Below are 54,979 nucleotides of genomic sequence, written 5' to 3'. Positions count from 1 at the left end.
TCTCTTCTTTTTTTTTTTAACGTGGATGTTCGGGCCAGTTTCCGCGCACCTCGACTAATCCCACGGGCCCTGAAGTTAACGACCATGTAAGCCTCCAGTGATCATCATATGAGCAACCACAGGGCTCGAACCTGAGACCACAGAAAAAGCAAACATCTCGGTCCCAAGCTCTTACCACAACCACCACCTAGATGGTTAAAATATGCTCATCTCTTCCTCCTTGCTTTGATGTTAAATTTGCTCGGTTAAAATCACACATAAAACTCATGTGTATCAATTACACTCCATTTTTCTTTTTTCTTTTTCTTTTTTCACTTGGGCTTTAATGGTTTAGTTAATAATAACTAAGTTGTAGTTTCAAATTGTGTTTAATTAAAATTTGATTTATTTTATTTAAAATTATTTTTTATATTTTTTATTGTTTTAATTTGTTAATGTCAAAAATAATTTTTTTTAAAAATATATATATATTGTTTTAATATATTTCTAATCAAAAATCACTTTAAAAAATAATTGCTATTATACTTCGAACACTCCCTAAATTTGACACATCTTAAATTTAATTTATGAATTTATAAAATACTAACTTAGAATAACAACTTCAAACTCATCTATAACTTAATTTAGTTTGAATAATAGGTCTAAATGATGTAATGAGAAAGGATCTCGTTTTCCAAACTTTTAAGTTCATAAATAATTGAAATAAGTCTTATTATAATTATAATAAAGTTACATAATTTATATAATATGTTTTTTTCTATTTTTTTTATAAGATTAGACCTATTTTATTTACCTTATTATTTAAATATGTATTTTTTTAATACGGTATATAGATGTTTTTATAGAAGCTCGTTTAGATTGAATTCTAATGTTTTTTTAATATAAAATTAGTGTTTTTAAGTCCCAACATGTTTTTAAAAATTAATTTGAAGCAAAAAAAATTAATTTTAATGAAAAACATATTTAATTTCAATGCTTTGTTTTTTTGTTAAAATTTAAAGTTTTTGTTTAAAATTAATTTTTTTTATGTTCTTAAATCGTTTTGATGTACTGGTGTAAAAAATTAAATTTTAAAAAATAAAAAAAAAATTATTTTGATGTTTTTTCAAGCAAAAAACTATTAAATCGATTAAACCAAGAAAAATTTAAAAAAATAATCGAAAAAACTGAATCATGAAAAAAAACCGATTAAACCGATTAAAATATTTAAAAAAATATTTGGTTCGATTCGGTTTCGATTTCATAAGCTTGAAATAGAAAAATCTCAACCGAACTGAACCGGTTTAGTTAAAAATAAACTGAATTGAAAAAACAAAACACTTTCAAACACAATGTCTAACATTGTATTCATCATTTTATATATAATCAACAAGAAATGCATTTATTTGGCACTACCAATAACTAAATTAAAGAAACCGAGAAAGAATAGACATGCATGGGTTGCATATGCAATTTAATGTCCAAGTGAAAGAAGGAAGATATCAAACACATTTTTTTAAACGCGAAAGGTAATATTGATATAGTAAGTAGGAGAGAGACTTGCTTGAAAATATAGTTTCCCAAAAATGATTTTTTTTTTTTACTTTAATGTGGGTGTCCGGGCCAGCTTGCGCGCACCTCGACTAACCCAAAAATGATTTTAGTTTCACCGAAGATGGATGATTTGCATATGTGCGATCTTACAACAACTACATAAACTATATAGAAAAAATAAAATTAATTATATTTAACTTAGGAGTAAAAAAAAGATTTTAAGAAGCAAGGGAATATTATTTTACAAAATGTGGATTTTTTTATAAAAATTAAAGCTTTTATTATATATCTTCCTTCTTTTGTTTGTTTAATATGGATCTTATTTTATCTACCTTGTTATTTAAATATGTATTTGATAACACAGAATATATGCTTTTATAAAAGTATATTTAAAGTTTTGAAACAATACATGTGGATATAAACTATAAGGTATGAAATATAATATGGTTATTCCAAATAAAAGGTTAAGAAACAATGATGTAAACTATAGAAAAAAATATAAAGTGTTGTATAGTTATTCTATATTTAAAACTTAAAAATCAATTTATATGGATGTAAGTTATATATAGTTGCTCCACATCGAAAAATGAAGAAACAACTCATGTTAATGTTGGCTATAAAAAAAATATGAGGCATGAAGTGTAATATAGTTATATCCCACGTTGAAAAGTTAAGAAACAGTCCAAATGGATATGGACTCTAAAAAAAATACAAGGTTAAGTATTCATAAATTAATTTTATATTTTTTAGGTTTATTAAAAGAAAATTAAGAAAAAAGTAAAGTTTCACCCGGATTACACCAAGTCACAAAAGTTTTGGGTTAACCTGACGGGTCATCCAAATTTGACCAAACCAATCGAACCTTTGTGTTTTTATGGTTTGAGACTCGACCGAGGCCTTTGGTTGTCTAGGTCCTGAGTTAACTTGTCAGACTATGATGAATATCATAACTGTGGTTTTTACCTTCTAAGGGTCTGTTTGAGATTGTGGTAGTGGTGACGATTCAAAGTGTTTTCGCTTAGAAATACATCAAAATAAAGTTTTTTCATTATAAAAAATTTATTTTAAATAAAAAAAATCAAAATTTTTGAAAACACGATTTACACCGTGTTTCCAAATACACGGCTTGTTTGAGATTGTGGTAACGGTTACGATTGAAAGTGCTTTTTTCTTGCAAATACATAAAAATAATAATTTTTTATTTTTTAAAAATTATTTTTAAAATTAATATATAAAAAAATCTAAAAATATTAAAAAAAATTAAATTTTAATTAAAACAATTTAAAAATATAAGGTAACGCGGTTTGGAAAGATGCTGTAAACCAAACTCAGATATAAAAAGCTTATTTTTATCTGAAACCCTATTCCGCTAATTTCCTTTCTTCCCGTAGCCACTCTCCCTCTGTGTCTCTATAATCTTAGACGCTAAAGCCCCAAAAACAAGCCTCGCTCCCTCTCCACTCTGCTCAACAACCCAGATAAAACAAACCCAAGAGAAAACAATATGATATCAGAAGCATTCAAACTTGTAGGCTTTATTCTTTTTTCTTTGATTATCCTTACTGTTAACACCAAACTATCCCTTTTACATTTTGCAGGCTTTATCCAAGTGTTTGATTTCTGATTTTTATGTGGTTTTTAATGTTAAAAAAACCAACTTTAACCGAACCGAACCGAATTATTTTTAGTTTGATCTGGTCATATTTTTAAGAAATTATAAATCCCAGTTTAGTTGGATTTTAAGCTCAAAATAAATTGAATCAGATCATGAACATTCCTAGTAAATATAAAATATATTTAGTTGAAGAGATATAGACACAAATATAAAAGTAAATATGTTCTGAAATAATTTTAGAGTAAATTTATTGATTTAAAAAATAAAGGTTGACATGTCTAAAAAAACAATATTTTTTATTTTTAAAATATTATAAGAAACTCTCAATTCTGAAATTATTATAACTAAGACATGTAAGGATAAAAATAGTTATTATTATGATTTTAAACCTAATTTGAGGGTCGGTCTGGAACAAGACTCGGGTCACGAGTCAAGAGAGTCAACTTGGGTTGACTTATATCAAAATAAAAATAAAAATAAAAATACTTATTATCATAATTTTTAAATCCAACTAGGAATAAAGTCTAGGTCACGGGCTAGGTTGACCTAGATCAACATAAAAATAATAATTATTATTATTATAGTTTAAAAACCCAACTTGAAGGTTGACACAGAACAAAGCCTGTGAGGGTTAACATAAGGATAAAAAGTGATTATTATCATAGTTTTTAAATTTGACTCGAAGATTGATCTAGGGCAAGACCCAAGTTACTGGTCGGGAGGATTAACTCGAGTTAACTTGAGTTAATGTATGGGTAAACATGATTACTATCATATTTTTAAATCTTGACTCGAGAGTTGATCCAAGACAAGACCTAGTTCACAGGTTGGGTTGAACGTTGACTTAGATCAATATAATGATAAAAATAATAATTATTATAATTTAAAAACTCAACTTAGAGATTGAAACAGCACAAGGCCTGAGAAGGTCAATATTAAAATAAAAATAGTTATTATTATAATTTAAAAACCCAACTTGGAGGTTGAAACCGAACAAGGCCTGAGAGGGTTAACATAAGGATAAAAGTAGTTATTATCATAGTTTTAAAACCCAACTTAGAGGTTAATTTGGAGCAAGACCCGAGTTACAGGTCGGGAGGGTTAATCCAGGTTGACCTGAGTTAATGAATGAGTAAAGGTGATTACTATCATATTTTTAAACCTTGACTCGAGAGTTGACCCGGGGTAAGGACTAGGTCACGAGTTAGGAGAGTCAATTCGGGTTGACCCAAATTTTATTTTAACAAAAAAAATCAAAGCGACCTCATTTCAACAAAAACAAATTCCAAAAAATTCAATAGGTTTTTGACTTGTGTTTTATCTCTAGTCAACTCTGGTTTTGACCGGGATAGTTCGAGTCAATCTTTCCTCTATTTTTTTAAATTAGGCCGGTCTAGGCCTTAAGTCGATCAGGTCTTGAGTCGACCTACGGGGCCGATCCCGATTTTATAACTAGAGTTATTATAAAATTATTAATTTCAACACTCAATATAAACTAAAGAAAAACAAAAATAATATCTAATTTTTTTTTAAATATGCAAGTTTGACAATAATATATATATATATATATATATATATGTATATATTAAGGGTATAATAATTTTTTTTATTGTTTATCATAACCAAACAAGATAAAGAGACAATCAATTTATCTTGTACACTATTGCTATACAAAATTTTATATTTGTTCTCCTTTTTTATTTTATTTTTTCTATTTTTACTATCTTCATTTTTTCTGTCTCAGAATAATAACCAAATGCTAAATATTTTTAATTTCATGAAAGATGGATGATTGCATAAACAATGATATTAACGATGTAGAAAAAATAAAATTAATTATATTTAACTTGGAAATTGGAAATAAAAAAAAGTTTTTAAGAAGCAAGGGAGTATTATTTTACAAAATGTAAATTTTGTATATAAATTATAGCCTTTATTATATATCTTTCTTCTCCTGTTTGCTTAATATGTTTTTTTTATTAAATTATCTAATATATATATGCGAGCGTGTATCCTTTTAACATAATAATGGGTAAGAAGATTGTTACTCATGACCACCAAATCCAACTAATCTCAAATTAATATAATTGAGATTACTTCATGTATCCAAATTAGCCATGAACTAATCTCAATTATCATATGGAGAAGATTATCAAATATATCTAAATTAGCCATAGAAAAGAAACATATATATATATATATATATATATATATATATATATATATATATATCCAATTATCCTTAAAATAAACATGACATGTCCAAATTCTGGGTGAGTACAGTAGTCCGAAAAGAAAAAGGAAAAACTCAAGGCTGATGTGAAGCGAACTGCTCCTCAGTGACGTGTTTGGCTCAAGTGGGGTTGCGTTTTTTGAAGGAGACCAAAATTAACGTCACCAACCATCCCACATGGTGGTGGCCCACTAAATGTTTTCATGTGAAATCTTTAGTGTTTCAATAGTTTCAGTTTTTGAATTTAGTAGACTGGAGGGATATACTAAGAGGTCGACACGTGTAAGGATTACAGTTTAGTTTGGGAACGTGAGCTGGCAAAAATTTTGAATTTTTTTGTTTAAATTAATATTATTTAATTTTTTTTATCGTTTTGATGCGCTATATCAAAAATAATTTTTTAAAATAAAAAATTATTATTTTGATGTATTTTTGAATGAAAAATACTTTGAAAAGTAACCGCAACTATACTCTCATACATAGAGCGTGTTTGGTATTGTGGTAGCTTTTGTGGTTGTGGTGTGAAAAAAGCAGTTTAATAAAAAGTGCTTTTTGTGAGGTTGATTTTAAAAAAAATTGAAGTTTGGTTAAAACTGTGGTTGAAGTTGTGGTTTAAAAAAAAAACAGTTTTTTGTGTTTAGTTAAAACACTGTGGTTGAAATTGTGGTAAAAAAAAAGCAGTTTTGTGTTTGGTAAAACTGTGGTTAAAAAAAATACTTTCTTGTGTTTGGTTAATATGCTTTGTATTTTATATTTGATTTGAATTAATTAAAAGGACATATATAAACACATATATATAATTCCAAAACATAGGTGTTTTGTAATTATGATTACATAACAAAATGAAAAATTCTTATACATTAATGTACTCCTTTATTGTTCCATTAAACTATTTACAATTTCATCGCGTATAAAATCCATACGTGAAGGCCTCTGTGAGCCTTGAACGGCCGAAGCCTGAACAATATCAGGTAAAAAGTCATCTGGAATTAAATTGGGGTTGCGATCATACTCAGAAAAAACTGCATCATCTTGCGAACTCCTTCTAATATAGTTATGTAGTGCCATTGATGCAACTACAATCTCAACTTGTGTCTTGTATGGATAAGCAGGCATGTTTTGCAAAATTTTCCACCTCTGTTTCCATACCCCAAAACAACGTTCGATCACGTTACGTAGTGACAAGTGTGCACGATTAAACACTTCTTTCCGACTACTTGGTTGTCCACGACGCCTAAATTCTTGGAAGTGATACCTCTCGCCTTTGTAGGGACCCAAATACCCATACTTGTTTGGATATTCAGCATCAACCAAATAGTATTTTCCTGCAAAAAATAACAACATGGTAATTTTAAACAAAACTGGAAAAAAATTATATTCCTTCAATTACCAAATCTTCAATTTAGTCAAAATCACAACCTTCCGGAGGTTTTGGAAATTTGATATTGCTATTGTCAATAGCCTCAAGAAAAATACGCGTATCGTGTGTACTGTCTTCCCATCCTGCCCACACGAACATGAATTGCATGTCGAAACTACAAGCGGCCATGATATTTTGTGTTGGTACACCTTTTCTTCCAATAAATGGAATTTGATTTGCAGATGGTATGCAGGCACGAACATGTGTTCCATCAATTGCACCGACACAATTCTACATGCCACGAAAACATTTATAATACTCATAAACATTTATAACATATTTCATACTCCTCTGAACAACTTAATTAAACTACTTAATTATATATAAAAAATTCATCTTACCTTGAAATGTGGCATAAATCTTGGATTCATAGCAATTTCTCTTGGTGTGCTCGTAAATTGTGGATCTACTGGTTTTATGACTTCCACAGCAAACAAACATAATGATTTAAGCACTTCTTTAAAACATCTACTAATAGTTTCACTTGAATGCTGGAATCTTTCTTGCACTTGTCTATTTGACACCCCAACTGCTATTGTAAATAGAAACATTGCCACCTTTTCAATAACGCTCATTCTTCTTGACGGTTTTAAGCCATGTTGCGTTTCTAATTCGGTTCACAAACTCAACAAAGTGGTTGCGTCCATCCTGAACATGTTAACACTTCGTTTCTAATGACCTCTTAAAACCTCCGACAACCAACACATCCCTGTGTTATAGGAAACCATACATGGTTCTTTATACATATAATTAATATAATACATGTTTATAGCTCCAGCTGTGCATATAATTAATTTTTTCCTATCAAAATGCCTCCTTATAATAAATGCATCGTCACCATCACTGTCATCGTCAACGTCGTCGTCATCATCATCATCGTCATTACTGTCGTCGGAGTCGTTTCCATTACTATCATCTCCGGCACCATCAACTGAAGCACCACTACCTTCATAACTAGGATAATTAATTTGGTCTACAATGCGGTTCATTACATTATCATAATTACCATCGAAATCTTCATTAAATATGTCATTAAATCGTGGATCATCCATAACTTCAATTACATGTAAACAAGAAAAAAAAAATATGTTGTTAATAAAAAACTTTAAATAATTAAATATCATTCAATAAAAAAACTATCAAAGAGTTGGTGCAACATAAGTTTTTTCCATACCTGTAAAGCCAACAAAAAAGGAGTATTCTACTTGCTTGTATAAAATGTAATTGAGAGGTTTGAGAAGTTTGTTATGAAGAAAGCTAGTTCAGTGAAAAATATGATGCAAACATTCCTCTTTATATAGAAAAATTTCAATGCTCTTTACGTCTATTTTACAATTTTTAAGCTTTCAACATAAATACATTCACATGTATGTATATGCTGTAAAAGTAGCATATAATGTTACTTTTACAGCTCATATATGTACACCATCCTGACATGTAGTCTTTCAAACCAGAGTTAAAAGGAATAAAAACAGAGTTAAAAGTTAAAAACCAGCAGTAAGACCAAGCTTTCAGAAAAGGAAGAAACACCAACAGCATTAGTCCCATCAGACCTCACGGCAGCAAAGAAAAAAACAGCAACAGTAAACTGCAAAAGGGGTTTCTTTTCAGACATCACAAGCTCACAGTAGCTACCCAATGGAAACAAATACAACCAAGGAAAGAATCACCAGCAGCATGTCAATCTCACAGTAGCTAACCAATGGAAAAAATTACAGCTAAGGAAAGAAACACAGCAGCATGTATTATTAGTCCCATCAGACCTCACGGCAGTAAAGAAAAAAACAGCAACAGTCAACTGCAAAAGGGGTTTCTTTTCAGACATCACAAGCTCACAGTAGCTACCCAATGGAAACAAATACAGCCAAGGAAAGAATCACCAGCAGCATGTCAATCTCACAGTAGCTAACCAATGGAAAAAATTATAGCTAAGGAAAGAAATACCAGCAACATGTATTATTATTCCCATCAAACCTCACGGCAGCAAACAAAAAAATACAGGGAACAAAACAGTTAAGGTAAATTAACAACCAATTCCATTAAAGGGTCAACCATTTAACATTAACCATTGAACATTGTAATTCGTAGATAAAATACAACATTAACAACCAGCAATTTCTCATACAAGTCTGTTAACTCCTGAAAAGCAGTTTAATAAATATAACAGTACATAAATTACCGCAAACGGATATGCTCATATGTCTTAACATGAAATGTGGAATAATACAATGTCTCGGACAAACTTCGGTAAATGGAAACTACTCTTTTAAGAACCAGCATCCCATTACTCTGCAACAAAAAAATAAACATGTACAAATATCGTAAGCACTTGAACATAGTTAATTGATTAACAGTTAAGAAACTTAAATCATACCATGTCAGCTAAGCACGTTTAGTTCGTGCATACATTCGTTGCAACCATCTCAACTTCTGTTGCTTATCACCCATACTGGCCCACATTTCTCTTTTCCTTCTTAAATTGAGATACTCCGTAGCGAAGTCATGAAACTCATCTTCAATTGAAACTCCAGGAATTGAGTGCAGCTCAGCCATCACCTCGCGAATACTACAACCTTCGCGATCCATATTCAAATAAGTCGAATCACTCTTGGTCGACATACTCTCAAGTAGATGATTACACCTTGACAGCAGCTGAACACCAATTCCAGCTGTTTTCTTCTTTCCACCTCGCACATCATAATGATCTCGTTCTTTTCTTTTGCCATCGCTTTTTGTGTTGCTGCTGCTAGACATATTTATCCCTCCAACCATTCGAGCCATGTCAGTCTGGAAATCTGGAATCACATCTTCCTCCGAATCCCCGCTGCCCTCTTACAAACCATCATACCCAATGTCGGCATTGCTTGTACCAGGATCGACATCACTACCAATAGGTACACCTGATGAAGGAGCCTATGCATACGCTCCAGTTGCGATAATGTTGGAATACATTCGGTCAAATTTATTCTTCAAAGACGGCTCAATACCGACATGTCTGAATTTTTTGGCTCCTCTAATTTCCTGCATATAAATTAAATCAAGTAATGAAGGATCAGACTACTAAAATTTTGGGGTTGGAATTTGACAACAATAAAAGAAATTGTTAGGATGACAAGGAATGTACCTGAATTTTTTGTTTCCACCACTCATCGCTAGCTGCAATTGTGCCTAACTCACTATTCCAACCAACACCAGTTTCAGAAACCAGCTTATTCCATATCCTCCAATCCTTTTTGCATCCATCCCATTTGTTTTTCAACTGTGTTTTAGTGAATGCATGGCCAGTTTATTCTTTGAATGATGTTATAAGAATTTCCACCTCGTTTTATCGAAATGAGTATTAGGTCTCATTCCCATATCAATTGCCTTAATGCATATATCACAAAATATATGCAACATTTCCTTTGTCCAAGCAGCCTTATCAAAAGATTCAAGACCTTTCATGATATCTTTTAACATATTTAACAAAAGTTTGAAATCAATAAATGATATGAATTACATTGTGGCACATACATAAACCGTGGACTTTTAAACACTAATAAAACACTCAATGTTCAGCATTTACAAAAGCTGTGTGGTTAGCAACAAACATTAACCATGCATGTATTTGAATGAGAATGTTCATGTTAATTTGTAATGAAAACTAATTGAAACCCATTAATTTCAACTGTTCAGAAAACTCAGTTTCAGCCATGAGATAATTTTTGAATTATCAAGCAACACTTCATTGCCATCTTGCTGTTTGGAAGCTAAAAACAGAGGGAAAAAAACAAATAGAACAGAATCTATTTCTACATTCAAAGAAACCCAACTTTCTTTCGCAACATGCAAACACAAAAAAAGGAAACTCAAAATTCTGACTTTGACTGCACAAGTAGAAATAAAAGAATCCTACACGACATGCTAACAGGGCACTCATTACGATTACAATAAACACACATCAGACCATGAAGAACAACAAATAAATGAAATTTCAAAGCATCACATTGTTTCCAGTAAGCAAATAATCCAGTATATATAAAAAAACAAAACCAGAACAAAGAACAGCATACAAGCAGTATATGGAAGCAATTAAACTCTTTTAAATTCAAAACAAATGATGAAGGCACATTAAACAAAAGACAATCAGCAACAGCTATGGAATTTATCAATTGCAGAACACACAGTAATTGATCATGCAGGTACACAGACATGCAATTTTTCATCTAAACAATTGAAAATGAAGATGGAGATAAGGCAGGAACTTACCTCAGTCTATCTCTTTAGGTGTCCAAACCAGCACGGTTCTGCAGCTTTGTCCTGCAAACAGATACAATGGAGACCCAGAAGATAAAATAGATTTTGAGCTACAATTACTACAAAATTAACATGGGTAACACAGTACACAGAAGCATCACAGAAATGCAGGTTTTCAAGTAGAAAAAAATTAAAAACACATGCAAAGCAGAGGACAAGCGGAAGAAGCAATGAAATTTGCTATAAATTCAAAAAATTTGATGAAGGCACAGTAATAAATAGAACACAAGCAGCAACAACAATGAAATTTGTAGATCAATTCAACAATTAACACGGTGCTGAACTGACCTCAGTCTCTGTCTTTGTTCTGCAAACAACCACGGTGTTGCAGCTTTGTTCTGCAAAAACAACAACAATAGAGACCCATTACAGAAATTAGATTTTGAGCAATATGTGAAACAAAATTGACAAGGGGAACGCACAGTAGTTACTGGTATCTCGATCGTGGACCTTTTCCAGCACGAATTTCTTGGGGGTTTTCTGCAATTGTAACAGTGGAGGGACAGATCGGTGAAGGTTTGTGTTTTCGATCTTCGTTTGGAAAGAATGGACAGAGGGGAAGAAGCTTGCTCCGGGGTTGGTGGTTTTAGGGCAAAATAGAAATGGGGTTGTAGCAAGAGAAGAGAGAGGAGAACAGTTTGGGGAAGGAAATTGGGGTTTTAGTTCATCAATTATACATTGATCTGCAACCGAAACAAGAAAAAAAATTGTGAGGTTGCGAGGACTGTAATTGACAGTGGTTACTGGGAAAGTTTCGGTGGTGAGAGAGATGTGAAATGCATGAAGGAACAGTTTAGGAAAATGTTGAAACTGGACGTTATTGATCTACAACAACCTTCCACCATCAATTTGTTGGGTTTTTTTTGTAACCGTTGGGAAATTGAAAGAGGGATAAAGGACAGTTGAGAAAGTAATTGTAAAATTATCGGTGATGAGAGAGAGGAGAAACGCATGAAAAGCAATGTGTAATTGCTTTTCATTTTTTGCAATTGAACCGCAGTTTTAACTGGGACCCACATAAAAACAAACTGTGGTTCGTGGTTAACCAAACATGTGTGACACTGCTTTTTTTTTAACCGCAGCCGCACCAGCATATCCAAACACCATCATACACGAACTGGATTATATAAGTGCACTCGATTCAGTAATCTTGATTTTTAAACATGATATCATAATCGTAGATTTTTCTGGGTCCGTTAAGCCAAGATAATTCAGTCCTCAAACTTGAGACTCTGTTTTTGAAGAATTGCTCTGCTCTCATTTTCAGTTTGATTTTTAATTAAAAAAATAATTAAACCATTTTTTTAACATATTCGGAACTGGACCAAATTAAAAACTAATTCAAACTATTTACTTTGATTTGATTTTTTTTTTACAAAAACCGGCAAAACCTATGAGATTTTTTTAGCTTTTTATAGCTAAATCCACTTGATTAATTTTCACAATTCAAAAAACAGTAAATTAAAAAATTTAATGTATTAGCTTTTCAAATTCAAACTACATTCATCTTAAATTGAGTTTCATGGAGGGAGATTAATAGTGATTGATTTGTGACGATTTGAAGTTTTGTGATCGATTGAGAAGGTAAAAAAAAAATATAGCATGGGGTTGTGTTATTGAGTTTCTTGGAGGGAAATCAACACAGAATAAAAAAAACTAACCCGAGTCAATATATTATTTGATTTAAATAAAAATTAACTCGAGTCAGACTTTAGATCTTGGGTTTTTCAAATCAACTCACAAAATTAGATGAGGTTTACATGTTTTTTTTTCGTTTATAAGTAGTTATTTTTATTTATTATTTATTATTTATTTTTTAATTTTAGAAATGGGGTGAGTGGAATTCTCCGTATTTGACACTTTTCTATAATAGCGAGGTGATTAACCAATTCATGTGGTTTCTTTTGTGGAAGACTTTGTAGATACACAATAAAAGAAAAACAATATTGTTTTATATCAATTTTCATGGTTAGTGAAACAATTATTTATGTTTGTGTTTGGTTCTTTAATAATATACACTTTAACCATTTCAAATCAAGATTTATTTATGTTAAGTATAATTAAAATTATTAAATAAATTGTATTGGTGGGGACAATTAATAACATGACAATATGTTTACATTATGCTTAATAATACTTTTCAAAGTATATTTGGACGTTATTTAACTTGATATTATTTTTAGATATTTTTAATATAAATAAAATTTTAATTTAAATAAAATTCTAAATCACTTGCACTACATTATTAAATACATACTAAGAGTTAAATGACATCCCTTTAAATTTTCCTCAACCTCAAGTATGTGTTTCCAAACAAAATTAAAGAGGTTTTAAAGTGAATAAATTAATTTTTAATAAAAAATAGTAATTTTATTGATGATATAAATCAAACAAATACACCACCATCTTTATAGTATACCAATATTAAGAACTAAGAAGAGAATTGCAGCTTACTATATTGAAAAAATTGGATGAACCCTTTTAAAATAAAGGTGCATAAATATCACATTATTTATGATATTACACACACAGTCAAGCTTAGAAACTTACTATCCAACGAGGAATGTCACATTACACACACAGTCAAGCTTAGAAACTTCATAAAGCAATGAGGGAACGAGTTGTACTTTAGTATGCCCAATTGACAAAAGATTTCTACCATCCAAAAATATCAAAGAGTCTCAATCTCTAACCAACAGGAAAAATGTACCATAGCCTAGTAAAGGGGGCACCAAACTCTTATTCCAAAGGACAAAACATCTACTTTGGTTTACGATATTTTAGGAGGTGTTTAGAAATATAGTAGTGGTTATTTTTTAAAATATTTTTTATTTAAAAATATATTAAAATAATATTATTTTTTTAAAAAATCATTCTTGACATTAACACATCAAAAGGATCGAAAAACACAAAAAAAATTAATTTGAAGCAAGTAAAAAATAAAAAAATATTTTTTTTAAAACGCTTTTGAAACGCAAAAACAAACGGGATCAAATCTAAAACCATACATAACCTTAAAACAATTATTTAACTCTAATTGTTTTTTTTTATGAAATTGTACAATTATAATAAATTTAATTTAAATTTTTCAGTAATAGCCTTTAAATTATGAGATGATAAATGTTTAAAAGAAACATTATATTCACCGCTAGCATACCATATGATTCTTATTCCATAGTAATCAATTCCTTGATGTGAAAAAAAATTCTTAAAATAAAACATTAAACTCTATTCAAAATGGTGTGATTTACAACATATATTGCATGGAGGGAATGACTAATATGAGAAAATACTATTACTGTAAGGACATTTAGGTCATTAACTCGATTGATTATAATAAGCACAAATAATTTAATAACATGAATAAAAAATAAAATGATGATAAATAAAGCGAATATAAATGACAATGAAAAATGGTAAAAAACATTTGACCCAAACCTATCCAAGTTAGCATGCCAAATATGAAACTTAGTCGTGACACCGAGGTAACTCTGCCGAAAGCAAACTAAATAAAATCTTGAAGTTCAATTATCAAATAACTTAATGTTGAATGACATAATTGAAAAAAAATTAAAAAATAATGAAAAAAAACTCAAGTCAAATTAGGTTAACCAACTAACATCGCAATTATGGACATAAAATTGAGATAACCCTATATAAAGGAAAGTAAAAAAAAAAACATGAACACCAATTCTCAAACAATCAAATTTCAAAGGATATTGAAATCAATCTATTAAAAAAAATCAAATGTTGAACGATCTTACATGATAATAAAGAAAAAAAATTAAACATGAACTTGATAACCCCATGTTAAGTAAATTGGAAAAAAAAAAATCAAATATCAATTTTTAGCAAATAAATTATTAAAGAACATAATTTTTTTTTAAATATAATCCAAAAAAGATCAGAAAAACCCGACTCGAGTCTACCCGGGTTAGTATGTATAATATGTGACCTAGTTGTTCGAGGTAACCCCCCATTAAAAGCCAACTTAATAAAATTTTAAAGTTTAATTATCAAACAACTCAATGTTGAAGGACTAGATAACTCGAATCATTCTCAAAATAAGTAACGAAATCAACAAAAAAAAATAAAAAATAATAATAATAGAGTCCAATCTCCAATTAAATAAATGATAAAGGATGAAACGAAAAAAAAAAACATGAGCTTAGTAAAAAGAAAAAAAACGAGCAAAACTAGATGAATCTCCTAAACCTAAGTTAATCTACCAAATTTACAACCCATGAAATCCTAAACTTGATCTCAATTAAGAAACTTAATTCTCCATAAATTTAATGTTGAAGAATGAAATAAAAAAAATATCAATTTAAAAAACTTGTCAAAGTAAAAAAAATAGTAATTAAAATAATAAGTACTAAATCTGATAGGGAAAAAAAAAATCAAAGAAGGATAAAATCATAAAACAAATGCAATTTTAAAAATAATCTTAAATAAAAATAATAAAAATTAAAAGAATGAAGACCAAATTTAACATATAAAAAAATTAAACGAGGAAGAAATTGAAAACACAATTCAATCTTATAAATTACTTTATATAAAACAAATAGCAATTAAAAACAAATGGACCAAATATGAAGGAGCAAACAAAGTGAAGGAGTGCTTTGAAATTTTGAAGTGTCAGCATGAAAATCGAGGAAGAGGGAAAAAAAAGAAAATGAAAATAAAAAGGCAATCGGCGCCAAACCAGAGACCTATTGGTCACGCGCACTGTCATATCGTGGAGGGGCTACCAGGAGGATTCTAACTCCACCACAAAAGGTGGTTTTTGATTACCAGAACACACCTCAGGCACGGATGCGTGACATGCACGTGTCTGATTTGTTTTTAAACTAATATTTATATTTGTTAAATTACCAAATATCACCTAAAAGAAATTGTTTATTACCAAAAAACCATAATGAAAAGATGAAAACACCCTTGTATGCAAGCATAAAAGTTTTTATTTTATTTTAAGAGTAATTATGTCATTTCACTGTGCTGATAAAATTAAAAAGACGTAAAAACCATTGGACACCATTTTAGAATTTTTTTAAGAGTAATTCTGTCATTTCACTATGTAAATGTTTTTCAAAAGATCAATGCACCCCTAATCAATTTGATAATACCAAATGAACCTTGTGAAAGATCATTTTGCCCTCCAATTTTTAGTTCCAAGTTTGTTACTATAAAGGGCAAAACAATCATCATACTGTAGTAATTCACAATGCAATGAGTCTTGGTCCATAGTAGATGACTAAGCCTTCTTATCTTTACAAACACACACACACACACATTATTTAATTATTTGTGAAACTATATGAATGGATTAATAATTAACAAATATATTAAGAGAACTAGGGTTTTTCCAACTGTTTCACTATGAAACTCATCTCCTCTTGTTTTTCATTTTTTTTTAAAAAAAACCTCATCTTAGGAGTTATTTATTTATTTAATCCTCTTGTGGCCTAATTTCATGAGATAATATTTTAAATTATAGTAGAAAGACAAAATTAAAAGACAGAGAACCATGATGTAAAACACGAAGAAAATACATGGCCAATCTAGAAATTTTTAGAATTTTTATTTTAGCCCAAAAATTCATTTTGTTTATTTTTTAGTTTCTAGATTTGAGAGAAGAGAGAGAAAAGTCATAAAAAACTATGGAGATGAGAGAAAGGTTTTGGTTGACCACATTATAGTAATAAAAATAATTGATCTTGGTTTCAATGAGTTTCACTTGACAAGAGGAGTTTGATGATGATTGTTTTTTTAAAATATTTTTGCGTTTCTCAATTAAAAAAATAAAGGTACAATAAAATGTATGCAACTGATGGCACATAAAAATAACTTTTCTAGTTGTTTGGACCAAGACAAGCCAAAATGGTTAGTGTTTCTCTCTCCCTTCTCTCTTCCTTTTTCCATGTTTTTCTTCCTTACCAAGCTAGGTTATCCTTACCTGACACACACATTTATGCATATTTTTAGTTTCTAGGATCGTCGCCTCTATGTGTTTCTAGTTCCTAATATTGTTTAACATATAGATTCTTAGTGCAAACACAATATTTTTCTATATAAACAGGCACTACATTTCTCGTCAATGGTTATTTTGTGACACTGATAACCACCAACTTCTTTATCAATAGTAAAACTCTATTATCTATACACACTCAGGTATTGTAATTGTAATAAGGTATGCAAACATGACCAAAATTTATAAATACCTTGGTCAACAAGTAAGACAAATAAGACAATTTTCATACATGAACATTAATCACCCAACAATTCCATAAACCACCACCACCACCACTAAAAAATTCTCAGAACCACCATTAACCATCCAGTAATTCAAAGAACCATCATTAACCACCTAATAATTCCATAAACTAGAAATAACCATACAACATGTCATAAAAGTTCATGGGAGAAAACACACAACTTACAGATACATACTCTATACAATCCATTATATTTTACTTTTTTGTACATTATTTTCTCCTCTTACATACTAACCTAAGTAATAGAGTGTCTCATGTTCATATAAGAGACTTGTTTTATAGGAACCACTTAGGCTATAGATAAAGGCCTATATTTAAGAACAATCATAAGCTAAAGACATAACTATGGAAAGCCCAATTCATGGCTAAAGTTTTTCACCACATCATTAGTGGCGTTGTCTATACGAACTTGAACTAAAAGCTAGATTATTTCCATTTCACTCATTACTAAAAGTTCTTTCAATGACCGATGAAATTCTAAGACGGGGGAGATCCCCACCATAGAAACTATAGTCGATCTCCATCAACTCTCTTATTAAGTGCAAATGCTTAACAATGTTGTTCTAACTATATAAGAACAACTTTACATTATTCCTTTTCATCAATTAGAAAAAAAAAAATTTATTAAATGCACCAGGTGCATAAAGACAACTCTAGTTTCATAAAGAAACAAAACAAAACAACATGTAAAGTAGGCATGATACTTTAACTCTTCAAAGGAGTTGCAATGAAAAGCACTCCTCAATAAGCCTTAGCCATAAAATGGTTATTGCATCAGTCTCTTCTGAATCTTGCTCGCTTGGTTTTCACTGAAAAAGGCCCAGGTAAGATATGAGATTAATAATTGTATGAGCTACTAAGAACAAAAATCACCGCCACTAAGTGAGACTTTCCATTATGTCATCGAGTGTTATACACTTATCTCTTTAAAGCCGTGTCTTTGTCAATGCCAACTTGGATAACTATAATGACCTTTCTAATGTGATCCAAGTAACACCAAAAGATCTGTTAGAGGTTCTAGTTGTTCTAGTGACAAGACTCAGGGCTAAAAAATTCAAAAAGACTTTTAATGGACTTCTTCAAGATACATAGGACAATGTGAACTTTAAGAAGATATTAAATAATAAAGAACATACCTTGATTAATTTAATTAATGTTTAAGAAAGGCTTGTTGGTGAGCATTTAGACATTACAAAAAGATTGGAATAAAAAAATTCAAATTTGCCAATTTTGACCTTTCTCTACTTGTTTGGTCATAACTGGAGCTAAAAAAAGAATTTAGTGTGATTCCAGTTGCATTGGAAATTGGACATGCATAACTTTCCATTGACTAATGGAACTCCTTCTAATTCATTAAGAAGAGATAGAACCACACGTTTAAAGCTAGGCTTTGATTATACCAATAGATTATAAAGAAGACTTTATTCTTATTTAAATTAGTTGAACTATTGTTTTATTTATCTTTTAATTATTAGACCTTTTAGAGATATTAGAGTCTTTATTTAAATTTGGGTTCATTGGATTATTATTATTTATTAGATTTATCCACATCCATAGGGATATCCTATTATAATTCAGATTCTTTCTAGTTTAAATATTTTTTTGTAGAGACTTTTTGACGTTAGACTATTTTTAATAAAAAAATTTATTATTCTTGCTATCTTTTGCGAGATTGAATGTTTCTCATACTAAGTTTTTAATAGGACTTGCAAACTCTTCAAAGGAGTGATCAACTTTGTCGTGATTTTATACTACTCGTTCGTGTCTTTTTATATGTATAGTGTGAGGGTGATCATTGTGTATAACTTTGATTCTCCAAGATAGGTTTTTGTTGGGTCAAGTTGCAAACCATTTAAATATGATTTTAACATATTTTGGGAGGTGTTTGCATAAGTTGATATCAAAGCTTGTGCTATTATCAGGTTATATCCCTTTAATATTTAGTTTGTGTTATTTCTTGATTTAGTTTTTCTTCCTAGTTTAGGCCAAGGTCTTATTTCTTTAAAAAAGTATGTTCTTTTCTTATTATTTCAAAGTTTACGTCAAACCCTATATAAAAAAATTAAATTTCATCTTACTTAGTTTCTTGATTTTGCCTAACACATCAAATAAAAATTGTGTTCTTGATCTTCATTTTCTATTTTCTTGATTTCAGCCTAGAGTAAAAAAAAAAAAAATCTTGTTTTTGATGAATTGTATGAATAAAAAAAGGAGGGGACGTTCAAGAAAAATTGCAAGAATTGGTTGAATTGATAACTTAGGGCATAACCAAATACAAGCCCTTGAATTTTAGAGTTGATCGAAAGTTTCTTGAATATTTTTTTTTATTTTGTTGAATAGATAAGTACCGAGTCTTGGTATTGCCGAATTGAATTCTTTTTTTCTTGGATTAGCTTGCCTTGTTTTTATTTAAATTTGGGTAGTATAAATCTTTCTTGCTTTATTTTAATTGTTTTCTTGAAACTCTTGAAGTTGAATCTTGACTTCTTGAATTAGTTAGCTTTCTTTGAATCTTTAACATAAAATCCATTGCTTTTATTTCGTGTCTTCTCTTTGTCATTATATTTCACACAAATTTACATTGCTATTTGTAAATTTATTCTCAAGTTTCATATATTTTCTTGATTCTTGAGTTTTTATTATTATAAAGTCATTAAATTTTTTTTATTAATTATTTAATAAGTTTCTAAGTTACCTTTAAGAATCTAAGTAAGGGAATAATGATGTATAAGATAATGATATTATTAGAGTGAAAAGCCCGATTGAATTGTGTGAAATACGAGTGAAGTGACATTAAATCGAGTGTAACATATGAGAGGATGTGTAAGGATGTTTTTATTTGCTCATAACCTTTATTGCAAGTCTTCATGCTGTCATTAAAAAATGTGACTCAATCAAAGGTGAAAAATCTTGTAGAAAAACAAGATAGATTTGGTAATGATAGAGGCTTTTATTAGATAAATGAATAAATTAAGTATTTGGATGATTAGTAGACATTATTCCTAGTCGTAAGGGAAAAAATGATTAAAAGATCTATTAGATGAACATTTGCTCCTTCAAATGAAAGTGTGACACAATCCTTTCATTTGTGCACACACTCACATTTCATTTTGAATTCGCACAATGAAATGACCATTTTCCCTTTTAAAACAAAACCACATAACTTGGTTTGAGGAGTAATATGATTTTTTTCACGGGATCAATTTGTCATTACCAAATTGACCAGTGCATCTTAATTATCTCACATTTTCACTATATAGTAAAATTAGTAAATAACCTTTATAAGCAAAATTCATTTGACTTGCCTCTGAGGGCCTTTTTTAGAATTTCATTTTAATTTGAAAAATAAAATAACTAAATTATCCTTAAAAATAAATTGTATACCCATTATCTTTTTGAACTTTTGAATAAAAGCAATAATATTTTTTCATGTCTTCAATATCTGTAATGAAAATCTACAAGATAAGATCTCCATGTTTTCATTAAATTCTCCATGTTTTTAAATGTATCTCTATATCTCCAAAATAATTCTCCAATATCTCTAAATAAAAAAATATTCATGGCGAGATGTCCATTAAAATCTCTATGTCTCCATACAACATCTCTTTATACAATGCTTTAATATTACTTACATGCTCACAAAGTTCCATCAAATACCCAATAATTTTAGAAACCACAAAAAAACCATTCAACAATTTCAAAAACCACAAACAACCATACAATAAGTCATTCATGTTCATATGCTAACACACAACATATAAATACACACTTCCTACCATCTCATTATATTTTCCTTTCCTCTATATTATTTTATTCTCCTATATTTATTAACTTAAGTATCAGAGTGTCTCATTTTCTTATAGAAACTTGTTTTCCAAGAACCACTCACCTCAAAAATAAAAATCTATATTCAAGAATAGTCACCGATCAAGGACACAACCATGAAAAACTCAATTCTTGTATGAAGTTTTTCATGGCTATATCAGTAATATTGACACATCCTTCTACATAACTTAAAATTATAATAGTTAGGTAAATAAAATCTTTTCGTTTTTGAATTAAAAAAATATGAAAATTTAAAATGCCTTTATAATATTAATACATTCTTTTATTATGTTCAAAATTAACTTGAAATTTTACCTATGACATAACACCAGTAATAATAGTAGTAATAATAGTAGTAATAATAATAATAGATGCAAACATGATAATTTACAGGGGTATTTGAGATGGTGGTAAAACTTGTTTTTAAAATATTTTTTATTTGAAAATATATTTAAATAATATTTTTTTATCTTTAAATTTTATTTTTAATATAAACACATAAAAATTATGTGAAAATATAAAAAAAATAATTAAAAAAAATTATAAAAATTATAAAAATGCAGGTAAACGGCAGCACCAAACACCCCTTAAATTCAATGAAATCGGAAAAAACAAAGAAGAGAGAGAGAATGGAATCGAACTTTCCACACTTTCAATTTTCCACCGACTAATCCGACCAGGAAACCCAATTGAAGCTTCTAGAGCATTTCCTCTTCCTATATTAAGACCATCATAACTATCTTTGAACTAATCCAACATTTGTTTCCTCAATTGCTTGTAATTTTCTTCTCTCAGGCTATTTCTCAAACAATTAGCGATGGCTGACGATGGAGCTGTGACTCTCTACAATAACAGCGCCCTTACAGATGCCAAGAAGAACCCTTTTTCCATCAAGGCTGGTTTAGCTCAAATGCTTCGTGGCGGGGCCATTCTCGAGGTCTCCAGCGTACAGCAAGCAAAGATTGCAGAAGAAGCTGGTGCTTGTTCTATCATGGTTTCAGAGCCAGGGCTACGCCAAGGAATTCGGCGAATGCCTGACCCATCTCTTATCAAGGAGATAAAACGGGCGGTTTCGATTCCTCTAATGGCTCGTGCTCGTGTTGGCCATTTTGTTGAGGCACAGATACTGGAAGCTATTGGAGTTGATTATATTGATGAGAGTGAGTTGCTTGCCCTAGCAGATGAGGATAATTTTATTAACAAGCATAACTTTAGGTGCCCATTTATTTGTGGGTGTCGAAATCTGGGTGAAGCGTTAAGGAGAGTGAGAGAAGGCGCGGCGATGATAAGGACACAAGGGGAGATATTAGGCCAAGGTAATGTTGCTGAGACAGTGAAGAATGTGAGAAATGTTATGAAGGAGGTGAGGGTTTTGAACAATATGGATGAGGACGAGGTTTTTGCGTTTGCGAAAAAGATTGCTGCGCCTTATGATCTTGTAGCGCAGATTAAGCAGATGGGAAGGTTGCCTGTTGTGCAGTTTGCTGCAGGAGGTATTGTGACGCCTGCTGATGCGGCACTAATGATGCAATTGGGATGTGATGGGATTTTTGTGGGAAGCGAGGTTTTTGACTCTGCTGATCCGTACAAGAGAGTGAGGGGCATAGTGGAGGCCGTTAGGCATTATAATGATCCTCATGTTTTGGTTGAGAGCAGCTGTGGATTGGAGGATTCAATGGCAGAACTTAATCTTAGCGAGGACAGGATTGAACAGTTTGGTCGTGGTGGAGAGTAGCGGATCCACTTGCTAGTGATGTATCTTGCTTGTATGCTTTGAGGTCTTTTTTTCAAGGTTATCGCTGAGGCATAGTTAATGTTTCTTGTTGTTCTATTTGTTTTGTCATGAAATCAGTATGTTGGATGTTGCATCTCTGTGTGTGAAAATACAAATTTGAATTAGAATAAACTGGTTCATCAGCATACTTATCCTTTTTTTGTGCAATCCTGCTCTAAGCCTTGCATTCCTGAAAAACTTGAGCATTCATATGATAATTACAGTAGAGAATCAAATCCACATAGCTACTCATTAACAAGCAATCAAACTGTGAGGCTACTTTACTGTAAGATACAACTGATTGAATCCACCTTCACCTTCCTCTGAAGCTTTTGAAATTCATCAAGTAGATACTCTTCTATCTCCATTCTGTTCCCAAGGTTTAGATGTTCTCGATGCCTAAAGAACAACAAATTAAAGCATTGCCCGCGCATTATTATATCTTCTTCAATTTCCTACATCACCTTTCATTCAAGTACAGGCATTCGGCAATAGCTAATGGAGCCATATTGGTTTGTAACCACTGCTGCATTATGATTAACAAAGAGGATCGATTCTTATTCAAGTTAGTATTTGCCCAAATGCTACATGGAAGAGTCATAGCGGATGGAGAACATACAGATATTGCAGAGGAAGCTGATTCGTGTTGTGTTGTTATTCATCATGGTAAATCTTGCATGCCTGATCCTTCTTCACTATGAAAAGCAAGTGAATGATTACAGTTCTCGTAATGTCATTAGTTTGATATTTGCATGTACTTGATAAATCTTGAAGCTAAGATAGCGGGAGTGGTTCTTGTAACTAACATTGATGAGAATGAAAAACTTGTTAAGATCGAGTGCACCCTATTGTATCCAGGAGCATTTATGTAGTGGTGCTGGTCAGTTTGGTTAACATTGTTGAGACAGTGAGGAATATCACAAGGTCAACAATGAAGAAACTTGAACTAAATTCAAATTGAAAAAGAGAAGATACTACCAACACCAATGAAGATGGGGCTTTCAGATTTTCACAGAAAGTGAGGCATTCTGTGATCTTGCAGACAATTTTTTCCGGGAAGCTCATGCATGTAGCTGATAAGGCAACTCGTTTTGATCAATGTTTATTGAATTGAGAACTTTTGTAGTCCATGAGCACGGTTGTAGTTCAGGCTATCCAGGATTCCAGGTGTATGTCGGTGGAAATTAGCTGAGCTGGATGATACTGTAAGTGAGGATGATAGACTCTAATGGCTGGTTATTTTAGATACTTCTGTACAGATACAGAGAAATCAAGCAGATGAAAACAAATTTGTCCTGATGCATCATACGTAATTCTTTGACTGGTTTGTTCTTTTATAAAATTACCATTGAATAATTTCAACAGATACAAGTCAATTACTGTTGACAAAAGATAAATTTTTCCTAGATAGTGTTCTCTGTTTGAATGCTTCCATTGTTGAATAGACACCGCAATGCAATCTCATAAGCAGCAAATACTGCTCCATTGACTACAAAAGCTCTTGCTACGGCAGTCCCCAAACCTCTCCAAAGCACGCAGTAACCTTCTTCTTTAACACTCCTGCGAAAGCAATCCAGAATGCCTTTATACTTAAGTGGGGATGATGATGATGGTGTTTGAGCTTGTAATCTGGTTTTCACAACATCTAATGGATAGCAGCAGAGCCAGCTTGCAACTCCTGCTAGCCCTCCTGCTGTCAGCATGGTTCTTAAGCTTTCGTGACCATTCTTTCTGCAGCCAGGGTGAAACTGCTCTCTCATGTACTCATATGTCCAAAAGTATACACCATGAGCAGGTGCATCTCTGAGGACAGTGATCACAAAACCCCGGTAAATTCCTTTTATACCTTCTGTTTTCAGTATGCTCTTGGCAACACTTACTGGACCTTTATAACTAGCAGCCCCATGGAGATTTGCATGACTTACGTTCTGCAATTGGAGGCGAATTTTTACCAGTTCTACAGGAGAAAGCATAATGCTCTGTATGGCCCCAGTACCAACTCCTCCTAGAACAACACCTTTGTAAGAAGGAGGATCACTAGCTGAAACGGACGAGTCAAATGCTCTCGAGAGGATAGCATAGGTCTGGAAAACCATGGCATTCTGCAAACCGCGAACAACATTGTCAGTGTGCCAGAACGAGCATAAGCAATGCAAAGACAATGATCATCTATTTAACTAGTTGGTCGGGTCTGAGTTCTTATAACAATTTTTCTTTAGCACCGGAAGTGAAAAGTCACAAAGCTTGCTTTGCAAGTTGGAAAACAAAATCAGGAAATAAGACCCATGATTCATACGAGAGCAAGTATGGAGGAGGTATGATAAGCTACCACCAACATTATCACGTAAGCAGGGCTTGTTATTGGCAGCCAAATTCCTGAGAATGACATTTCTGTTCTCATCTTAAAGTACTGAGAGCATATTCGTTCGTTCACAGGAGTTGCTTTCCAAATCATATAGTTTGTTTTTTAAAGCATTTTTTAAAGAAAAATACATTAAAACAATATTTTTTTAAAATCTCACCAAGTTTTTACATTAAACTACCAAAAAATAGAAAAATATTACCAAAAACAAAACAATCCAAGACTATGCTGGTCATCATAAGAGAACTAAAATCTCACCAAGTTTTTTCACCTAACATCAACTTCAATATCCAAATAAAATAAAATAAAAGGCGGAGTCAAAATCTAAACCAAACTCTCTTATCCTTAGGACAAACACGATTGAAAACATGACATAATCATGATAAGGTGCTAATCCTCCATGCGATCCAATTCCAAGGTATCCCAACAATAAAATATTCAGAAGATTATAACAAAACTGTATTCAAATTATAATTATGCAAACATAAAATAAACGTGGAAAGATAAGACTATAGCCTATACTGTATGCACAGAAAAAGGTTGTGCCCTACCTGGAAGGTGACGGATGCGAGGGGTGCACCCATGCCTCTGTAGAGAGCAGCAGGCCCTTCTCCGGCCATAACTCGGCGAAGAATACTGAAGGCGGAGCCAGAATTAGGTTGCTGTAGCCGAATACGTAGAGTATCAAGTGGATAACCAGAAATTATACCAGCAATTCCACCAAATCCACCAGCCACAAACTCCCTACCCCAGCTGCTAGCAAGAAACTCTGGCCAAAAATCCATTACGATCTCACTCTCATCCCCCAAACAACTCAATATCTTCAGTTATTAACACAGACCCAATTCTTGTTTTTCTTTATCATACACAAACACGCACACACTCACAAAACTTGTAGAAATGGATGAACACGAAACTGTAATTGTATTCTCTCTCCCTAGATTTTCTAAGGTGGATATTAAATACATGTGACGGTGTAAGGAAAAGTACCCCAGGTTATTCTTGTTTCTTTCTGAAAGAACCACTCACTCACAGATTTACTTTCTCTCCCTCTGTCTACCGAAACCTTGAAAAACAAAATACCAAACAAGAAGATTTTCTCTCAAAGCAATAGAATTCACAGCCTTTTATATCGTGATATCATCACCTGGCCTGCACTCGTCGACTTAACTCATTTGCCTACTATTTTGGAAGTGGGGAGGAGAAATATAGAGAGGAAAGGAGAAATGAAGGGACAAAGGAGCAGCCCAAGAACCAGAAATGGAGGAGATGCCAAAAATCTTGGTTACTCTCTGCCTGTTGCTTTCTTATTCTTTTACACGAGACAAATGCCACCGGTTGCTATTTTGTTGGGTTACGAGTGTAGCTTGAAGGAGGAAACGACCAACGTAAGCACCACTTTCCACACCACCATTAGTATCATGACACGTGGAACAAACACATGACGTAACATTTCAGTGCTCCGAGCCTTGTGTTTATGATCCATCTTTTGTCTGATTGATATTGATTTGCCCCCAATTGAAGTGGTTATCGGTGGTGATGGTGGGGGTGACTCCAGCAAATAAAGCTCATCCCTAGTTTGTGAAATATTAAATGACTGTTGAGGAATCATCAATTTATGGATTTATCTGTTTACTTTTGTATTTTAAGAGTTTTTTTTTAAAAAAATATTTTTTTGTTTTAAATTAATTTTTTTTAGTGTTTTCTAATCGTTTTTATATGTTGATGTCAAAAATAAATTTTAAAAATATAAAATATATTATTTAAATGTATTTATAAGTAAAATATACTTTAAAAAACAATCGCTACCACATAATAGCAGACGTGTTTTATAAATATATTTAAAAGTTAATATCACAATCTATTTTATATGTTATTTTTAAAAGTTATAATTTTTAAAATTAAAAATTATAGCCATAACTTTTCTAAACAGATATTAATTCTCATATATTCTATATACTCTACAACGTTTTTGATAAAGTACATAAGCTGGCATTACTTTTTTATTCAATAGATATTTCAAAATATGATTTATTTATAATTTGAATAGATATTTATGATATCTAATTACAATTTAAATTGTTATTACAGACTTCTTCTCAACTTTCGGTTTTCAAATCATAAAATAAGTATTGAAGAGAATTTATTAATTTTTAAAATTATATTGGCTTGAGAAGTATGTTTTTAAAATCATTTAAGAATTAATAAGACATAAAAAATAATTTAAGAATTAAATACCTTGGCTGGTTAATAAAAAGAAAATTACTGATTTTACGATGAAATTGATCAACTTTTTATTAAGAATATGTTTGGTGTTGCGGTAGTGATTATTTTTCAAAGTGTTTTTAGTTTATAAATGTATTATAATAATTTTTTTTTTATTTTTGACATCAGCATATCAAAATAATCTAAAAACACTAAAAAATAATTTAAAATAAAATAGTTTTTTTTTTTTTAAAAATAATATTTTTATTGAAAAACAAAGAGGTGTGTGAGACATTAAAAAGCATTTTAATAAGTTTTTTTTGGGGGGAAAACCACGAATTGTGGTGAGATACATTCAAGTAGGAGCACTTCCAATGTTCGTGATAGGTGGGAAAGTCCAAAATTGTGAATAATTTGTGTTAAAATATGAGAGCAATCTCATCAGTAAAAGTTTTAGTATATAACTAGTAAATGTAATCACGCTACACTAAGGGTAAAATTCAAGTTAATCTTTAACACAAAATCAGAAAGAAAGACTTTAACATTATGGATATGTTTTTAGTAATTATAAAATTTGTTAATTGGAGAATAGAAAAATTATTTATGCATTTAATTAATATGATTAATTAAAAAGTATATTAACTTATAAATAAGAAAAATATGGATGTTAATTAACAATTAAAACTGGAAGTTGATCTCCCTACCAAAAAATAAAAGACAAAAATAAATGCATCGATTAATTTTTTATTTTTTTTTAATCTTGGAGACTCAACTATTACTAAATATACAAATAATTCCCATTCTTATAAATGCATTACGCAAATACAATTAGTCTATTTGAAATTTAATAAAAACGTTAACTAATTACTATGCAAATAATAGTTAAGTTAAATAATTTAAAAAATATGAGAAGATATTGATTAAGAATTTAAAAAATCAAAATTAAAAAAGTGAGGCATTGTTTGGCTTGGAAATCCAAGCCCACACACTTAGTTTATGAGAAGAAAAGCTTAAGCTCGTGTACCTTATTTTCTTTTTATTCTTCTTTTTTTTTTGAAAAAATGGACGGATAAAAAAAATTCTTTTTATTTTTTTAATAGATTGGACAACAAGTTGTTCGCTTGGACAAACAACATGTTATCCACTATTATAATTTCACTGATATAAAAAGCAGGGTATGAATTTTTAGACCTTAAGAACCTAATTTTTAAATTGTTTTAACTTAAAAATATTATTTAAACCTCAATAAACTCATTTTAAACCCTAAAACACCATTTTACCACTCTAAAAAACAAAAATCAAAACAAAAACTTTTTACGGGTTTCAAACTACCTTTTCAATATGGTTAAATGACAACATCACTATTTTAAACTTCTCTCACAAAAACGAACCTATCAACATCAAAGCTTGCCCTTTTATGATTGAGATATTTCCGACCGAACTCCTTCTCTCTCATCCCCCTTTTACAATGATTTTTATTTTCTTTCAACATTCAGGGACTAAAATATAATAAAAAAAGTTTTGGGTCAAAATGTAAAAAACTTAAAATAATAGGGACCAAATTTGTAAAATTAAAACTTGAAACTTGAGAGACTATACTGGAGTTTTTGTAAAATTAAAACTTGAAACTTGAGAGACTATAGTGAAGTTTTCCATGCTATTCAACAATTAATATGGGAAAATTCCTCTTTTTTGTGTTAATTTAAATCATTGTTCTTTTAATTTGTTATATTTAGCATAATCCAAAATTCTATTTTATAACGGTGGTATTTAATGTAACGCTAGAATAATCTTTAGAACATCGTATATGTGAGAGCATGCGAATCATAACAAATCCCAACATATATAATCATGTGAACAAAACTTGTAAGGATGATAAACAAAGAAATAAAGTTTAATGATCAAAGTGCAAACAATAAAAAATTGATTATGAATAGTTGTATGAACAATCTAATATTCCTTTATGAATAATAAACAATATTGTTTAAGAACCCATATTCTTTTAATTTATAGTGTTAAGGTTAAAAAAGAAATCTACTTGTACTTTTGAGATTATTGATTAGAGATAATCTTTTGAGGTTATTATAAAAAATAAATTAAAAGAACTCATTTTTTTTACTATGCCTACACTCACATTTTATTTTGAATTCGCACAGTGAAATGACCATTTTCTCTTCTAAAACAAAACCAAATAACTTGGTTTGAGAAGTAATACGATCTTTTTACAGGATCAATTTGCCATTACCAAATTAACCGGGCATCTTAATTATCTCATATTTTCATTACATAGTAAAATTACTAAATAGCTTTTATAAGCAAAATTCATTTAACTTGCATAGGTTTTTTTTAATCATTTTTTACACTATTTGTTTTTATTTCATTGTTCAACATTGAGTTTATTGAAGATAAAACTTCTTTATTTATTTTATATTTTATTTCTATGAGGATAGCTTAGTCTTATGACCCGGGTCATAATAACTATACTAATGATATTTTTTTATATGGTCATCACAATTTGTGCAAAGAAACTCCAAGCCACTAAAATTTTCCAAGTGAATGAAACTCCCCAATCATTATAACTAACACAATCATTGTCTAAGATCTCACGTTCAAAATTATTTTTTATTGGGTACGTAAATTTTTGTTTTATTCATGTATTTTTTAATGAAAATGTCTTTTCGAGAAATTTTTTTTATTAAAAATTTATATAGTTTATTTATGGAAAATAAAGAATGATTAATTTGAGAAAATTATATAAAAATTAGCAATAAAAAATAGCAAAATAGATATTTATTCTTAATGAATATTCTTTATCAGATTTTGAAGAAAAATCTACATATTAGAATTCTATATAATTATTCATATAATAATTGCTAATATTACCATAAAAGATATAATCTTATTTAAAATTATAGCATAACCGGATAATTTTAAAAAAAATTAATTAAAATAAAAAAATAAAAGTAAAGGGTTGAAAATCTTTTTTCAAAAAACAGGTCAGACTTAAGTGCCTGACCTAAAACTAAAAGCTAAAAGCCTTGATGAGTGAGTTTGGTTTCAAGGCCCGCATGCCTGGCTTTGAGGCTCGCATGCCTGGCTATAAGGCTCGCATGCTTGGTTAAGTTTTTTGTTTTTTATTTAAAAAATAGGTGGACAACACTTTGTTCACCAAATATTTTTTTCAATTTAACAGACAACACATCATTTGTCTAGGCAGATGACATGTTGTTCATTTTTTTTTCTATCACCTTAGGTGATCGAAAAGTTTAGATCCAAGTTTGGGTTAAAAAAACCCAAATTTCAATATGTTTTGTTAAAAAAAAACCCTTCAAAACATCATATAAATCTTAATAAACCTATTTTTTACCCTATAACTGTAACACTCGGTAATTTTTAATGCATTTTCATCTATTTATCATAATCTTATATATGTAAAATAGAGTAATTTCTTTTTCTAATTCTTTCTTATATAAAGTCACTCCCATTCACCACACATAATACAGAGTATACATCGTATATATATCAAACACAAGAGAGATTTCTTCTTATTAAAGTGAAGAACTTATCCAATTTTAATAACAATTTTGCAGAGTTTTCCTTGCACTGAGACTTTATCCAAAATTTTATCTCGCTTTAAATACTTGCAAAAACCAACCATAACCCAAATGCAACAACTTATATAATTCATTCTTACTAGCATCCTCAAGCATACCCCCAAAACCATAGTTATCAACTATTATCATCCACCACGTAACTACACAATTATAGATGATATTGTTTTATGATACAAATACAATTACACACGCATATAATGAAAATTATAAATAATTAACAACACAACATTTAACTTGTTTACAATCCCAAAAATATTAAAACTTGACATATACATTAGTTTAACTGCATATCATGAAATGGAGATTACAAAATTCTACCTAACACAAAACTATGAAGTTCAAACTACGATGTCAATACTATGGCGGTAGATAAAATGGACTTGAAATATATAATTGGGTAAATAGAAATTTAATACATGTAAGCACATTTTGCACTTACGTACTATACTATTACTTTAAATGAACACGCAATACAATAGTTTGTTTTTCTTATTAGAACACCTCTTTTTCAAGTGCAAAATCCATCATTATGATTAATTAAATTCCCTATATAAATCCACCATTACGAACCGCTCATTGCCTCACAATTAGCTCCTGCCAGGATAGCCTAGTAACTTTACACAACTAGTCTTTGCTAGAGTAGCAAATTTTAATTATTCAAAAAATCCCTCGCTCTTGCGAGTGGCTCAACCTCTTTCATTATATCCTCCGCTCATGCGACCAACTTAACTTTCTAAAAAAAACTTCATTCTTATGCGACCAATTTAATTTTTTTTTAATTCAATAGTCGCCACTTATGTGGTCAACATCATTCCTTTTAAAGATTAATAGCCCTTGTTTATACGACCAACTTAATTCTTTTCTAAAATCATTAGCCTTCGCTCATATGGTCAACTTAATTATTTTTACAAGTCAATTGCCTCTGCTCATATGACCAATTCAATTATTTTCACAAACTAATAGCCCCGCTTATACAGCCGACTTATTTATTTTCAGAAATGTTTCTCTATATTACTTTATAGGAATCATTTCACATGTAAACATAAATTTCACAATGACATTACTATAAATAAAAAGATGAGGTGACAAACACATACCTACACTCCAATAGTATGTGCTCCCATAATTGTTGGTCTAACCTTAGAAGCCCCTCCTAATTTTCAAGAGAACATTTCCAATTAGTGTCCAATTCTCTTTAACCCATTTTTTTCATACTTATTCAACATATGATTATTCCTTTTATATTATTTAAACACATCGTTTATTCTTTTCTTACCACTTGTTTGTATCTTAATTCAATCTCAGATTTTCCCACATTACCAACTTGTATTTACATGCTATTTCATATTTTTCTTATTACCATTTTGCACCTAACATATATTACTTATTTTTCATATTACCAACCCACAACTCAAAATAGATAACCATTTAATTACAACCTCACAATTAATTTCTAAGCATACATCATAATTAAAAACACTAACATTACATAGTTTCTCTACTTTTCTTTATATATATTACAAGCATAACCCAATATCTAAACATTTATTTCATATGAATCTCAATCATCCTTAAGGGAACTTTATATATATTTTTTTGGTATGTTTGTAGGGAAAAATCACCTATGTTGAACTCCTATCTCTAAGACGAACCTAGTGATACTAAGATCGGTTTTTTTATGGCCGGAATATGGCTGACCAAATCCTCTGTCCTCCCTATTTTTTAATGACTTTCTCTCTCCTGTCCAACATCCAAGAACTAAAACAAAAAAAAATGAAGTTTAGAACTAGAATGTAAAATTATAAAATAATAAGAACCAAATATACAAAAATTAAAACTTCAGGGACCAAACTAAAGTTTTTCACGCCTTTTTTAACAATGAAAATGAAAAATGATTTTATTTATTTATTGTGGTCCTTGTTATTTCAAATCTTTTTCAACTTTTCAACTATAAACTAAAATTCTATTTCATAAAATTGATATTTAATTTAAAATCAAAATATTCATAGACTTCGGATGCTTGATAATATACAAAGAAAAGTAAATCTCAATGCATAAAACGATGTTAATATCAATTACGGGAATGAAATTACAAAAAATTAAAGTTAGATAATAAAAAAAATTATAAAGATGACATTATAAAAGGAACAATACCGTCCATAACAATCTGTGAAGAAGAGAACACTACATTTTACTAAAAAAAACGTTCTATTTTAATTATTAACTAGATGGCATGCTCGCGCGCTGCCCCGAGCTTATGGAGCAAATGTGCTTGATGATGTTATACTCGCGAACCAGCACTATATAAGTAATAGAAACTGAAGGTGTGATGGAGCCAGTATTCCATAAGGGAAAAAAATTGTGTTGGTGATAAAAAAAACTTAGAAACTGAATAGAATGAGTTGTAGCAATCCATAGTTTTTTGTGAGAAAAGCTACAATGCTTTCCCCACATAATTTAACTTTTTGCAACATGATTTAGCTTTTTTGTTAATAAAAAAAAAAATTACAAAGCTAAATTCTCAACCAGCTCAATATTAAAAAAATAAAATAGACAAAGATAATTTTGGAAAAAAATTCATTAAAAAAAAAAAAAACTCAGGTGGGGAAACACGGTAGCAATCCACAGTGTTTTATGAGGAAAGCTATAGTGCTTTCTCCACATGATTTAGCCTTACTTGTAATTGTAATATTAAAAAGAAATTGATAAAGACAATTTTTTAAAAAATATATATAAAAAAAATATCATGTGGGGAAACACTGCAGCAATTCATAGTGTTTTGTGAGGAAAGCTACAATGCTTTCTCTAATAAAATTGACAAAGACAATTTTGGAAAAAATCATAACAAAAAACAAAACAAAAAAACCATGTGGAGAAACACTGTAGTAATCCACAATGTTTTAAAGAAAAAAAATTACAAAGCTAAATTTTCAGTCAGCTCAATATTAAAAAAATAAAATCGACAAAGATAATTTTGAAAAAGATTATAACAAAAAAAAACCAATGTGGATAAAACACTCTAGCAATTCACGATGTTTTTTTAAAAAATTACAAAGTTAAATTCTCAATCAATTTAATATTAAAAAAATAAAATCGGCAAAGATAATTTAATATTTTTTATAAAAAATCAAAAAAAAATTATGCAAGAAAACACTATAATAATCCATAATATTTTATAAAAAAAAAGTAAGTGATTTTCCAGATATGATATCGCTATATTGTAATTGAAGATATAGGTGGTGAGAAGTGAGAATACATACTTGCTACTTTCTAATAGCAATAATTCACGACATCGACATGGGCATCTTGTATGGGAAGTACAGGCGGATATGCAATAGCCAAAGCTCCGAGTTCATGTCTTGGATAAGACAGAAAAAGAAGGATCTCCCCTTGGTCTTGGTGGGGTCAGCATGTAGATTTTCCACGGACAAAGTTTGCAGTTTGCAAGCAATTCAGGCGTTTGTGTTCTTTTGTTAGGCAGGGTGACATCAGCTCCAGCTCCGCTGCCTGAGGAGAGTCTAGGATTGCGTATTGCATGCCCACTTGTCTGATAAATCTTTTTATCAATTTTGTTCCTATGTATGCATAGCTTTTTATGTTTTTATTTTTTTATTTTTATCATAGATTTTTCTTATTTAATCCATTCTTCTTGACCATTATTTTTCGGGGTAGTGAATAGTTTCCCCTAAAAAATGAAGGTTTGTTTTTTTTTTTTTTTTCCTTACAGATTTTTTATGAAAAAAGTCCTTGATTTAGGTGTTTATTTTTCTAGCTCAAAATTTTATTTTTATTGCGGTTCAATCCCTAAGTCTTGGGAAACAAGAGAGAAAATCGCTGAAAAAAAACAAGAAAAAAAAAACTTTTGAATGGATACAATTCAACCATTATCAGGCCAATCTTGGAGTGAGTAGATTCAACTTTGAGAGGGTGTGTTTCATGGAGGTGGTTTCGTCCTTCCACCATGCTGGTAAAAATAAAATGAGATTTCCACAGTTTGTTTTGAATTTTTAGATTGATTTAAAGTTGTTTTGAGATTGCGAATAAGGTTATTAAAATTCATAAAATCTTTTTGGAGGTGTTTATATGAAAAAGAGGTTAAAGTTTGGGTTTTAGGTGCAAAATGCTCGCATCCGATTTTGACTGGAATTTATTGTAGAGAACAACATGTTAATGTGTTGTTTGCCTATGCTTTTTAAAAAACTAAACACTCATAGGCTTTTTTTTTTTAATATAGCAAGCGTGCTGGCCTAACATTTTAATTCTAGGAGTGTCTAGCTTTTTTTTTTTTAATAATCATGGGTGTTTGGATTAATTTACACGCACTTTGATTAATCCCCTGAGACCCTAAAGTTAACGACCAGGTAAGTCTCTAGTAGTCATGAGGTTTGTGGCACTTGAACTACTAACTCTGGATAACACACTCAAGACCTGACTAGTTAAGTTATACCTCTTAAAATTTATCTAATTTTATTGTTTTAAAACGCCAAGCATGGCCAAATGCCAGGCCCATACCCCTGCAGGCTGAGGCACAACTGGACTATAAGCCTTGCAATATTACACTTTATTCTTTAGGCTAAACACTATTGTTTTCTTTATTTCTTTAATTATTTTTAATTTTATGATGAAATTATTTTTAAATATAATTATTAAAATGATATTAGAAAAAGCATCCCATTATGCCATGTTATTCAAATAAGATTTGAATATTTTATAGTAATATTAATAATTATTTTATGAATAATTATATATGAATCTTATATGTAAAGTTTTTTTTTTAATAAACTTTGCTCATGAATATTTGATGAGAAGATATCTATTTTGTTATTCTTATTGCTAGTTTTTGATATAGTTTTCTTAAATTAGTGACACTGAAAATTATAGATACATGTGTTTTTATTAAGCTTGCTTTTCATATTATAGTTAGTTTTTATTTTCAAAACTATTTTTCTGATAAAATATATATATTTTCATTAAAAAAAAATAGAAAAGATAAACATCAACAAGGAAAAGGATCTTTGATTAAAGAAATATAATTCAAATTATGATACTGGTAAAAAAAGACATGTTTTATATATATATAAACCTGTATCTAATTGAAACTGATCTAAATTAAAAAAAGGATGGAAATAAATAACTTTATTGAATGTAAAATGTTGGATACAAATAAAAAATTTACTGAATTAAAAAGAAAATAATTTGTTGATAATTTCTCCTCTTCTTGCTCAATTTGGTATCAATAAATAACACTCAACCCAAGAATTTGAATTCGGGTTTTGAATTTTAAATGGATTTGTATAATTTGAGTTTTAAATTTTAAATGGATTTGTATAATTTGAGTTTTAAATTTTAAATGGATTTGTATAGTTTGCCCAGATTTAGTTGTTGTTGACCCTCTCTCCAAAAGGCTGCCGTTTTTATCACAAGAAACGGGAATCGGCTATAACCTATTCCCTTGCCAAGTGTCATCATCCTACTGCCACTACCAATGCACGTACGCTGTTCGATCAAAGCCAATTATCTCCAGTCAGTCTCCTCACTTTCCTAAAGCCTCTCTTCCTTGTCTCCTGTGACCCTCCATTTTCTTAGCCAAATCAGACGAGGGGAGTGGCTCGTTACAAAATTTTGACTAAAAATACATCTTTTTCTCTTAAATTTAAATAGCTTAATTTCCTATTAATTCTTATTTTATTTATTGTTAAATAAAAATAGATTTTAAAGATTGGTTTAGAATAGTTTGTTTTTTCGCTAGCTTTTATGTTTGTGGTGAAACAAACACAGTAAGGTGGGTGAAATAAACATAGCAAGGTGTTTGGTAACAAATCAAACTGTGTTTTATGCTGTGGGACCCATTAAAAAATTGAGTTTAAAATGCAGTTTTTGTACAGCAATTTTTACATGTTTTTTTAATTGAATTTCGTAAAACCCTATTTATTTTTGCGTTTCAAAAGCGTTTTTAAAAAAATTTAATTTTTTTTATTTTTTCTTTGCTTCAAATTAATTTTTTTTGATGTTTTCATATTATTTTAACGCGCTGACATCAAAATTAATTCTTAAAAAATAAAAAATATATTATTTTAATGTATTTCGAAGTAAAAAACACTTTAAAAAACAACCGCAACCACACTTTCAAACACAACTGACCAAACATTTTATACATGTTTTTTGCTATACATAAACTTCAACCACAATTTTTGCCAAATACGTATCTAAATCCAACTAACCACAGCTAATCACACTTTTTAAAACTTATTTTTTTCAAACCACAACTATAAAAACTATCTAGAAAACAAATACACTCTTAGGCTTTAGCCCCTGTTTGAAACAATGTTTCTTACAATAATTATTTTTTTTGTTTAAAATTAATTTTTTATATCTTTAAATTATTTTAATATATTAATGTTAAAATTTTTTACCATTCTCTCAGACACATGAATTATTAGTCAGCCAGCGGCTGAACATTCCTTTTATTGTTCTTTGAAGCTTTGCCTATGTGATTATTGCTTCGTCTTATTAAAATTAAACATTTACATCTGTCTTTCTCGAGAAAAGCCTTTTCCTTCTTGGCACTCAGACTTCTCTTTGTTTATCACACACTATTATTCACTTTTGTTAATATATTCTAAGAATCTTTTGATCTCAGTTTTACCTGTCTGTCACTCTCAATCTCCCCTACTTTGTCTTCTCTCCGGTTGCAGGAAGCTCGCCATCATTTTTATTTTTCAGTCTTTGAGCTTTCAACAAGCAGTTGCTTCCTCCTAAGCCAAGTGATTTCGTTTTTTTCAACTAAACTTGTTCTTATAATTATTTACCAGTTGAATCAGTTTAATTATCAATTTCACTCTAAAACATTTGGTGTAATCTTCATAGTTTTGAACCAATATCTACTTCTCTTTTTCTTCTTCTCCGATCGAAACCCTAAGCTTCCTAAATCTTCTGGTTACTTGCCTCCACCACCTCCTCCTCCTCTGCAATAAGAACATCTCCTTCGTTTTAATCCCTGATTCTTCAACTCCTCTTCAATTTAGTCCCGGAAGGTAATCCAACCAAACCCAACAAGAACATAAGGGCCCAACCGAGAAGAAAAGAAGAACAAAAAAATAATAAAAAAAGAGAAAATATGTTTTTTTCCCCATTCGTAAGGCTACTTAAAATTACAAAATTTTAAATTTTAAATTAACAAAAAATATAATTTTATAAACTTTTTCAGACTCAAAACTAAAAAATTCCAAGACTAGACAGAAGCCAAAATAATATGATTATTTCTCAAAACTATCAAAACTATTTTGGCTAATATCCAACTATTTTTTCTCAAATATCTAATTGTTTCACAAAACAACCTACTTATAAATATCTTAATTATAAAACACAACATTAAAAATAATATTGCATTTTAAAACTGCAATAAAATTATTAAAATATCATACTTATAAACCACACCACATGACATCCTATTTCACATCTTGTGTTACTTCACCATTTATTTTGTTTTTTGTGCTAATAACACAATTTATCCCAATCTTTTCCATCATCCTCAGCGAGGGCAATTTTCACATTAATGCAATTTAAAAGGGAAACACATCCTCAGGAAATCAATTACCCAGGAGACCATTATTACTAAGCGCAATCAACAAATTGCAAACGAGTTACATAGAACAAAGTTTCCAACAATGCCAGCAAATACATTGTTGGCACATGGATAGAGGACAGATGCACACAATTTATAAAGTTTTACGTAATTCTGGCTCAAGATGAAGACCAACACATCAAGCATAGGACATCAGCGACCATCACACTAAACACGAGATATCATCATAATATAGTTCAGAATACACTAAAGGAAACCATGTCTATCTGGGTTTGAATTCTTCATTTCTTCCCACTTTTCTTCAGCCCAGAACCTCCAAAGCTCCCTTTCTGCTGTGCCTTGGCTCTGAGCTCCTTAAGTGCCTGCTCATCACAAGAATAATCAAATTAGTCGCCTTTCACTATTGCAAAAGGTAATAAACAAGATAAAACATCCAGTTTCTTTTCTTTTCCTTTTTTTTTAAAGTAATATCCATTGTCTCTTACCTTTTCTTCATCCTTTTTCTTTTGAATGTTGGCCAGATCAGTCTGCAAATCAGTGAAGTAAATTTAAGGACAATAGCAATGGGAATGGTAGGAAATCAGAGTTACGAACGGGATTGCATCATAGGATGGCCAGAGTAAAAAAAAAAAATTAGCACTTTATACAAATAGAGTCCTCCATGTAGAGGTAATTCTTTCTCTAGAAAAAGCAAAATATGCATGGGATATTGCAACAATGGCTGCTTAAAATCATAACCAGCCAGTTGTTTAGAGTTTATAAAAGCAAAGAGTTACAAGTAAATAGCAAGCACCATAGTTCCAAAACAAGTCATCTACTCATAAAAAGGAATCTCAATCCCATAGAAATAATCAATTCATACAAGCATAAAGATGCCAAATGAAAAGCAATATAGCAACATAGTATGGTCTATTAAAAGAAATTAGAATTTTGTACTAAATAAATTTTGAAATGGAGAAAATAAATTCAGAGCACCAAATCCAACTCTCTTATTTGAAGCTTAAGCAGCATAAAGGACTTCAATTTGGGATACCGTACCTATCCTCAATTAAACCAATAGCATATTAGCAAAGCCCACCCAAGCTTCAACCACATATTGCCAATTAAGAGATCTTTCAATTTCATCAGATGCCTAAAAGCTTAAAACATACGAACTTCAATTCCAATTTGGATTTTCCTTAAAACCCAGATAAATTTCCATATCATAAACCCATAAACTATAAGAATCAAAGTTAATCAAATAAAATCGAGCATACTTTCCAGTCAAGAACGTAAAGCTAAGTACCAAACTCAAAGATTTAATAAAAATCAATTTATTTAAGTTCCAATCTTTCAATTCTTTGCACAACAAAGAAAAAAAAATTAAAAAAATGCACAGTTTCCAATCAAATTGATAAAGAAATTATTGAAAACAATACCTCGTCGTAATCCTTCTTCTCAGACTTTGGTGCCTTCAAAGGCTTAGCTTTTCCACCTGAAGACAAACAACCACATGATAATTTCAATTTTTCATTCGATCAAAATCCCAATCGAGCAAAGCATCCTCCCCGTGAGAAAACAACGAAAAAAAAAACCAAAAGATCTAATTATATGAGAAAAATACCTAGCTTGGAAGACATGATTGAAGCTTTGGGTTAGGGTTTGATTTTCTACGATTCGAAGGAGGAACGAAACTGGGAGGAACCTAACCCTAATTCAAAGCAATTATAAGGGGCTGCTTAGTGGGTTGGAGCCCTATATATACATGTGGACTGAAAGGTCTGACGTGCGTAGCACGTGATTATCTGGTGGCCGTAATTTTATTAATGTTAAAGTACTCATTTTCGAGTTCTCTAAATGAAATATTTCATTGCTGATAGAGATTTATTTTTTAGTGGGTTGACTCCACTGTATCAGTCAATATCTTGTGGGCTTCTAAATATCTGTTATATATACAGGAGTTTAGAAAAAAAAAATACTCATATTTAATATGAAAATCATTAAGATCAATACTCCCCCTCTATCACGCCATAAAAATAAACAAGAAATTATAATTTTGAAGTAATACTATAAATGATTTATGACTTAGCTTTTTAATTTAAATCTAGATCTCGAGATCTTTAGTTAAATATATATGATTAGTATCATTATACTCTTTTATCTTTAAAGATTTTAAACCTATCATCTTCGATAAATTATACATAAGCTCTCTCGATAAATTTTTGGTTAGTAGATCTATAATATCTTTCTTTGACTTTATATAGTCAATAGAAATAATTCAATTTAAGAGTAAGTGTTCAATAATATTACATCTATTATGTATATGTCTAGACTTTCTATTATTTATACTACGTTATGCCCTTCTAATTATAGATTCTTCTAATTACAGATTGACTACCATAATGGACACAAATTATTGGCATTGGTTTAGGCCAATATGAAATATTCTTTAAAAAATATCAAAGCCACTTAACTTCCTCTCCAACTTTATCAAGAGCAATAAAATTTAATTTTATTGTGAATCTTGTGATATATGTTTGCTTAAAGGATTTTCATAACACAACTGCTCCACCAAGTGTGAAGATATATCCACTAGTGGATTTTAAATACTTAGTATCGAATATCTAATTGACATCATTATACTCTTTTAATATCGTTAGGTAACTAGTACAATATTGCTCATAGTCCAAGTATACTTTAAATGTTCAAGCACCCTTTTTTATTACTACCGAATGATCCATACTTAGATTACTAATAAATCTATTCATTTTGCTAACCAAGTAAGTAGTATCAGGCATTCTTCACTTCATAAAATTCATTATGCTTTTACTTATTTGATAATATTACAATTGGTTTATTCTCTTACATGTATTCTTGTATAGATATACACTTATGTCAATTAGTGTTTTGACAATACTATTGTCACCTTTAAAATTTTTAACTAAAATCAATATAATGATATTGGAACAATATCAATTCATCAGTTGTCCTAGAAATTTTTATTCCTAGTATAACCAGAGTTTTTAAACCCGGCCCGGTGGTCGAACCGGCCCAAGGCTTGGGTCATTCGGGTCAACCCTAATTTTTTTTATAAATCAAAACGACATCATTTTAGTTAAAAAAATAAATAGTCAATGGGTTGAACCGAGGTTTTGATCGGGTCTTGTCGGGTCATCCGGGTAATCGGGTCAACCCGCCTGGTCAGCCAGGTCACCTGAGTTTTTGACTTTTCTTATTTTTTCTTAAACCCGGCCCAGTTCTAGTCCCGGGTTGACCTGACGGGTCGAGCCGAGTTTTAAAACTATGAGTATAACATCTGCAACACCCAAGTTTTTTATGTCAAACTTGTTAGTTAATATTTTCTTAGTTTGATCATATAATTATTGTTTATTAGAATTAACATGTCATCAACATAGAAATATATAATTATATAACCTCTATTTATCTTTTTAATATAAACATATCTATCAACTTTGTTGATTTTAAACTCATTTGACAACATAACTTTCTTAAATTTTACATGTCATTGCTTAGGAGCTTCTTTCGAACCATATAAAGATTTTACTATTACAAAATTTATTTTATTGTCCATTAATAACAAACCCCTCTAGTTGTTCTATATAGATGTCTTTGTCTAGGTCACCTTTTAAGAAAGATATTCTTACATCTATTTGATGTATTTCAACCTTGTTAATAACTGCAATAGCCATAACATTCACATATAAGCTATTTTTTTTTATACAAGTGAATATGTATTAAAATAATTCACACTTTTTTATTGTCTAAATCATTTCAAAAACAAGTTTAGTTTATATTTGTCATTGGTACTATCAACTTTTATTTTCCTTTTGAAGATCCCTTTGTGACCTAATGGTTTACTTCGAAGAGAAAGATCTACTAGTTCTCATGTATGATTATTCATAAAGGATTTTATTTCACTATTGACTGTCTCATTGTAATAAAAAGCTTCAGGACATGACATTGTCTCAAAATATATATGAGTTTCATCATCCAACAAGTAAGTTAGAAAATCAGAACCAAATTTATTGATCATTTTTGTCATTTTACTCATTATAAGCTTAACTTCATCATCATTATATTTTGATTGATTATTATTATTATTATTATTATTATTATTATTATTATTATTATTTGAGATAGTCTCAACCATTATCTTAAGTATATGATTTTCTTATGATTTCTTAAATGAAAACACATCTTTAAATAATATAGCATTTCTTGATTCTATAATGGTATTGGGATGCATATATTTAATACTTGACTTGTGTATAAAAAATTCATATGCACTATTATTGTAAGCATATCTGATAAAATTATAATTAATAGTTTTAGGTCCTATCTTAACCTTTCAGGATCAAGTATTGTTAACTTTACAAGATAGCCTCACACTTTGAGGTATTTATAGGAAGGTTTTATATATTTTCACAATTTATATGGTGTTCTCTTTATCTTCTTATGTGATACTTTGTTAAGTATATAATTGATAGCTAGAATTGCCTCTTACAAGTTCTGAGGTGCTTTTGAACTTATCAAATGCTGACTAATTGTCATAATAGACATAAATTATTGGTAGTAGCTTTGGTTAACATGAAATATCTTCTAAGAAATTTTAAATGTCATTCTAATTCCTCTCCAATCAATCAAAAATAATAAAACTCTAATTCCATTTTGGATCTTGTAATGTATGTTTTCTTAGAAGATTTATAAATCACAGTTACTCAACCGAGAGTAAAAATATATCAACTAATGGATTTTGAATCTTTAGTTTTTGATATCTAATTTGCATCACTATAACCTTTTAGTATCACCCATAGTCGAATGTATATTTTTAATTTTTGATTACCTGATTTATTTCTTTTCAATGACCCATTCTTAAAATATTAGTAAATCTACTAAGCTTGTGATATAGGTGTGTCTAAGGGATTTAATGATTTTGAAAAGTTAATTGTGAAGCTGTCATACTTGGATCATGTAGATAGCTAAATAACTCATTAATAAATCAGTGGGATGAAACTAACTCCAAAAAAAGGCCTCATTACGTTCAACAACTAGTTAGATAAAAAAAAGCCTATAATGTTTTATCCGACTATTAGATCAAACTAAAAATCTATTATGAGATTTTACGAACCCAATTATATAAGAAGTCAGTTAGTTGTAACCAAATAGGTCGATGAAACTTTCAAATTAAACTTGAAAGATGTTTGAGCTAATATCGTTATATTTATTTATTTATTGTTGATTTTCCTATTTGATTTATGATTTTAATTTTTCCTGCCTAGTAAAGGTTGTTTATTGACATATTTAAGGAGTTGTGAACTTCTTTAAGTGAAAAACTACATTAAAGAAAAATATTTAGTAATAAAAATATGAATCATTGCTCTAGATGTCGAGACCTTTTTTGGCAAAATTTTAACTTCCTTTGTACTTACTTTTTTCTTGTCAAGTTTGGCTGAGTTAGCTTACTAACCAAGTAAGCAATATCTAATCTAGTGTAATTCATTTGTATATGAAACTTCTAATTATTTAAGAATATTCAAATGGTTATATTTCATCACCTTTGTTTTTGGATAGATGTACATTTATGTCTATTGGTGTTTTGACAATACTATTATCATTTTTTTAAATTGTTTTTAGAGTTTTCTTAATATAATGGAATTAAGATAATATCAATCCGTTAAATATCTTGGAAATTCTGATTTATAGTATTTCATTTGTTACAATCATGTCTTTCATGTCAAACTTATTAGTTAACATCTTCTTCATAGACTTGATCATGTATTTATTATTGAATATCCTAGAAATTTTAATTTCTAGTATGTCATTTGTTACACTTAAGTCTTTCATATCAAACTTATTAGTTAACATCTTCTTCATAGACTTGATCATATATTTATTGCTGTATAAAATTAGCATGTCATCCATAGAAAGATATATAATGACATGACTTTTATTTATATTTCTCATATAAACACATTCATTAACTTTATTTACTTTAAAATCATTTGACAGCAATACTTGTCAAACCTTTCATGCCATTATTTAATTGCTTGTTTCAAATCATATAATGTCTTGATAAAATTTCAAACTTTATTTTCTCCTCTCTAACAATAAACCACTTGGGTTGTCAAATTGGCTGAATGAATCCCTTTACATGAGAGTCCCGTTCCTTAAATAGGAAGGAATCCTGATTTACATCAATCCTGATTTACATCACAGTCCTATAATTTAGGCCTAAATTATAGGAAGATACTTATCCTATAATTACACTCCTATTTCAGCTGTATTTCTATCAATAACAACTACTGCCTATGCTAACATCCCCCCTCAAATTGATGCTGGATGATTAATAAGCATCAATTTGCCAACCAAAAACTGATGTCGTTGTCGAGTCATGAATTTGGTGAACACGTTAGCAATCTGGAGATCAGTGGAGATATGTGGAAGAGAAATAACATGAGCATCGACAGCTTCGCGGATAGAGTGACAATCCACTTCAATATGTTTGGTGCGCTCATGGAAGACGGGATTCGTAGCAATCTGAATAGCACTCGTGTTGTCTGCATGGAGGAGAGTAGGAATAGTCTGGTGAAATCCCATCTCGGCAAGCAGGCCACGAAGCCAAACAATTTCTGAGCAAGCAGTGGACATGGTGCGATATTCAGATTCGGTCGAGGATTTGGAGACTCGATCTTGTTTCTTACTTTTCCAAGAAATCAAGGAATCATCAAGAAACATACACCAACCTGTAACAGAGCGTCTGGTATCAGGACAACCAGCCCAATCGGCATCACTGTATGCAACAAGACTAATAGGAGATCCAGCTGGGTAGAATAGACCACGGTTAGAAGAACCAAGTAGATATCGAATGATGCTGATCGGACTGCTGCTAAGTGTAGATGACGAGGAGATTGCATAAATTGACTGACTTGCTGAACTGCAAAGGAGATATCAGGTCGAGTAATAGTAAGATAATTCAAGCTGCCAACAAGTTGTCGATACAAAGATGGATTAGGAAGAAGATCCCCATCATCACTTTGAAACTTAACATTCACCTCCAAAGGAGTATCCACTGGAGAAGAAGCTTGAAGACCGGCCAAAGCAATCAAATCATGAGTGCATTTCTGTTGGTGCACATAAATACCAGAAGGGGAAGAATGAACCTCCAAACCCAAGAAGTAAGTGAGAGAACCAAGGTCCTTCATATGAAAGGAATCCCGAAGATGTTGCTGAAGTCTGCTAATCAATGTCGAATCAGTGCCTGTAATGACAATGTCATCGACATAAACAAGTAGGAAAACATACCCAGTAGATTTTGTGCAAAGAAATAATGAAGAATCATATTTGCTTTGCACAAAAGAGAAGCGAAGCAAGGTAGTGCGAAACTTGTCAAACCATGCTCGGGGAGCTTGTTTCAAACCATACAAGGACCGCTTCAATTTACAAACAACCGATTTAGAAGATGAAACCAAACCCGGTGGAGGTGCCATATAAATATCCTCTTTGAGATCACCATGAAGAAACACATTTTTGACGTCCATTTGATGAAGTGGCCAACCCTGTGAAGCAGCAATGGCAATAATAGTGCGCACAGTAGTCATTTTGGCTACGGGGGCAAAAGTCTCTTCATAATCCACCCCATATTCTTGTCGATTCCCCAGAGCAACCAACCGAGCTTTATAGCGGTCTAGAGTGCCATCAGAGTGAAGCTTTATGGAATATACCCATTTACACCCAATGGGTTTAACCGACAGAGGACATGAAACAAGATCCCATGTATGATTATCCTGAAGCGCACAAAGTTCTTCCTGCATGGCGGTTTGCCAACACTCATGCTGGACAGCCTGTGAGTAACATGATGGAACAATAATATTGGATAGAGTAGCAGAGAAACCAAACCTATCAGGAGGATAAGAAACCCTCGTAAAACGACGAAGAGCAGGCTGCAGAGGGGAAGGTACCGAAGCAGTCTCAGAAGCAGTATCAGATGGTGGGTTAATCTCCGGAAGAGCCAAAAGTAGGCGCCGTCTTTCATATATAATTCCAGGTTTAAACCGCTCAAATGACGACACGTCCTCAAAATGAGGAAGAATAGGAGCATACAATGAAGATGCAGCAGGAGTAGCACTAGGGAAAAAATATTGATTTTCAAAGAAGACCACATTTCGAGATACACGAAATTTGCTACAACTTAGATCATAACAAACAAAACCTTTGTGAGAAATACTATAACCTAGAAAAGCACATTTAGCAGACTGAGCAGAAAGTTTGTGGCGTTCATTAGAAGGCAAATGAACAAAACAGACACAACTAAAAGTATGCAAATCAGAGTAGCTAGGAGCCTCATGATATAGACGATAATAAGGGGAGTCGAAATTTAACACCTGGGAGGGCAAACGATTGATTAAATAAACAGCAGTAGACAATGCTTCAACCCAGAATTTAGAGGGAACAGACGAGTCAAGCAATAAGGTTCTAGTGACATCCAACAAATGTCGATTCTTACGCTCAGCAACCCCATTTTGTTGAGGTGTATATGGACAAGAACGATGTGAAATAATGCCCTTTTGTAAGTAACAAATCATGAAAGTCACGTGACATATATTCCCCACCCGAATCAGATCTTAATACCTTAATACCAGTAGAAAATTGGGTTTCAACATAGGCAAGAAATGTCTTAAAGACGAAAAGAACCTCAGATTTGGAACGTAGGAAGTATACCCAAGTAAACCTACTATAATCATCAATAAAAGTTACAAAGTACTTGGAATGAGCATGAGAAAGTATCGGTGAAGGTCCCCAAACATCACTGTGAATAATATCAAAACATTTTGTGGCACGACTACCATGAGAAGGAAAGGGAAGAGTTTTACTCTTACCTAACTTACATGTTGAACAATCAATTAAAGCATCGAAAGAAGAAAATTTATCTTTATTTCCCAACAAACCAGAATTCAACAATCGCGATAAAACAACAGAATTTGGATGGCCTAAACGTTTATGCCAGACTTCACTTTTATTTAGAACATTCGAGCATGCAAAAGAAAGACAACTAGGAATGGAAAAATGCAGCGGAAATAAGCGTCCAACTTTAGGCCCCTTCGCGATTACTTTCCCCGACACCTGATCCTGCACAAGACAACCATTACGAGAAAAATACACATCACAGTTATCATCCACCAGTTGACCAACTGAAATAAGGCTAGTAGACAGTTCCGGTGATACAAAAATATTCGTGAAGGTGGGATCAATATCTCCAATTTTAGTGATGGGTATATGACCACCATTAGCAACCTGAATCTATGATGAACCATGATACTCTCGCACATTCTTAAGCATACTAGATGAGTTGGTCATATGATTTGAAGCAGCGGAATCAGCAAGCCAAAGTTGTGAATTGGAAGTATTACCTTGTAGCCCTAGGGCTGAGAGGGCTGTAATGATCATTTGCTGCACCATTTCTGGAGTAAGAGAACTGGTAGCGACTGTCACAGATGAGCTTTCAGATACCACCGCTGGAAAGACCTGTATTTTCCGGTTTTGAGGACGAGTGGGACACTCCTTGATAATATGCCCTTGCTGTTTGCAATAATTGCAGAACTTTTTTCTACAATTGTTAGCAATGTGGTCATATTCCTTGCAGCTATAACACTGAACATTGCCCATATTCCGGCCTCTACCTCTTCCCTAGGCAGCAAAGGCAACTGCAGCTGGGTTGTCCTGCTTTAGAGAACTTTGTGTAAGGATTCACTGTTCTTCCCGCAGTAATTCCCCAAAACAACCATCCAAGGAAGGCAAAGGAGCTCAGTTCATCAAATTCGAGCGAGTAATCTCAAATTCAGATCTCAATTTCATGAGAAATTGATCACGCTTGCTCTGCTCATGCACCTTCTGAATAACCGAGAGGGATTCTGCTGGAATCTGGGCATAAATGATATCAGTATATTCTGCCCATAGGTTCTGAAAACCAGAATAATACTCCTGAATAGAAAGATTGCTTTGAGAATAATTAAAGATGTTGTTTTCTAATTGAAAACGTCTAGCATTATTATGTTGATAGTAAACCTTCTTCAGATATTCCCACATGGTTCTTGCTGTTTTGTATGGCCTCAGATTAAGAATAATGAGGGGGTCAACTGACCCTAGTATCTAGGACATTACCCGAGCGTCCTTGACCTTCCATAAAGACAGTTTTGTAGCATCAGTAGGGGCTGGATCACTCCCATCCACATGACCCCACAATTCTTTTCCTGTGACAAATACTTGAAACTGAAATTCCCAAGCAGAATAATTCTTCCCAATAAATCGGACACCAAACAGATCAAAATTGTTTGACATCTTTGTAGTGATACACAAAAAATCACAGAACAAGGAGAATACAAACCTTAGCTGACAACCGAGAACCAAACCAAAAGAACCAAAAAACTGAGAGTCCTCTGTATCTAGGATTGATTGCAAAGAGCCAGGAGACCGAGAGTCCTATGTATCTAGGACTGATCCAGAATAATCCAGAAACCGAGAACAACAAGAAAGAACCTGATTTTGGAATACAAATTCAAAGGTATAGCTCTGATACCATGTCAAATTGGCTGAATGAATCCCTTTACATGAGAGTCTCGTTCCTTAAATAGGAAGGAATCCTGATTTACATCAATCCTGATTTACATCACATTCCTATAATTTAGGCCTAAATTATAGGAAGATACTTATCCTATAATTACACTCCTATTTCAGCTGTATTTCTATCAATAACAACTACTGCCTATGCTAACATGGGTTGCTCCATGTAGACCTTTTTTTAAGGTCACCATTTAAGAAATTTATTTTTATATTTATTTGATGTATTTCAAGCATGTTAATTGTTGAAATAATTATTAATATTTATATGAAAGTTATTCCTAACACTAATGAGTGTGTCAAAATAATTCACATCTCCTTGTTGCTTGAATCCTTTAATAACAAGTCTTATTTTATATTTATAAATAGTTCCATTAACTTTCATTTTCTTATTTAAGATTTATTTATGACCTAATGATTTACTTTCAAGTAGAAGATCTAATATTTTCCATGTATGATTTTTTAAGTGTCCCTTTCTAATAGGAAGCTTTAAGACATGACATTTCCATTGAGGAGCTTCGATGTTTATTTTTTAATAAGTTAGGAAATCACGACAAAATAATTTTTGTTGTTTTTGCCCTCTTACTCCTTCTCGACTCAATTTTAGCATTTTCTATTTGATGATGATTAGTTAAAATTTCTTTATTCATTTTTTTAAGAGAATGAATTTATTGTGTTTCCTTAAAAGAAAACACACTTCAAAGAATACAACATTTATTGATTCCATTATTGTATTAGGATGAATATCCTTAGTACTTAACTCGTGAATATGAAACCAATATGTATAATTCATAGTTTTAGGTTCTATTTTGGCTTTTTTAGGATAAGGTGTTGTAACTTTCCTAAGACAACCCTATACTTTGAGATTTTTATAGGAAGATCTTCAACCTTTTCATAACTCATATGATATCTTTTTAACTTCTCATGATGTACTTTATTAAGTATATATTTGATAGATAAAATTCTCAAAATGCTTATCTAACTTTTGTGGTGCTATCTAACTTATCAAAATGATATTTATCATGTTTTTCAAAGTTTGGTTATTATCTTTAACAATATTATTTTGTTAAGTTGAATAAATAGTAGTGATGGATAATAACTTTTTGAGAACAAAATTCCTAAAAGAATGCTTCGTATTCTCCACCTCTATGCTTCTTATTACCTTTATCTTTTTGTTAAATTAGTTTTCAACTTCATTATTATAATGTTTAAATATTTCAAGAGCTTAATCTTTTCTTCTTAGCAAATAGATATAACAATACATTGTGCAATCATCTATAAAAATAATTTAATACTTTTTACCACATCTAATTTGCATAAATTTTAAATCATCTACATGAGAGTAAATTGAATCTAAAAATTCATTTTTTATTTCAATTAATTGAAAAAAAGTTTTTATAAATTTTGATTCTATACAAATTTCATACTTAATAATTTTTCTAAAAAAAACATAGTTGGTAATAATTCAAGATTAATTGTATAAAAGAAACTTAAGTAAAAAGAAATGGGCTTATTATTGATTTCATTATTGATTATAATAGTCTTTTCACTTATTTTGAAGAGGCCATCATGTAGATAATCTTTTCCTACAAGCATATCACTTTTAGTGACTATAAAATTATCCTCTTAAAATCACTTTGAACCATTTTTTGCTCAACAATGAGTCAAACATAAATTTCTTATAATGTCAGCTATTCAAAAGTCATCTTTAGAGTGACCTTTCCAATACCCATAACCTTAGAGGTTGACAAATTCTTTATGTATAGATACTCAACATCTACTTTTTTGTAAGTGGAGGATATTCTTTTTTTAATTAGCATGGACATGTCTTATAACACTACTATCAACTCATCATTACTCATGATTGTTGATCAGGTTGACTTTTAAGACAACCACATATAAGCTCATTTTTCACGCTTCATTTAAGAGGTTATTAATCTTAATGACATTGGCTTTAGAAATCCTTTTTTTTTTTTTTCTAAGGTTGCCTTGCTAAGACTTATTTAAGTAATATTTAGTTTGATGTCTAGTCTAGTTATATATAAAACATTTGCCATTGGATTTCTTAGCAATGTATTTTCCCTTCAGAATAAGTCTTTTCTTTTTTATTTTAAATATGGGCGTCACCATTTGTTCAACCATATATGCTTTAAGAGTCATTAAAAAATAGTTGACCTTAATCTTGAGAAATTTATTATACTCTTCTATCCTTAACCTTAAAATTAGGCTTTAACTTCCGTCTCCTTATACTTATGCTTAAGGTAGTGATTGGAGTGTTTTCCTAGATAATGATAATTTTTTAATAATATTAGTCATTTGAAAAGATTCACTTAGAACCATTATTTTATCATGAATATCATGTAAGATAAATTGAAACTTTTGAACTTGGATTATAATAGTCTTTTAATCGACCATCTTGAAATTAAAAAATCTTCTAGCTATGAATTTATTCATACCGATATCTTTAACCTCATACCTACGATCCAAAACTTTTTATAATGCCTTTGTACTTTTATAGAACTAAAAAAATATCAAATATGTTGTCCAAACCATTCAGATTATAGTTCTTATACATAAAATTACTATGATTCTATGAGCTCACAACTATAAAAATAAAGCGATTAAATTCATCATCATCCATTTTAGGTGCATCTTTAGTTAATAACTTCACCAAAGTCAAGGTGATCAGACAGAACAACATCTTTTTCATCACCTCTTAAAGTTATTAAACTTTTCAAGTTTTTCATCATACACCATAGAAGGTGATGGTGGAATCCTTTCTATTGAAGTAGTACTTGTCACTGCAATAATTATAGGAGCAATAATCTATTGAGTAGAAGTCATAGTTATTTTTTCCTAAAATCCACGACAACATATATTTTGGTTAAATTTTGGCTTAAAAGGTGTAGAAATTAAATATATTTGCAGGATAATAAAAACATGAACACAAATATTATATATAAGAATATAGTACTTGTAAAATTGTAGAATTTCAAATCAAAACTAAGTCAAGAAAAAACGTTGTTGTCAAAGATCAAACCCTTTATCCTTGAGGTTAAATTGTCCATCAATAGGTACAAATGATCATAGTGCATCTTATTTCTTATGATTTCAACAATAATACCTCAAAAGGATGTACATCCGATGAAAGTTTATGAACTAGAAAAATCACCTGAACTTTCTCTCTACAGTAACATAACGTAAAGCTAAAGAAAAAAGAGCACGAGAGCAAACAAGGTAGAGAGAGAGAGAGATTATGTGTTTTCTATTTATTTATTTTCTTATTTTCACTTCTTTCAACTCTTTTTTAATGAAGTTCCTCCACCCCTATTTATACTTATTTATACTTGAGGTTAAGGGTGCATAATTAATTAAAAAATAATTAGAATTAATTCTTGATAGTTCATTGAATTTGCAGAATCAATGGATATGAGAAGACTAAATTAAACATAATTAATTTCTAAAAATTCATTGAATTGCAAAAACAATAAATTTAAGAATATTCAATGGAACAAAACCAATTCAAGATTAATAAAAATTAATTTTGATAATTTATTAAATTTATAGAAACAATAAATTGACTCGATATAAAGATTGATTAATCAATTTCACATTCACCATAAATGAATTTATACAATATATAAATATCATGCCCAGACCATTCTTTTCCAATAGAAATTTATTATTTATTATAAAAAAAGAAGATTTATTTTAAAAAAATAAATATTTTTTAAGACAATTTTGTGTTAGAGAATGATATAAATAATATCTTAAGACATCATTTAATAGCTCAAACTTTTGGGTTAAGATGATTATTTGATATGATATTAGGGTTATAATGACCAAACAATCACCAATTTCATTTCTCTACTAATTAAAATTAATAAATAGTTACATTAATCTTTGCAAATTTCAAGTTGAAAAAACTTTTATCTTGAGATAGTTATATGAATCTTTGCAAATTTCAAGTTGAAATTTTTTTTATCTTAAAATGGTTATTTTACTCTCTTGTATTGGAAAAAAAATTTCATTGGAATATAAATTAGTTAACCAAGTTAAAAATATCTTTAATTTCAACTAATAAACCCAAGAAAATATGATTTTTAAATTTATATTTGCTAAATTAATTTACTAAATTATGGATGTAATACTCTTTTAGATTTATGAATAGATATTTCTTGGTGGACAAGCGTGCCTTTTTCTTCTTCTTGTGGTTCTACCCTACTCACCAACAAGTATTAGACTTCTTGCTAATTCGCACGTAATTAATTGTACTTTTGTGTGTATATATCGATTTAACAGCGGTAGTTACTTTATTACGCCGTGAATCTCGTAAAGTGAATGCTTTTTCCCGTCCCTCTTGTTCATGGTGTTCTTACCACCCAAGGTTTTCAAGACTAAACTTCCGGAATTGCCTAGTAATAGCACACAGAAAAGGACACAGAGACCTTTGCCTACGCCTCGTAATGTAAGTTACATCCTCTGACTGACATGTCTATTTTTGTCTGTTGCAATGGTGGGTTGCATGTGAGTCGATTGGCCCAATGTTCGGCGATTTTCAGCCCATTAATAACTTGGGTTTCTCAGACAGTCGCTGTTTTCTGTCTTTCGTTTTACAGTTTGTGATTCTGTTGACCCCTCGGCCTTGAGAGAAGGGTAGGTATGAACAACAGCTGAAGATTGGCAGCTAAGAAAGCAGCTACACGCTTCATTCTACTACCCTATCAACCGATTTTCCCCTCTCTCTCACTGATTCACCTTCAGTTCTATCTCTAAAAAGATTTCTCTTCATTCCAGCAAATGTCCTCTCTTTTAACTAACCAATATGGTATGTTCTCTCTCTTATGTTACTCCCTGTGTTGATTTTTTCTAAACTTTGATAGAAAATTCATAATATGATCGCTAATGTACTTCGAGGGTTCTTATGAATGATGTTACTATGCTGTCTTGCAGTCTCTTCTGCCGTTGATGTTTCGTTCACTAGTGAGGCTGATCAGTGCACTAATGTCTCAGCCAACTGCCTCAGTCACGACTTTATTGTATTACAGCAATCTTCTTCCTAGAAACTTGAATTTAGAGCGAATGGTTAGACGTGAATTGCTCGATGAAGAAAACCATTTGTTCCATTTTCTCATCAGTTTCTTAAGATGTTTATGGTAGTTAACATAGCACAAGTTTGACCCCATATTGATTTTGTTATGCTGAAGTGAGCACCGATTAATTTTTTTTTTCTTACTCCGATTCTGTTTCAGAGTGTGTGGATCGATCTTTTACTACAGTACCTTGCTGGGATTGGTGAGTTGGTTTTTGTTATCGGAATACAGGTCAGAAATCAGAGAACTTAATACATGGGTAAAGATTTTGTACCTCTAGATGAATATCAGGGTAATTAAATCTTTTTTTTTTTTTTTTATCTTCGTTAAGTAGTACTACTCCTGCTGTAAGAATTAGGATTTTCCAGTTCATGTAACGTATTTGAGGCACTGCATGATGATTAGGGAGCAACATTGTGATGCTGTGCATGTACTAGCTTTTTGGGGACTGGAATAACACATATGTACGTGCTTTAACCGTAGTCTTGGCTCTCCGATTGAAATAAAAAAGCTATTTGCTATTTTTGCATTAATT

The 54,979-nt window shown here is 30.8% G+C and overlaps 2 protein-coding genes and 2 long non-coding RNA genes across 8 annotated transcripts in view; 2 read left to right on the top strand and 2 right to left on the bottom strand.

The window, feature by feature from the left end:
* Nucleotides 1–21,778: 21,778 nt before the first annotated feature.
* LOC7470551 (pyridoxal 5'-phosphate synthase-like subunit PDX1.2) lies at nt 21,779–23,117 on the top strand. Its single transcript, XM_002299665.4, has one exon. It carries the CDS (start codon nt 22,015–22,017, stop codon nt 22,930–22,932), a length of 918 nt encoding a protein of 305 aa, XP_002299701.3. The 5' UTR covers nt 21,779–22,014; the 3' UTR covers nt 22,933–23,117.
* A 1,133-nt stretch (nt 23,118–24,250) lies between these two features.
* Nucleotides 24,251–26,844, bottom strand: LOC7470550 (mitochondrial arginine transporter BAC2). The gene is made up of 2 exons (XM_002298179.4): nt 25,885–26,844; nt 24,251–25,073 (listed from the first exon to the last, which is right to left on the bottom strand). Exons 1-2 carry the CDS (start codon nt 26,116–26,118, stop codon nt 24,375–24,377), a joined length of 933 nt encoding a protein of 310 aa, XP_002298215.1. The 5' UTR covers nt 26,119–26,844; the 3' UTR covers nt 24,251–24,374.
* A 3,695-nt stretch (nt 26,845–30,539) lies between these two features.
* LOC127904266 (uncharacterized) lies at nt 30,540–40,471 on the bottom strand. The gene is made up of 4 exons (XR_008057269.1): nt 40,341–40,471; nt 40,156–40,211; nt 39,223–39,264; nt 30,540–30,549 (listed from the first exon to the last, which is right to left on the bottom strand). It is a non-coding gene; the product is annotated as an uncharacterized LOC127904266 (long non-coding RNA).
* A 13,333-nt stretch (nt 40,472–53,804) lies between these two features.
* The window catches only part of LOC7473039 (uncharacterized), a 1,520-nt gene continuing 345 nt past the window's right edge, over nt 53,805–54,979 (top strand). For 2 of the 5 annotated variants that reach the window (XR_002984450.2, XR_002984453.2), the window contains exons 1-5: nt 53,805–53,819; nt 53,971–54,179; nt 54,305–54,507; nt 54,604–54,736; nt 54,850–54,908. This is a non-coding gene — a long non-coding RNA (uncharacterized LOC7473039). Of the gene's footprint in view, nt 53,820–53,970; nt 54,180–54,304; nt 54,508–54,603; nt 54,978–54,979 lie in introns of those variants that run through there. The other 3 variants (XR_002984447.2, XR_002984448.2, XR_002984444.2) reach the window with 2 other exon arrangements.

Source organism: Populus trichocarpa, chromosome 1 (genome assembly GCF_000002775.5).
Source record: "Populus trichocarpa isolate Nisqually-1 chromosome 1, P.trichocarpa_v4.1, whole genome shotgun sequence".
NCBI classification, from domain to species: Eukaryota; Viridiplantae; Streptophyta; class Magnoliopsida; order Malpighiales; family Salicaceae; genus Populus; species Populus trichocarpa.
Note: the sequence above shows the minus strand (reverse complement) of the source record. Positions and strands in the feature narration are given on the sequence as shown.

Excerpts from the sequence above, each read along its gene's own strand:
- LOC7470551 (XM_002299665.4), top strand. The coding sequence starts at position 22,015 with ATGGCTGACGATGGAGCTGTGACTCTCTACAATAACAGCGCCCTTACA.
- LOC7470550 (XM_002298179.4), bottom strand. The coding sequence starts at position 26,118 with ATGGATTTTTGGCCAGAGTTTCTTGCTAGCAGCTGGGGTAGGGAGTTT. Across the intron at positions 25,074-25,884 it reads TCGCATCCGTCACCTTCCAG|AATGCCATGGTTTTCCAGAC; the intron begins GTAGGGCACAAC and ends CGCGGTTTGCAG.